The sequence below is a fragment of the Lactuca virosa genome, chromosome 7 (assembly GCF_052849685.1).
Source record: "Lactuca virosa cultivar CGN04683 chromosome 7, Lactuca_virosa_CGN04683_v6, whole genome shotgun sequence".
NCBI lineage: Eukaryota > Viridiplantae > Streptophyta > Magnoliopsida > Asterales > Asteraceae > Lactuca > Lactuca virosa.
The window spans coordinates 35,371,108-35,443,196 of NC_136432.1; the positions used below are offsets into that span (position 1 = coordinate 35,371,108).

Here is a 72,089-nt window from a genome sequence, read left to right on the forward strand (position 1 = left end):
GTACCCACTTTTAAATGTTTTTATAGTAATAAAAATAAATTATCTTATTACATTTGTCAATTTCTTTTTTCCATATTTGTTATTTATCGTTAAGGAAAAGTAAAATAAATAGAATATTAATATTTTGATAAGAAAATATAAGTGATAAAAATATAACTCAAGTATAACACGCCTTCTACCCTAACCCACTCCAACATATTTTTTTTAAGATTGGTCGCAATACATAACAATTACTATAGTTTTGAAATTCAAATCACCATTTTATTTGGACCGTTCATTCTCTTCCAATATTTCATAACTTTAAGGAAAAAAAATGAAAGTACAATAAAAAAGTATGATAGTTTTTTTGAAAAATATAATAACGAAAAATTGCAAATATGAATAAATTATACTATATAAAAAAATTATTGTTATTTGAAATAATAATTTCAATAATCATAATAATAATAATAATAATAATATAGGAAATAAAAAATATTCAAATAAATTATTTATAAATTAGTTAAAAATGCCTATAGTTTAAAATAATTTTAAATCAAAAACTTAATTCAATTTGATTCAAATACAACTTTTTATATCTTTCTTATCGTATACTTAAATTTATTATAATATTAGTTACAACTTAGTATAAAAATTATTATTTCAATAATAAATACTTATAATATTGTTTTTATAACAAATAATTGTTAATATTTATATTACATTATTGGGAACAAATCAAGAGTTTTAAAATTCCACTACAACTCAATAGTTTTTTTTATTTAAATGTAATTATGATTTCAAATTTAATGTGATTTTCCTTTATATTTTACACTACATTCAAAAGTTTTTTAAACTTATGATTATTAATGTGCAATGCTTTTTTATTTTCCACTTATTTATTATACACATTGTAGCTATATTAGTAGTATATAAGTAAGTTTTGACTAAAAATCATATGTTTGAAAATATTTGTGATTCAAATTGAAAGAGTTGAAAAAAAATAAGTTTTGTCGCATCAATGGTTGTGACAACCGTCAAAATTCGAGTCGGTTCTAGAATTGATAAACTTAGTTGTACGTGTAGGCACGACACATACTAGACTTAGTAACTAGAAACTAAGTTATAACCTACTAGAAACTTGGAAACAATTAGAATCAATGGATAATATACTTAGATTTCACATTGATATGTGAATTCTACAACTACTTAACTGTAGTGAATATCCATATTTAGGTCACTCTTTGACTCGAACACCTTTTCATGAATCATATACACACATTATGCACTTGACCTACTATAATATAACAACACGTGGCTGTGTCAGGTCCGTATCAACCCCTGGGTCCGTATCAACCCAAAATAACAGCAAGTAGTTGTGTCAGGTCCGTATCAACCCCCGTGTCCATATCAACTCCGAGTCCATAATGACTTTGAGCCAAGATTAGCTCCATACATAAACATGCAATCACATCAGTTAAAGTCATACAATAGCATACATTATACTCATACAATAAAGTGGGCCGACCTTGGTGCCTTCGACCCATTTAAGGTGGTAAGAAGACTCATCTCAGAGACATACGAAAAGCTGAAATGACACGCTGATATGTGCATAATTAATCATATTTTTAACATATATTTCTATTCATTTTTGGCTAATTATATGCATAATATGGACAAAAGGTACTTAATAATGCTTATATTGTGTTTTCAGTCCAAAAGACATGCTTGGAAGCAGAAAGGAAAAAGGAGAAGCAATTAGAGACCAAAGAATGAAGAAAAAGGGAAAACTACACACCTACTCGGCGAGTCCACGCATGTACTCGGCGAGTTCATTAGAATGTTCCCGAAAGAAAAGTCAAGATTCCTTACCGAACACGGATTTCACACTAGTACTCGGCGAGTCCACGACCTACTCGCCGAGTAGCCCCTGTTTTGTGATAATTATAAATAGCGGGTCTTAATCCGATGGAAGGACTTCTGGAACCTTTGGAAAGAAGCAAGCTGCGATTGAAGAGCCAGAAGAACCCTAGAGAACAAAGATACAACCTAGAATCCAATTCCGAAGAAGATTTGAGGCACATTCTCATCATTCTACTTAATCTATTGTTTCTCAATTATGGTTAGACAATTAGAATTCGTTTTATTGCTGTTAATTACCTCAATCATGAGCTAAAACTCTTAAACTTCTGTTTGGGGATACAAAATTGATATTATGGTTTGATTAATGGTAGGATTAATTAAATATTGGTGATTTTGTTAATTTTAGTTTGTTAAAGAACCTTGTGTGTGAATGATAACTAATTTTCTGTTAATAGGAAGATAATTAAATAGTATGAACATCTTTTAATTATCAACCCCATATGTTTATGTGACCACTTTATCATATGTCTAGGACTAACGAACGTGAAACTAGAATTAATAAGAAAAATTAGGTAAATTTATGTGTGAGCTTGTTTGATGACCATCAGCAAGAGGTTAACTAAAGGACCAATTTAGTTAGCTATTACAAGTCTAAATTAACCCGAATAAATAATCTAGTGAATTAAATTAAATTAGACAACTGATCACTGTTTGAGTTAGTTTGTTTTCTAAGGATTATCGTAGCGAATGCAAGGCTAATCACTTGAATCGGTAGCCAATAGAAGAATTAATCCATTGCACTATTACCATAATATCAACCATAGGATCAATTGAGTTGAACTAAACAGAAGTCCCTTTTATTATTAAATTCAGTTAAATCTTTGTTTTTCTAGTTCTTAGCCTAAGTAGTATTAGTAAGTTTCTAGTCTTGTAAAACTAGAGAAAACCCATATTTACTATTTAATTTAGATAAAATTAGTCTTTAGTTTTAATTTACCGTTCCCTGAGTTCGACACTCTACTTACCCAACTATACCACTAAAAGACAGGTTCACTGCCTTTGTGTGCTTAATTTATAACTCAAAAGTAGGATTAAAACCAGTGCATTTCACACACATCAAGTTTTTGGCGCCGTTGCCGGGGAACGGTTCTAAATTAGCACTAATTTCTATTTTTATCGATCCTTTGTGTGGGATTTATCTTACACAAAGTTAATTCTGAGGTAATTTAGTAGTTAGTATAGGTTTTGATCAATCCCTGTTTTAATAAATTAAGTAGAAAATTTTTCTGTTTTTACCTTGAACTCGCCGAGTACACTCGACGAAACTCGGCGAGTCCATCACTGTTCACAGTTTTAGCTTTTATTTTATTTTTGTTCTTTTTACGCGTTTTTCTTGTTTTATTTGCAGTTGTTTCATGACCCGAGGATCTGATACACCTTTGATTCCTCCTCTAGACGACCCGGAATCCGCCCTAAGGAAGAACAAAGGAAAATCCGTTGGAGAATCCGCTTCTTCAAGGAATTCGCCACTAAAGAACCTAAAGTCCGTTTTCAGCAAGAAGAAGAGCAGCAAATCAGGAGCATCCAGCGCCTCTTTGACAATCGAAGACCCAACTAAAGAAGACGCCGAGTACGAGACCGAGGAAGAAGAAGACCCTACATTCGGTCACGTTTCCGATTCCGACGACGAATTAGCTATTCTCATGGCTAACATTGATGAAGTCCCCATGGGGGAATGGAAGAAGAGGATACGCGATGATACTGGACCGGGACTTGTGCAACCCGCAATCCCCGCTACTGCTACTTTTGAGCTCAAGGGTCACATCCTGGCTCTACTTAAGGAGATCCCCTTCACAGGCAAAGACCACGAAGACGCTTACAAACACTTGGACGAAGTCAATGATGTAGCTGATTATTTCAATGTTCCAAATGTGCCTCGGGAAACTCAGCTACTTCGCATGCTTCCGGTTACTTTGAAGGGTGCTGCCAAGGATTGGCTCAAGTCATTGCCCCCAGGATCTATCACTGCATGGGCCCAAATGAAAGAAGAGTTCATTGATCAATTCTGCCCGCCATCCAAGATATCCAAGCTAAAGAAAGCCATAGCTAACTTTGAACAACAAGCTGGAGAATCACTATATGAAGCGTGGGAGTGGTACAAGAGCCTGCTAAGGAATTGCCCACATCATGACCTCAATAGTCAACAAGAAGTCTCCATCTTCTACGATGGAGTAAATGTTACCACTAGGCAATTACTTGACTCACAAGGTCCACTCACGAAGAAGGCACCTCCAGTGATAAAGCAACTAATTGAGGAATTCTCTAAGCATTCTAGAGAATACCACAATCCAAGAAATGATGTGACGAGGGGGGCCACCTATGCAGCTTCAGAAGACTTGTCAGCAGTTATGGCTATGCTAAAAACCATGGATAGGAGGATGGATAAAATGGACCAAACGATACATGCTATTCAGGTGGGTTGCGAAAATTGCAATGGGCCTCACCTTACTAGAGACTGCGATTTGGATGAGAATGGCAACAAAAAGGTGCAAGTTTGTTACTCAAGTGGGGACCGATATGATGAAGATTGGCGTAGACCAAAGAAAGAGTGGCTCCTTTATGACGAGTACAAGAAGGCTAAGGAGGAGAAGTTCAAGCAAAAGGGAAGGGGTTTTTACCAAAAGGAGGAGCCATCACAAGAAAGAAAACCAAGTTTGGAAGAAATGCTTACCAAATTTGTAGCTGCTTCAGAAAAGAGACATAGTGATCATGATGCTGCAATTCAAGAAACAAGGACCATGCTTAGAAACCAGCAAGCATCTATCCACAACATAGAAACGCAGCTAGGGCAACTTGCTTAACAAATAAACCAAAGATCATCGGGCGAACTTCCTAGCAAAACCGAAAACAACCCACGAGGCGCGCACATAAACATAGTCACAACAAGAAGTGGGAAAATAATCACTCCTCTGGCCCCTATTCAGAATGAAGCACCCAAAGAATCACAGAAGGAGGAAACAGAAAATCAAGCAGAAAATCAAAATCTTCAATCTGAAAGCTCTACTCGCCGAGTACAAAATATGGACTCGGCGAGTCCACTGCCAAATCCGAACAATCAGACCCCTTAAAAGTTTTACCAGCCGCCATTGGACAAGTTTGTATTTCCCGCTGATTTCATAATTCTAGACATGGAGGCGGATCCTCAAGTCCCAATCATCCTTGGAAGACCCTTCCTCAACACGGCAAGTGCTATAGTAGACATGAGGGACTCGAAGCTCACTTTGCGGGTAGGAGAAGATTCAGTCACATTTGGGGTTGATTAAGCTATGAAGTATGCACGGAATAGTGACGACACGGCATTCTCAATTGACATGCTTGATGAATTACTGGAGGAATGCATAAGTGAAGATTCCAGCAAGTTCACAATTTTTGATGAAGAATTTGATGCAGAAAAAGACTTAATGGACATCGAGAGGCTGCTGGAAGAAGCTGAGTTTGAAGAATTGGTGCGACAATCTGACACTTCAACTCGCCGAGTAGGGCCGATCTACTCGCCGAGTCCAAGCGAAAAAAAAACAGAATTCGTAAATTCCGCTACCAACTCGCCGAGTCCCTTACCTACACTCGGCGAGTACAACAAACAGAACCCAAAAATTGAGCTCAAAAAGTTACCAGAACATTTGGAGTATGCCTTCCTTGAAGATGGCCATCAAAAGCCAGTCATTATAGCCTCTGACCTTTCCAACTTTGAAAAGGAAGAACTAGTGCAAGTTTTGAAGAAGCGAAAACGGGCCATAGCATGGAGCATTACCGACATCAAGGGAATAAGTCCCTCTTATTGTTCACACAAGATTAACCTGGAAGAAGGAGCAAAGCCGGTTGTGCAGCACCAAAGAAGACTAAACCCAAATATGCAAGAGGTGGTCAAGAAAGAAGTGGTCAAACTTTTAGATGCGGGGATTATATATTCCATTTCTGACAGCCCGTGGGTGAGTCCGGTTCAAGTGGTGCCCAAGAAAGGAGGGATGACGGTCATAACCAACGAAAAGAATGAGCTTATTCCGACACAAACGGTAACCGGTTGGAGAGTGTGCATTGATTATCGAAAACTAAACGATGCCACTCGTAAAGACCATTTTCCCTTACCCTTTATTGAACAAATGTTAGAAAGATTATCGGGCCATAGTTATTATTGCTTCCTAGACGGGTTTTCGGGTTATTTCCAAATACCCATAGACCCATTGGACCAAGAAAAGACCACATTCACTTGCCCAAGTGGGACTTTTGCTTATCGACGCATGCCCTTTGGGCTATGCAATGCACCCGCGACATTTCAAAGGTGCATGACAGCCATATTCCACGACATGGTGGAAAAATTCATGGAAGTCTTTATGGACGATTTTTCTGTTTTTGGATCTTCCTTCCATGATTGTCTCACAAATCTTGACCTAATGCTTGCTAGGTGTGAAAAGACCGACTTAGTCCTTAATTGGGAAAAATGTCACTTTATGGTTAAGGAGGGTATAGTTTTGGGCCACAAGGTTTCCAAATCGGGAATTGAAGTGGATCGGGCAAAGATTGACACCATTGCCAAATTACCTCCACCAACTAATGTGAAGGGTATTAGAAGTTTTCTAGGACACGCGGGTTTTTACCGGCGTTTTATCAAAGATTTTTCTAAAATAACTAGACCTCTAACACAATTACTCCTAAAAGATGCACCATTTAATTTTACTAAAGAGTGTTTAGAGGCATTTGAATTTTTAAAGTAAAAATTGACTAATGCTCCGATCATTGTTGCACCAAATTGGAATTTACCATTTGAAATAATGTGTGATGCTAGTGATTTTGCATTAGGAGCTGTCCTTGGTCAAAGGGTTGATAAGCACTTCCGACCCATATATTATGCTAGCAAGACTTTAAATCCAGCCCAAGAAAACTACACCACCACGGAAAAGGAATTATTAGCTGTGGTGTACGCTTTTGATAAATTCCGCCCTTATTTAGTTTTATCTAAAACAACTGTTTTTACTGACCACTCTGCTATCAAGTATTTGTTTGCCAAACAGGATGCCAAGCCAAGATTGATACGATGGGTTCTACTTCTTCAAGAGTTTGACATAGAGATACGCGACATGACACCCAAGACATGGATGAGCTATTCCCATGTTTAAAGTCATTCAAAGATGGAGCTAAATTGAAGATGATCAGCCTCGCCACTGCTATCCCAGGGGAGTTTGTTCCAATTCCCTCTATACTTTAGTATTTTTTTCTTTATCATGCATAGCATGCAATGGGGGCATTGCATGAAATAAGTGTGGGGTAGGGGGTTGGTTGAACCTTAGCAAATTTAGAATCCTAATATCATAATTTAGGTCTATTTTTAAAAAAAAAAAAAAATTTGTGCACTATTGCATACCAAAAATGTTACTTAGGATTTAATTTAGAAAATTTTGGTAAAAAGTAATTAGGATTCCATGTTAGAATTGTGTGGATGATTGTATGAAGACCCAAATGTTTAGTTGAGCCTATATATGTTATAGTGCATTTGTGGCCCCCTTATTCTAGTGAAATCATGGGACAAAAACACAACCTCGCTTAGCCCGAAGGATGCAATATGTTTAGCATCGTGTACTTGAAATGTATCCAGGAAAATTGTTATCATTAATCAATAAAGGTTGAAGTTGAGTGCCCCTGCTTAAGCATGTAGGTATTGAGTGAAGAAAAAAGTGAGTTACATGAAAAAAAAAGAGAATTACAAAAGAAAAGTTTGAAGAATTTTTGGAGCATCAAAGTCAAATATGAAATTAGAAGATCAAAAATTCCAAGAAATTCAAAAAGTTGAAGATACCAAAAACCAAACAACAAAGTGGTGAATTCAAAGAGATCAAAGATCAAATGCCAAAGAAATGAAGAATTCCAAAGAGCTCCAATGTGGTATCATAAATTATAATTATCTAGATTATGTATGCTTGGGTTACTCAACCAAAAACACCTTGAGGTTAATAGGTCTTCTGAGGATGGATTCGGAGGGATGCATAAAATGAGCATAGTTCGGGGTGAGTGGGCGAATGTTTATGAGGATTGTGAGTATTTAGAGTATGGGGGGTTATTAGGAAAATTTTAGACACGAATGTGTGCGTTGCGGTCTTGGCATAATGGCTGGGTTCGACTTGAGTTGTCCTATGTGATTCTAATGTGTTAAAATTCAGTTTTGCTTGGGGGCAAGCAAAAGTCAAGTGTGGGGTATTTTGATATGTGCATAATTAATCATATTTTTAACATATATTTCTATTCATTTTTGGCTAATTATATGCATAATATGGACAAAAGGTACTTAATAATGCTTATATTGTGTTTTCAGTCCAAAAGACATGCTTGGAAGCAGAAAGGAAAAAGGAGAAGCAATTAGAGACCAAAGAATGAAGAAAAAGGGAAAACTACACACCTACTCGGCGAGTCCACGCATGTACTCGGCGAGTTCATTAGAATGTTCCCGAAAGAAAAGTCAAGATTCCTTACCGAACACGGATTTCACACTAGTACTCGGCGAGTCCACGACCTACTCGCCGAGTAGCCCCTGTTTTGTGATAATTATAAATAGCGGGTCTTAATCCGATGGAAGGACTTCTGGAACCTTTGGAAAGAAGCAAGCTGCGATTGAAGAGCCAGAAGAACCCTAGAGAACAAAGATACAACCTAGAATCCAATTCCGAAGAAGATTTGAGGCACATTCTCATCATTCTACTTAATCTATTGTTTCTCAATTATGGTTAGACAATTAGAATTCGTTTTATTGCTGTTAATTACCTCAATCATGAGCTAAAACTCTTAAACTTCTGTTTGGGGATACAAAATTGATATTATGGTTTGATTAATGGTAGGATTAATTAAATATTGGTGATTTTGTGAATTTTAGCTTGTTAAAGAACCTTGTGTGTGAATGATAACTAATTTTTTGTTAATAGGAAGATAATTAAATAGTATGAACATCTTTTAATTATCAACCCCATATGTTTATGTGACCACTTTATCATATGTCTAGGACTAACGAACGTGAAACTAGAATTAATAAGAAAAAATAGGTAAATTCATGTGTGAGCTTGTTTGATGACCATCAGCAAGAGGTTAACTAAAGGACCAATTTAGTTAGCTATTACAAGTCTAAATTAACCCGAATAAATAATCTAGTGAATTAAATTAAATTAGACAACTGATCACTGTTTGAGTTAGTTTGTTTTCTAAGGATTATCGTAGCGAATGCAAGGCTAATCACTTGAATCGGTAGCCAATAGAAGAATTAATCCATTGCACTATTACCATAATATCAACCATAGGATCAATTGAGTTGAACTAAACAGAAGTCCCTTTTATTATTAAATTCAGTTAAATCTTTGTTTTTCTAGTTCTTAGCCTAAGTAGTATTAGTAAGTTTCTAGTCTTGTAAAACTAGAGAAAACCCATATTTACTATTTAATTTAGATAAAATTAGTCTTTAGTTTTAATTTACCGTTCCCTGAGTTCGACACTCTACTTACCCAACTATACCACTAAAAGACAAGTTCACTGCCTTTGTGTGCTTAATTTATAACTCAAAAGTAGGATTAAAACCAGTGCATTTCACACACATCACACGCTGCTCTGAAACCCACGCCACTGATCACCTTTACGAATAACAGTAACCAAAACTCAGACTATCATTTGAATATCTAAAATACCCCTAGGTCAAACCCTAGTCAAAATCCAGGTCAAAGTTAACCGAGTCAACCGAGTTGACTTAGCCAGTATGCAAGGCATACTCGTCGTGTACGCGGGGGGTACTTCGCAGTTGACCGGGGATCGGAGAGCTGACCATGTACGCGCAACGTACCCCTCGGTACGCCCAGCGTACGCGGCTGCTCACCTCCTCTCTTATTAAGTGCTTAATCATTTAATCACTTACGTCCAAACTTCAGATCTAGACAACAAAAGATGTTCTTAACCATAAAGTTTCCAACTTTTTGGTTTGGCAAGGCTATTAAGACCTTAAATCCATAAACCCTAGTCTCTTAACCCATTACGACCATCTAGCACTTGCATGGAGAGAAACTAATGACCAAAAACCCAACTTTTTGACTTAACACCCCTAAAAGCCTCTGAAAGGACAGCTCAAATGCCTTGGAGTACCTTCTAATCACAAAGACCAAGTTTAGGACCAAAAAGGAAACAAATTTGAGCTAAAACTAGATCCATAAGATTTCTACACCAAGGTTGAAGCTTTTTACCTCCGCAAGGTACACAAGGGGGTCAAGATGTTGGATCCAAAGTCTTGAGTGAAACACCACCACCTCAATGCTCTTCCTTCTACTCTAAAAGCTCAAAATGGCACCAAAAATGGCTCAAGAAGCTTCACAAGGCACGGACACTCTTTAGGGTTTCGAAATAAGGAAGGAGACTGAAGATAAGAAGGTGCATGTGGCCGTAAATGTGTTTAAATAGGGTCTAAACCCTAAAATTTAGGGTTTGCACCTTTGCTGCGTACGCCCGGCGTACCAGCGTACGCTCAGCGTACTAATGTAATCTGGAGTACGCCCTACGTACGAAGGTGTACGCCTCTCGTACTCCAGCTGACTCCGTAATTACGAAATTGCTACCGGGGACTAAACTAGCAATTAAAGCACAACTCAAGGGTTAAAAAGAATACCTGAAAAATAGATGTTACAACTCTCCCCCACTTGAACTAGACTTCGTCCTCGAAGTCTGCTGTCGCGAATAAATCTAGGTAGTGCTCTCGCATCTCCGCCTCAGGCTCCCACGTCCATTTAGATCCTTTCCGATGTTGCCACTGGACCTTGACCAATGACACTTCCTTGTTGTGCAGAGCCTTCATCTTTCGATCTAAAATCGCCACCGGTCTCTCTACATTATTCAGACGATCATCAACCTGAATGTCATCTAGAGGAACAACTGTGGACTCATCGGTCACACACTTCTGAAGCTGAGACATATGGAAGGTGTTATGGATATGGATGAGCTCATCGGGAAAATCCAGCCGGTATGCAACATTGTTCACCGGGTTGAAATCCTGAAAGGTCCAATGAATCTGGGGCCCAGCTTTCCCCGCTTCTGGAATCGGATGACACCTTCAGAAGCACCAAGTCTCCCACCTGAAACTCAAGATCCGAACGTCGCCGATCTACATAACTCTTCTGCTAGCTTTACGCGACCCACAACCTGTCGCCCACCTGTTGAATCAACTCAGTAGTCTTGAGTACAACCTCTGTACTACCCATGACTCGATGCCCGACCTCCCCCCAGCAAACCGGAGTCCTGCACCTTCTTCCATACAACATCTCAAATGGTGGGAGGTAAGTATCCCAACTCGGTCAATACTGGCATGGTAACTATTATTGTAGGAAAACTCGGACAGTGGGAGGTAAGTATTCCAACTCCCTCCAAAATCCAACATACAAGCTCGTAGCATATCGTTGAGCGTCTGAATCGTCCACTCGCTCTGGGCATCGGTCTGAGGGTGGTATGTTGTACTAAAGTGCAACTGAGTACCCAACTCCTCATGCAACTTTATCCAAAATCTGGAGGTGAAACGAACATCCTGGTCTGAAATCACCGATACTTGCACTTCTTGCCGAACTACTACCTCCCGGACATAGATGTCCGCTAACTTATTTGCGGATTTACTCTCGGCAATTGGTATGAAATGCGCACTCTTGGTCAACCTATCAACAATGACCAAGATGGGGTCAAAGCCACGTGCCGTCCTTGGCAATTTTGTGATGAAATCCATGGTAATTTCTTCCCACTTCCACATGAGAATGGGTAAGGGTTGCATCTTGTCATGGGGTCTCTGATGCTCGGCTTTAACTTTCTTGCAAGTCAAGCACTGCTTCACAAACCAAGCTATTTCCCTCTTCATACAGGGCCACCAATAACTCAACCTTAGATCCTTGTACATCTTCGTGGCCCCTAGATGGATAGAAAACTTTGACTTACGCCTCCTCTAAACCCTTCTATCTCACCACACCTGATGCCGGAACCTAGACTCTACCACACTGAGTTAACAACCCTCGGCTGTCTCTGACAAATAAGGGAACCTGTCATTTGATTCAATCGGTCTTCCAGTTTTCCTTTTTCAACCCCTCTACCTGAGCTTTCTTAATCAAATTCATCAAAGGCGAAGTGACAGTCATCCTCAAGCAGGTATCCCATATAGATGAACTCACGGTCTTCCGGCTCAAAGCATCAGCTACCACATTGGCCTTCCCATGGTGGTACAGGATCTCGCAATCATAATCCTTTAGCACATCTAACCATCTCCACTGTCGCATATTTAGATTCGGATGGTCCATCAAATACCTCAAACTATTGTGGTCAGTGTAGATAGTACACCGAACCCCATACAAATAGTGTCTCCAAATCTTGAGGGCAAAAACCACGGCCCCCAACTCCAAATCATGTGTAGGGTAGTTTGCCTTAAGAGGCTTCAGCTTCCTCGAAGCATAAGCAATCACATGACCCCACTACATAAAAACCGCTCCCAAACTCGAAATAGAGGCATCACAATAAACAATGAAATCATCCAAGCCCTCAGGGAGCGCGAGAATCGGGGCCTCACACAATCTCTGCCTCGAAGTCTCAAAAGCCAACTGCTGATCCGGCCCCCTCCGCAAGGTAACATTCTTCTTCGTCAAACGGGTTAAAGGCACTGTGGATAAATATCCGATAATACCCTGTGAGACCTAAGAAACTCCGAATCTCAGATGCGGTCCTCGGAACCTCCCACTGCATGAAGGCCTCGATCTTGGCCGGGTAGACCAATATACCCTTTTGGTTGACGATGTGCCCCAAAAATTGCACCTCGCGCAACCAAAACTCACACTTGGAGAACTTGGAATAAAGTCTCTCCCTCCTCAGGGTCTCCAGTACCTCCCACAAATGATCTTCATGCTACTCCTTGGTCTTGGAATAGACCATAATATCATCGATGAATACAATCACGGACCGATCCAGAATCGGCCTGCTAACTCGGTTCATGAGGTCCATGAACGTTGCTGGTGCATTGGTGAGCCCAAATGGCATCACCATGAACTCGTAATAACCATAGCGAGTTCTGAAGGCTGTCTTCTGTACAACATCATCCCCGAACCTCATTTGATGGTACCTTGATCGCAAATAAATCTTGGAAAACCAAGATGCGCCCTGAAGCTGATCAAACAAGTCGTCAATCCTTGGAAGTGGGTAACGGTTCTTCATCGTTAGCTTATTCAACTCCCAGTAATCGATGCACATTCTGTGTGAACCATCTTTCTTCTTCACAAATAGAATCGGTGCTCCCCACGGAGAGCTGCTCGGATGAATAAAACCCTTGTGTAACAGCTCCTGAAGCTGCGTAGACAACTCCTGCATCTTAGGTGGCGCCAGACGATATGACGTCTTGGCTATCAGAGTTGCACCAGGTACTAGATCAATCTGAAACTCAACCTTCCTCTTGGGAGACACTCCTGGTAAATCCTCAGGAAATACATCAGGAAAATCCCGAACAATAGGCACCCCACTCAAACCCCCCTTGTCCCCAACTCGAGTGTCTGCAACATAAACTATAAACCCAGAACAAACCTGTTGCAAATATCTCCTGGCCCTCGCAGCTCAACAGAGAGCTGGCCCATATGAAGTTCCCTCTCTATGAGTAAGTAGTTCTCCCCCACTTGGGGATCGAACCCTCACCAACTGCCGCTTGCAATCAATTATGGCCCCATTGGGCCTAGCCAATCCATCCCTATGATAACCTCCGATCCTCTCAAGGGAATCAATACCAAATCGATAGAGAATCTCTCACTAAATAGATTCAAGAAACACCCATGGAAAACCCTCGAACCACTCACAAACACGGTCATATGCAATCTCAACTTCTAGTGGGAATCCAAAGTCCCGGGAGCATCGCAAAACTTCTTGATGAGTGCAAGAGATTCAAATGATCGGGTAACCCCCAAATCAAACAGAACATGAGCGGTCAAACCATTGACCAAAAAAGGTCCCTATACAGAATCAACATAAAATGAGCAGGAAATAAAGAAAACAACAAAAGATGGAGATAAGACACATATCTGTAACCACATTTGGTGCTGCACGGGCCTCATCGGTAGTCAGCTGAAAATCCCTACTCTTCGCCATAGGGCCTCCGCTTTGCCATGGCGTCCATTAGTAATCCTCAATGTGGCTGGTGCAGGCGCCACCACAGCTCCCCCTGACAATCTCGGGCGATTAGCCTTTTTATGGCCAGTCTGATTACAATGGAAGCAAATCAATGAGCTTCGGGGGAAATCCCTACTACCGTGACCAGTCTGCCCACACCTGTAACAACCCGAATACGCTAACTGACACATCCCACTATGCTGCTTGCCACACTTGCTGCAGCGACCTTGGTCCTGCTGGCCCCTAGAATGCGAATCAGAAACCTTGGGCTTCTTGGTCTGGCCCACAACAATATGCACCTGCTCCGGATTGCGCTTCTTCCGAAGCTCCAACTCAATCTATTGCTTACGGGCCCTCTCAATCATATCATTCAAGGTCTTGCATCCCGAAAAGCTCACAAACTCCCTCATCTCATCTCTCAACATGTCATGATATCTTGTCTTCTTCATCTCCTCATCCATAGCGTACTGTGGAACCAACAGAGCCCTCTTTCGGTATTTGGCGATGATCTCCGCCATAGTCTCGGTAGTCTGGCGAAGGTCCAGGAACTTCGTCGCCAGCTGCTGCACCTCGATAGTCGGTGCAAACTTATAACGCGCGCAGATTCAGGCTGATCAATTTAGAGACAATAAGCGTTAAAAATGACTTTTTGATAAAAGATTATTTAGAATAAATAATCTTAACCAAAGTATAGTATATGTCACAAAGATTCCGTACATATAGATAACGCTGAAATCCGACTTAAAATGAAGAAGTTATGACCCGTCGAAGTTTTACGACAAAACCGGCACGACTCTGCGTAACGTAAAAAGTGAATTTTTGATAAGCTACTTTTTAGCCTTATTGATCTAAAAGAAATTCGTAGTATGCATTAAACCAAGAACATACATCAAATGAACGTCCAAATCTGACTTCGTTTGAGGAAGATATGATTTTTCTAAGATTTAGCATAGCAGTGCACAACCCGGAAATTGAAATTTAAATCGATAGATTTTTAGCCAACACAACCTAAACGAGAATTGAAAATATCATTAATAGGAGCTCAACAATATAAAGACAGTCGAAAACGGACGTCGGATGACAAAGTTATGAATTTTTAACGGACTTTAACTGTCTAAGCCTGTTAAAATATAACTTTAAAAATAAAGTCAAAATTAGCCGACGGAGTCTAAACGAAAGTTATAGATCTCGTTGATACCTACGCATGGATATAAAGAACGTCAAAAACGGAGCTCGTATGCGAAAGTTACCGATCTTAGAAGATAATTAGTTTTTGGAGTAACCAGCGAGTGACATGTGGCGCGATCTGAGCCACTACTTCTTCCCCTTGGTTTCGCACCAGATGGCGACACCTGGCATAGCAACACGTTGTGTGGAGCCAGTAACACGTAGTGTTGGTCAGTTTTCCAGCCTACAAATAGAGGCGCAAATCACCTCATTTCTCACACCATTCTAACTCATTCTCTCTCAAACACCCCTAAATCCTCAAGGCTTTTCCCTAGCACCTCCTAGGTGTTAGAAGTGAGTCTCGAAGCACCGGAAATCCTCGAGAAGAAGAGCTTTCAGTTCAGAAGGTTTGCCCGCGCAGAGCTCAGTTCCTCGCTAAACCCCCTTGTAAGTGAGTTATGCTTACCATACTTTAAGTATAACTTATGTTTAAGTTCATTATCGTTATTATGAACCTATAAACAAGATTTATTAGTGATTCAAAGTCATTATACTGATTGATCTACTTATGGGGATGATGTCTAGGTTGTGATTTAGTAAGTTGTTTAAAGTGGGCTTTGCAAACAGTATACTTCGTATACCAAACGGACCCTACCTCTGATATGATCCCACCTGGTTGTTCCTTACTTGATAGATCATGAAAGTAGACTTTGAGTTAATGATAAATATAGACTAATAATTAGTCGCAATAAATACTTGACTAAAATCTAGTGATAATAATACTAGGTTTCGTCAAAGGAAAAGACGATTGTTAGAAGCGAAGCGCTGCCCGAATTTCGAGTCGTCACTTTAACAAATGAGTGCATAGTTACTTTCATCTTACACATAGATATGAAGTATTTAATATCAACTACATGATATGTGTGCATATTATCTGTGTTCTTGATATCTATGTTGGATGAACGATTTATACATGTTTTATTTGATTTAAACTGTATATGTATTTTTATACCTATAAATATATTGGGTAAAGATAGGTAAATGAAAGATGATGTAAAAAGATGAGAGATGAAAGATGATATAGATGATGAGAAGCCTTGACCTTAATGATGATGTCATCTAGCAGAGTATAGATGACAACCACAGACTATTCTAGACAGTCCAGTAGAACGCTAGCAGGCTCACAACCTGTATGTGTTTGTGAACGAAGTGTTCATCAGATGTACTCTAAAAACACTCTCAACTATGGACTTAGTGCCTTACGAATGATATTTAATTCTTTATGTTGATGACATTATCACTACTTATTTTATTGCCTCACTTAAACGAGTCATTTCTTGAATCAAATATGAGTTCTCTATGTCCGACTTAGGATATATTTCCTTCTTAATTCATCGGTGTTCCTACATCCTCTAGTTTGTTATTCTCTCAGTTCTCCTTTTCTAGAGGGATGCTTGCTTATGCCAATATAGACACATGTAACCCCTACAACATCCTTACATACTCCAATCCTAAGCTCTCATATGAAGGAAAGCCAATCTTTCATCCAACCTTATATTAGAGCCTTATCGAGGATTTTCAATATCTAACCTTTACATGCCCTGATATTTATTATGTGGCTCAACAAGTATGCATCTACATGAATGGCCCTAACGAACCCCACTTTCTTGCTCTAAAGCACATATTTTGCTATCTTCAAGATACTCTTATGCATAACCTTCAAATTTGTCTGCCTCATACTGGTTATTTAGTTTCTTACTCTGATGTCGACTGGGTTGGTAGTCCTTGAACACGCTACTCCACTTATGGATTTTGTGTCTACCTTGGTGACAACCTTATCTTGTGCACATCTAATCGCCAACATGTCGTTTCTCGGTCTAGATTTGAAGTTGGATACCAAGGGTTGGCAAATGTGGTGAATGAATTTGCCTGGATTCGAAATCTCCTCCTCAAATTATGTTGTCCTTTATCATGCGCTACAATTATTTTGTGATAATATGAGTGTCATGTATTTAGCTTCCAACCTAATGCAACACCAAAGAACCAAACATATGGAAAGCGATTTATATTTATCTAGGAAAAGTGTTGCTATTGGTTATTGTAACACCCGTAGATCCGGGCTAATCAATTTAGAGATAATAGGGGTCGAAAACGACTTTTCGACAAAATATTATTTAGAATAAATAATCTTAACCAAGTTTTAGAATATGTCTCAAGGTTTCCGTACATATAAAGAACGCCAAAATCCGAGTTATAACGAAGAAGTTATGACCCGTCGAAGTTTTACAGCAAAACCGGCACGGCACCGGGAGACGTAAATAGTGAATTTACGATAGAGAGACTTTTAGCCTTAGAGATCTAAACAAAAGTCGTAGAAAACTTTAAACCGAGAGCGTCCATAAAACGAACGCCCAAATCTGACTTCGTATGAGGAAGTTATGATTTTTCGAAGTTTCGGCTTAGCAGTGTACCACCCGAAGTTCGAATATTAGATCGAGCGGTTTTTAGCCGACACAACCTAAACGAGAATCGAAGATCTCGTTAATAGTAGCATAACAATAAAAAGACAGACGAAAATGGACGTCGGATGAAGAAGTTATGAATTTTTAACGGACCAATCCTGTCCCGGTCTGTTAAAAATACAAATTTAAAATAAAGTCAAAATTAGCCGACGGAATCAAAACGAAAGTTGTAGAGTACGGTCCCGCCTACGCGTGGATATAAAAAACGTCAAAAACAGAGGTCGTATGCCAAAGTTATGAATTTTAGAAGACGGGATGGCAATTTACGAGCTGGTCCGAGGAACGCCCCGCGTAGAAGGATGGAACGCCTCGCGTTCGGATACACGGACCGGAGATGACCACGTAGACCCAGCAGACTTCGGACGTGTGGCAGTATGAATGCACAACGTAGACCAGGAGCGCCCTGCATACGAGGAACGCGCTGCATACCCTCGCAGGAACGCCCTGCGTACCCAAGGAGCTCGGCCTATAAAAGGCATGCGAAGGCAGCCACTTTCTTCACTCATTTCCCACTTCTCTCTCTCACTACTTTCTCTCTCTAAGCCCCCAAACCACCCCTAAACCCTAGATAAAACCCCTAGCACCCAAAGGATGCCCCGAGGCTCCCGGAGTCCCGAGAAAAAGGGTCTTTCGGTTCGGAAACGCTGCTCCGAGCAAAGCCCAGTTTTTAATAAAATCCGCTGTAAGTGAGCTACGCCTATGCAATTTTTAATATAGCTTTTAAATAATTATAGTAATGTTATTAGGTCCTTAAAATAATTATTTGGGCTATTATTATGAATTAGATTGAGTGTTATTTAACGCTTATATAATAATAATAATAATAACTAGGCTATTAATTAGTCGCGGTTAACGTTAGACTAAATCCTAGTGGTATTGATACTAGGTTTTGTCGAGGGAAATTGTTTTAAGAAGTAACGAAGCGCTGTTCGAGTGCAGAGTCACCACCTTCCAGGTGAGTGCATAGTCCCTTTCATCTTACACATAGATATGAAGTATATTATATAAACTACGTGCTATGTGTGCATATTATCTGTATACTTGCTATCTATGCTGGATGAACGATTTTATACAAGTTTTATATGATTTAAACTGTATATGTATTTTATATCTACAAATATGTTGGGTGAAACATGGGTAGATGAATGATGAGGGATGAAAGATGATGTGAATGAACATTGGCAGCTATAGTCTTAGTGCCTAAATAATATCGGCAGTTATGGACTTAGTACCTGATAGATAAACGTTGGTAGCTATGGACTTAGTACCTGATGGATAAACGTTGGTAGCTATGGACTTAGTACCTGATAAACGTTGGTAGCTATGGACTTAGTACCTATTAGATGAACACTGGTAGCTATGGATTTAGTACCCGATGAATGAACTTTAGCAGCTATGGATTTAGTGCTTTACGAACGAGCATTGGCAGCTATGGACTTAGGTGCTGTTTGTTTTTTCGAAGCGAAAATGTCTGAAGTCTGCGGACCACCTCTGCAACCCTCTGTAGCAGAAGAGGTGGAACAAACGGCTGCAACATTTAAAAAAAATTGTTTGTTTTTTAACGTCTGCAGACTGCTGCAGTAAGTTAAAGTAAGACGTGAAGAGGTTTGAAGCAGTTGGTTTAGTGCTGCGCCACGCAGCACACGCGCAACAGTTTTTAAGTCAGAAGTCTTCTGAAAAACAAACAGCTGCGAAGGGTCAAGTGCTGCGCGTGTGCTGCGCGACGCAGCAATAAGAGGCCAGGAGAGGTTTTTTAGAAAAAACAAACAGCACCTTAGTGCCTGTCTTATAACCCTAAGAGGCAAGGGACTTCGGAATGAACGAATAGATGACTCTTAGGGTAGACCCTTGAGAGTAAGGAAGATAATGGGGATGGGTAAATGGGGTTGATTGTTTGTTGTTTAAACATAATAATTATATTATTGTGGGTTGAAAACCCTATGTACTCACCAGGTTTCCCAACCTGACCCACTCAAGCTTATTTGTATCACAGGTGTCCATACGAAGCTACTTTACACTGAGAGATTTAAAAGAGATGTAGATCACTAGTGTAAATAAATGTAAGTTCTGTTTATGCTTATGTTTCTGTATTGACGATGACATCCCAATGTTTTGAAAATGAATAAAAATACATTTCCTCGGAAATGCTTTGATAACCTATTTATCATGTTTTCTGGGAACAAATTCCGCAACATTTTTATTAAAAGAGGTACTCTGATTTTTATAAAGCATAAACAAAATCGGTCTTTTCTGGCCGTGAAAATGGGGATGTCACAGGTTCATATGTTACACATGACATCTACTCTTCAGTTTGTAGATATATTTATAAAAGAATTACCTATACAACTATCAATAGATTTGTTAGGTAACATGAACGCTTGTGCAGTCGATTATCCAAGTAAGGGGGAATGTTAAATAGTGTATATTATAGTTTATTCATCAATTCACATAATAGGGTTATTTATGTAACATCTATATGTATTTATAAGCTAATGCAATACTAACTATTTTCCACATTATCAAAAAGTTTCAAATTGTGACCCCTTCAAACAAATTTATAATAAAACTCAACTCATGTTATACGATTAAAAAAATTAGAATAACATGTTTTAATAATATTTATATTATGATTACCTGATGTTTTCAAACACTTTCCGAAATCTGTAATTCGTCCATTTTGTCCGGGGTACACGAATTTAGAAGTGGGATAATCCAAGAATGAACCAATTGTCTAATTTAGATTGTAAAACACATAATACTTTGTTAATGTATTCTTGAAAGATAGGTCAAATCTTAATAACCAGATGTTGAGAATATATTATGTAACTTGTTTTCTGGAACATGAAGCATGTTCTTATACAAGAGGGAAAAGTAGTTATTGGCTCTGAATCTTGGACCCCGCTAAGGGCGCTCCCCCTGCCAGGTGTGCAACCCCTTGGAACCCTGCACCCAGTGGAGTTGCCCCCGAAACCTTGTATTCCCGAGTTCACATCTATCTCGGTCGACATATCTCATTATTAATAATAATTACACAAAAATATGTTGATAACACTAAAATCACAAACAACATATATCCCCTCTAGCACAACTTATAGAGGCGGCTTATTCCGAACAATGTTTTGTGAATCATATATTTTGGAGGCCGGCACAAGCACGTTTTTTGTTGTGTAAAATAATACTTCTAGGCGACAAATGTCGTCTATATAGGATCCGTTTCTATATAGTGATTTTTTCTTGTTAAATAATTAGATATAAAAAATATGATTAGAAAATATTAGATTAATCTATTTTGGGGTTTTTAGAACGTGTTATACACACACATTTTTTATATTACTCCTAAATCTAAACATTTTGTCCACAACGAAAACCTTCAACATTTGTCTGATGACACATATCCATCAACTTTTGATAGTGGTAGGTCAAGAACCTGAAAATAAAATAAAATAAAATAAATTTGTTTCATGTTTTATAAATATTAGCTATAGATTACATATACTATATTAAAGCCATACAGGCCTATACCTATTATATGGTACGTCGTGTTCGAGTTTGGACCAATAATAAATTAAAATAGTGATTTTTTTTTTAAAATTCAGATCGGAAATATACAATTATTCTTTTTTATATATTCAAACCAATATAATTTGCAAACCATATGAACCAACTTCGATTGAACATTCACTCATCACTATAAAAAATAGTCCCAGCTCCCAACATCCAACACCCAGTACCATTAACTCCATCCACTCAAGTGAGACCCCATCAGAAACTTCTTTAGATAATGGATTATGTTTTTTTTTGTTTTTTATTATTATCATTATTAGCATTTTATATATATATATATATATATATATATATATATATATATATATATATATATATATATATATATATATATATATATAAAAGCACATGGAAAGTTTCAACAGTAAACTTTCCATGTTTTTAATTTTAACACTATGTTTTTACTTTTTCTTAATTTTGCCACTAAAGTTTCAACAAACTTTTCCTTTTTATAATTTTGCCCCTTTATTTTTACTTCTTCATATTTTTGCCACTAAACATTCACTTTTACTTCTTTAAAACCTTTTTTCTTTATTCTTTTATAATTTTACCACTTTATTTTTACTTTTTTATAATTTTGCCACTAAAGTTTCAACAAACTGTTCCTCTTTATAGTTTTGGTACTTTATTTTTTACTAATTTTGCCACTAAAGTTTCAACAAACTTTTCATCTTTATAATTTTGGCACTTTATTTTTACTTTTTTATATTTTTATCACTAAACTTTCACTCGTGCAACGCACGAGCCTTTTCCTAGTTGTTATTAAAAGGATGCTTCACACCTCTTATTCATCTTCATCCATGATTATTTGATAATTTACTCCCATGCAATTACTATGCAAACTTAAATTACAATCAATACGATGGTGGACCATTTAGTATGTTTTTATGTATATTAAATACTTACATTTTTAATATCAACTAGAAAAGGATCCCGGGCTTCGCCGGGGTTAGATAAGAATTTGAAAAATGTTTTATTTACAACCCAAAGCATTTAATTTGAGAAAATAAGGTAAGCTATACTTCCATTTTCCTCGATGTCTCTGTAAAATGCAAAAAATGTCGTTGCACTTTCTAAAAAAGAATTAAATAGAAAGAAATAAAAAAGGCAAATTTACATAAATATGAAAATTAAATAGTATGTTGCTATAAAAGTAATAGTTGTAAACAATAATAGTATGTTATAATACACAATATAACAAAGTCTATACTATTAGCTGAAGATTTGAGGGACCAACAGTCTGACGTACATTGCTCCCGATAAGGACCTGGTAATCCACCATTGGACATCCAAATGATCAAAAAACCAAAATCCTTGATAACTTTGTTCTCACAATTCAACTTCTGCAAAAACATATATAATGTTATAATGATAACAGGATGGTAATCGATCTGGAAACATATATGATAATTATGCTTTAACTTTCCATATTAGCTATGAAACTGGTTGGTGGGAATCATAATACTTTGTAGTTTTGTTGATTGCTAACAAAGGCATACTCAATTAAAAATTAGAAATAGATTACTTGGAATTAATTAGATAAAATATAAAATATGTAGACGTTAAATCTAAAGGACAAATGATTTTGGGAAGACATGAGGATCAATGACTTTCATAAATGAATGGGTTAGAGAATCAAGAAAATATTACTTATAATATGAAGCACAAGCTTGCAGTGAGACTTAGTGATGCTAATTACTTTACGAAACATATGTGCAGGTACCACGTGCACCTGAAATTAGTTTTTTTGGAGTATAAGGGGTAAAATGGTCATTATTACTTTATTCAAAAGCGAATGTACCTTGTCCATGAGTAGCAAACCCCATTCTCTGTTTCTTATTTCTTAAATGTTTTTTGCAGAGTCTTGGGATCTTTTACCACCAAAAGCAACCATGTTGTATGTGGTGACAACAACTCCTCCAGCATTTCCACAAAACCTTTCTTTACTATCAGATGTAAAGCGACATATATGTTCATCACGAATGTTTGACCATAAATTGAATTACAAAGCCCATTGGTCAACAGAAACAACATTTGTAGTTAAACAGAGACAGCTTTGTTTAATCCTGTAGGCTGAAGAAACCCCCACTAAAGACTTTCCAGCACCAGAAGGTAACACAATGATCCCAGACCTTGCTCTTCCTGCAGCCTCAACAAATGTTTAAAAAAAAAAAAAAAACTCTCTCAACAAATATAAATATTAACAAATTTTTCTAATCAGTCTCTAATGACCATTTCCAAACATCTTACTAAGACTTTTCTCTTGATAAGGTCGTGGTTGTGCATGAGGCTTTAATTCCATCTCAACATCCAGATTTATCTGCGCAATTTGCTTATTATGAGTAATTATCAATTTTGTAGAAAAGACTATGGGGTTGTTTGTTTCTTTTTCACAGCTAGCTATACATGACTGTTTCTTTTTTACTTAATCCGGAAAGAACGCCTTAATGGGTTAAGTCAAAAAGCTTATGAAACCAACCGTCTACAATTCACACTTCGACCTTTTTTTTAAGTGATCGATATAAATAAGATGCACTTCATCAAAAACGGATACCACATATCATATACTATACCTGAGCAGGGTCAATTTCAAATGAATGAGCTTCTTTTTCTTCAGCTGCAACTGTCAACTGTGCTTCTGTTAGCAGTTCCTCATGTCTACCTTCAACTTCACCTACTGATCAACTAAATCGTCACCCTGAATGTGAGAGAATATACATAATGATCAAGATCAATCCCTCATATAAAACAACATAAAAAATAGGAATAATAATAATAATAACCAGATGTCAGACGTCTGGCCTATTTGCCTTAACTGGTGGGTATAGATTTTATACAAACCATGTGGTATGACAAATTTATTGATTGCTTGTGAAGAATTCCAACGGTCCAAATCATGTAAATGTCTTTGTATGGTAAAATTCCAAGAGTGATTAGACTTGTGAAAGTCCTCATCCACCTAATAAGACATTCAATACAAAAAATACAGATTAAGAGGCTCATAACTCACTGATATTCTACAGCTCAAGTGAGAATGTAAAAAATGGTTAAAGAACATCATGTGTAGACAAATCTCACATTCCACTTTATTATACTAAACAAACGTACAAAAAAGAAGTAATACGTATGTATTTTATCACAAAACGGCGGATTTTACAGTGAAATATTAAACAAATGCTTCAGAAAGGGGAATTATACCTCACAAACCAATCGATGGTTCAGAATCCGTATAAACATGATGTGAGAAGTTGATTTTACCTGCAAATCGAATATATTTCATTACATGAAAAACAAAATACCTCTTAGGGTTAGAAAAAAAACGCAGAAATTAACCATGTGCATCTTATTTGGGGCATTCCATCGACCTCTCAGACATCGAATCGATTTCCTAATATCAGAAAAAATAAAGTCTTAAACTTATAAACTCGAAATCTATATTAGAAAAAAAATATCAGACATCGACTTCATCGGATTTCCGATTTTACCAGTAAAAGCGAGAAGTTCAAGTACCTCAATGCCCGGAGCTGGAGCAATAGAGATGGAGGTCGGCATCTCTACTTCTATGGCGGCAGCGGGAGAGCTGTTGGCAATAGATAGATAAAAGGAATACAGTGAGAGAGAGAGAGAGAGGGAGAGAGATAGAGAGTAACATTCTGTGCAGGTCCGGTGTTGAAGAAGCAACTCATTTTGGTTGCACGCAGGAAAAATCAAGTTTTGCTTTCCCCTAAAACCATCTCAATGACATATGTAATTAGGGTTCGACGAAGCAGGGTCATAAAGTGGTAGTGGTGACATATCAATCAGACGACGGTTTTTTAGAGAGAAACATCGACGGAGATGGTGAGGCTGAAGGAGCAGTAACAGACGGCGAAGGGGATATGGATTACAGATATTACCAATCGAAGCATCGACAAAGCGTTGAAAAGAACACCTGGATGGGGAATGGCTCTTCAATGGACACAAAATAGATGGAGGCGGTAGATTGCTAACAGTTGATAAGAGAGGCGGTAGGAAGAATCTGGAGGCGGCGACCATAAGACGATGAAGACAAATCGAAAACGGAAGAAAAGCATTCGCGGAGGGAACGGTGATGGGTGGAGACGAAACAGAAGAGAGAAGGTGGAGAAGACCAAAATCAGAACACGTAGACATTTTAGGCGGTGGATCGGTGAGATTAAACCAACACAGGTATACTAACTAACCAAGGAACAGTACCTGTGGTCAGGTACTGTAGCTAAGGAACGATAACTTTAATATATATATATATATATATATATATATATATATATATATATATATATATATATATATATATATATATAATAACTCTTTTTTCACTCATGCACATATGTCTGGTTACAATTGTATAAAACATACTTAAATTGTGAATTATATACATTATACATCAAAAGTTGATATATTCTATAATTCTAAATAACACCTTCATTTCCTGCCAAGATCATGTACTTGTCTCTTCTTGTGAGATTCGTACATTGAAACCCTAATGCATCCGCAATTTGTCTCTGAACCTGATTAGCAATTTCGATACTTGATTTCCCACATGTATTTGCACTTGTCCACTTCTCAAGAATCATGACATGGTAAATTCCAATTGGATTCAAAAGAAAGAACAAAGGGTCCAAAAATTTGAAACCGCTTGCAGTTGTCCCATAAAACATACCAACTTTAGCATCTAAAGCAACGGGGATGATTTCATTGCTCATTTCAGCAAACAAAGGGCTAAATCGAAGCACATAGGGTTCCCTACAAGTCGTCCCTTCAGGGCAAACCACAAGGTCACTTTGGTTAAGTAACATCTCCATCATCTTTGAGTCTTTCTCTTTGTTCCTACTCAAATGGGAAGTCTTTAATGGTGCCAAGAGTTCTGATAATCGGCTCAAGCTATATGTAACAGCTGTGACAGGCTTCATTATCGCCATTGATATATAGATTGGATCAAGTAATGTTCTATGATTGCACACATATAACGTGCCTTTTTTCTTGCCTTTGCTTTTGATTAGATCTTCTCTGATTTTGTCAACATTGTTGGTATCGTTTGAACATATATATGTTCTACCTCTCATCCCTGTGTATGACAAGATAGGGATAGACACGGTGTATGGAAAAGATATCGCAATTATGATCCTCAAAATAGTGAGCAAGAACCCAAATGGAACCCATATGATTATTGCTAATGTTATTAGATATGTTGGCATGAGTGCGATCCTTCCATCATGAAAAATCAATGGTTTTGGGTAATTGTCTCTCGGGAGAGCTCGCCATCTTCTCTTTTCTGCTTCGGATACCATGTATATCTCCTAAAGGAAGAAAACATATGGTTTTAAAAAGATGATCAAAGCATAAACAAAGTTATATAATATCCATGTTTTTAATAATAAACTAAAATATATTAAGAGATTTCAATGAAGTGGGACCCCACTTTATTAGCAATAACAAGTGTGTACTCAAAATATGGATAAAATTAATGTATTATTTCATTATTTGTACTCATGGAGATGCATAACTAATATGCTATTGTTACCATCAAAATTTTGATGTCAAATATAATATACATAGACGAAGAAACGTACATATCTAAGTTATGCATTCTTGTCATAAAAAAACTGATCAGCACATATTAATATTAGAAAGGAAAGTGCTACCAAACTAGAAATACCGGTAATTTAGTCATTTTATTTAACATATTATAATAATGTGAAAATTAATTGAATTTGCGCTATCCATAGTCCAAACCCATAATTAAAAAGCATGTTGTGCTAAAATCTAAACTACAGACAAAACATAGATACTTAGCGCAAGAGTCTATAACAAGGTAACTTTTAACATTTTAGTAGTATGTATTATTTTTTTGATTTTATGTATTACTATTTCGATTTAACCCCGTATTATTCTAAAGTTTTGTTTCACCCTTGAGTAGGGTTGTATACAAACCGAACGAACACGAACAAGGGTTTGTTCATGTTCGTTCGTTTAAATTAGCCGAACAAACGAATGAACACGAATGTATAAGCGAACGATTTTTCTTTTTCATGTTCGTTCGTTTAACAAATTACTTTATTCATGTTCGTCCATTTATGTTCGTGAACAAGCTAAACGAACATAAATGAACAAAGATAAAATAACACAATTGAACATATCTGAACATAAACGAACATATAATATACTAATGTAAAAACAATTGAACATATATGAACATAAATAAACTTAAACGAACGAACCTAAACGAACGTAAATGAACAACATAAACGAACGTTCACGAACATAAATGAAATTAAGAACGAGACCATTGTTCATATTTGTTCGTTAAAGAAAATTTAAATTCATTATTGTTCATTTATTAAATAAAATAACATAAACAAACATCTCATCAAATGGTCGTCGAATTCGATTCGTTTACGGCCCAGGCCTCAGTCCTAGAAACATATTTTCTATTTACTATTATACATAGGCTTGGGCCTCAAATGGGTTTTTCAAATGGGCTTCAAGAATTGATGCTTAAGAGTAAAATACTAAACCCGCCTAAACTGCCAACTATGTTGCCCTTTATTTCCTTTATGGGCATCAGGTGAGTTTTTGTGTCCTCCTACATATACGTACACATAGCCACAATATTGGTAAAAAAAAAAATAATACTAGAAATAGGATTGGTTTTAAAATCCGTTTGGGTTAGAAACCAGATCAGATTCAAACCGGTTCAAACCTAAAAAATGGACGCGATTGAAATCGGATTGTACAAAATCGGTTTGAAAATACTCATATAATACATTTCACTATGAGACAAAAATAGAATCCTAAGGGTCCGTTTGGTTGGCAGGAAATGAATAGAATTCGAGGGAAAATGATTTCAATTCCTTTGAATTCATGCGTTTGGTTGGACTTAGAGGAGGGAAAAGGATTCCTAAATGAAATAAACTTTCCACCATATGGTGGAAAGTGAATTCCTTCCAAAGTTGGATGGAAAACATTCCTTCTCATCAAGGAAAGTGACAGATTACAAAAATATCCTTTGTACTTATCAAAAAACCCACCACTACCACCACCACCACCATCACTATCTTGACCACCACCGTCGCCACCACCACCGCCACCGCCACCACCACCACCGCTGCCGCCATAACCACTACCACCACCGCCATGACCACCACTGTCGCCGCCACCACCACCACCATCACCGCCGCCACCACCACCCACCATCACCGCCGCTGCCACCACCCACCGCCACTACCTCCGACGCCACCATCACTACCACCAACGCTACCGCCACCACCACCACTACCTCCGACGCCACCACCACCCACCATCACCGCCATGACCACCACCGCTGCCACCACCCACCGCCATGACCACCACCCACCGCCACTACCTCCGACGCCACCACCACCCACCGCCACCATCGCCACTGCCACCGACCACCAGTATCACCGCCATGATCACCACCATCGCCGCCACAACTACCCACCATCACCGCCGTCGCCACTACCTCCGACGCCACCACCACTACCATCATCGTCGTTACCACAATCAATGCCACCACCACCATCACCACCACCGTCGTCGCCACCCGCCACTGTCGCCGCTACCACCGCCACTGCCCTCACCACTACTGCCACCACCGCCAAAATTTTACCGTTTTTATAGTTTTCATAATGTATCTTACCATATAATTTAGAAAACAAGGTAAAATTAAGTAAAACATGCAAAAAGGGTAATTATGTCATTTTACATGAATTCCAATTCAATTTCCTGCGAACCAAACAGAATCTGGAATTAATTCCAATTCCATTTCATGCCAACCAAACAGCATATGGAATTGGATTCAAATTCTTGACAGATTCCTTTTCCAATTTCAATTCCAATTCCTTCAGCAACATTCTGCGAACCATAGCACCTAAGGTGACAAATGGTTCGTCTTTGGAAGAAGAAACGATGATAAATTACAAGATAGGGCACATGTGATATCTTGTACATATTTTTCCAAATTGCCAATAGGAAGTGAGGCTGAAGATTGGTAGTCATAACAGCCAACAAAATACTGTTATATTAAATGTGAGTAACAATACATGTTAAAAAAAGACTAGAAAAACCGGTCTTAAACAGGCTTAAAAAACCGATGCATGTCAAACTGATCTCAAATCGGTCCTAATTGCTATAACATTGACTCGGTTCAAACAGGCAAATCGGATTAGGAACCAAATCGGTTTCGGATATAAAGTTGATTTCGGATCATGAATTGTTTTTCTTTCCCAACTCTACACACACACACACACACACACACACACACACACACACACATATATATATATATATATATATATATATATATATATATATATATATATATATATATAGAGAGAGAGAGAGAGAGAGAGATAGGTTCAGGTGTTTTAACTAAGTATTGTGTTATTGTATGCATAAATGTGGGTCAATCAAAATTAAGTAAAAAGTTAAATAATTAAATAAATAAATAAATAAGGGTAATTGAACAAATCGACACCCCACCCTTGTCCCTCCAGCCGCCATTACCCCTTTATTCCAGTCTGCATCAAGTTCCGATTCCGACTCGGAGTCGGACGACGAAGCTCAAGCTGCTCTCGAATTACAACCCCTAGAAACGGATGACCATCAATACATCTCAATCAGCATCCCACAATTCATCGTCTTCTGTACGCGATACCCTACACCACATCCATCCGACATCCACAATTATCAAGTCGAAGCTACCATTCTCGACAGCCCACATTTTTAGCGCTTAGATATAATATGAGGAGTAGAAGAGAGATGATTATGTCATTCAAGTGTTCTTCACAACCCCCAAATCGACAAAAAAAAAACCCCATGCCGATTGCTTTTCAACGGTAAAAATAATTAATTAATTTACATGTTTTTTCACGTTTTCATATTTGGGTTTAAATTTAGATGATAATTCCAAATCCCAAAATTGCATCACATTACCATCTCCTATACTCTGTAATTTTCTGGAGTATACAAACAGTGGTTATGCGTTCCGATTTGTCAACATATGGTTGACGATTATGGAATTTCTAATTTCTGGATTTCTGGATTTCATTCACAGTCGGTTTCTTTGTTTATTTCAAATCCTCATTTTATAAACAGTCGATGTTTATTTTTTGCTAATTTCATACAAAAACAGTCGTTTAAGTAAAGCTGATTTGATAAACATGTAATCTGCTTTTTATCATAGGAGTGTGAGTTGTTGATTTTTGCTTTAGCTGTTGATTGCATTCTGTTTTATGGGTTGTTCATCTGTTAGCATAGTTTAGTTAACATTGTATGGGTTTCATAACGATTTATCTGATATATATTGATTCAATTACACATATGGGTTTATCTAATTAAAACTATGTATCTATGTATCTGATTTGTAACAATATGTTTCTAGACGAATTGATGCAAACAGTTAGACAAGAAACAGAGAAGAATAACGATTGCAATGACAATATGTTTCTAGACGAATTGATGCACACCAAGCGCTCGCTAAAATGCTTCAACTAAATGGTATTTCTTCGTTTATAGTATTCTATCAGAAAATAATGTTTTTTTATGATAATCATGAACATATTCTGTTAGAATTCCCCGAATTAATATAATTATTGGTAAATGAATTCCAATTCTATCATAATGGAATCACGAATTCCAATTATGTTGGAATGGAGTATGGATATTTTCTCACTAATTTATTCATTGGATTTGTTTCTACAGAAGCTGATGTTTGAAGAACGGACCACGAAATTTGAACGACGCCTCTTAGCAACATTATTTTTTTAGAATGTATTAGTGTTTTTGTTAGATTTTGATGTTTTTTTTTTCCAGATTTGAAAGTATTTTTAGTTTTATTCTTTAAAAATAAATGTAATTCTTAGCAATTGTTACATGTATTCTATAAGAATTAATGTACTTTTTGTTTTAATTCTTCAATTGATGGTTCGAGAATTTTGTTATTCTACAAGAAATTTTTAAAGTCATGATCAAGAAATATGTTCAAGAATATTTTTATTATTTTATGGTTCAAAAATATTTTTATTTTTGAACACACTCAAACATATTCTGTCAGAATGTCCGAACTAAAAACCTTATAATTTGTAAAATCGGATTTTTAAAATTAATAGAATCTTTGATCCCTTAAAATATGCAAACTTCCTTTATTAAATCTATGTTAACTGACTAAAATATCATTCTAGTTAAATTAGATGGTATTTTTCAATTATATTTAATTAAATAATATGTATTAATCACTTTCTTAAAATAAGTAAAATGATTGGCCCACATTTATGCATACAATAACACAATAATTACTTTGAATAGAATAACCTAAGCCTATATATATATATATATATATATATATATATATATATATATATATATATATATATATATATATATATATATATGTTCAAATGTTTCTAGCAACTATTATGTGCTTGTAAGGACCAATAAAAATTCAAGAAAATTTTAAATCATTAATTAAATAAATAAGGGTAGTATAGTAAATTGGTAAATCAAATTAATAATTATATCCTATAAATTAGGAAACTAATAATTATTTTTGATTCTCATCCATTATTTAAAAAGGCAAGAATCATATTCAACGCAACCCTAAATCACATCTACATTCTTCATCTTCAATTGTCGGCTACCATCGTCACGCTTATATCTCCCTGGTGATTTTTGACGACATCCGCTCCATCTTCGATCGTCTCTAGCCTCCATCTCCAAACAAATCGATTAAGAATTAACACATCAACGGTAAGTCTATTTTTCTATGTTAAAACCGGAATTAATTCAGAAAATATGTTTTTGTTATAAATTATTCTCAAATTCTTCTCAAATTCGATTTTTTTTGTATGTGGTTATAAGAATGTAATATGTTAGGTATTTATTGATATGCGATTTTGATTTTACCAATAATATAGAAATTTTAATTGTTCAATCCTCGTTATGTGCAATTGGATTCTTAGGCCGGACGGAGCGGGCGCGGGGAACCACAGCGGGAAGCTTCCCGCCCGGCGGAACACCGTACCGTCGGCGCGGGGAAGCGTTGTGCGGGAAATGGAGAGGGGAGCCTCTCCCGCTCTCTCTCTCTTGCTGCGATTGGCTGGAAATTTTTTTTTTTTTTGAAAAAGACCCTTTATTCAATGGTAAAAATGTATTTTTTTTTGCTGTAACGGCTAATTGTGGTTTTTTTTTTTTTTTAATCCTTTTTCCACTCCTATAAATACATACATATAACATCAAACATTACACTACCCTCTTTCTCTCTACTTTATATCAACAAAAAAAAAAAATGAATCCCGACAATCAAATCCCAACTTCCGATCGAAGGAAAAAAAGTCATGGTTCGAGTATAAACATCCCTCCTCGAAACATTTTTGCTATCGATTCATCCCCGCAAGGAGTTTACCGCCCCCAACTCAATGCTCCCATCAATCCCCACTACAATTTCAATACCAAAATGTTGGCCAATATTACCCGATGCAAGTTCCAAATGTTCCGTCGCAAATGTTTTCAAACTTTGTTGTGTTTCCGGATCAACAATCGCCAAATCAACCTCAACCCCAAACTCAAACTGAAACTCAAACCCAAACCCAACAACAACACCAACTTGTCGATGAATCGGATGACGCGGAAGAAGAAGACATGGTTCCTAAAACTCAACCAACACCACCACCACAAAGACGTAAAGGGAAAAAACAAGCACGCGAGGGTGTCGCACAACCGGGAAGACAAAAGACGACAACATGGGTTCCACACGAAGAGCTAGTTTTGGTCAAAGCTTGGGTTGATATTTCTGAAGATTCGATTCAGGGAAACGCACAACCGGGAGAACATTTTTGGTTTCGCATTTTAGAATGATTTCGAGAGGAGCTAGGAAAATGTGACGACTACTGTACGAAACATCAACTTAATTCGAAGTTTCGAGAAATAGAAAAGGGGGTTTCAAAAATAAACGGGTTGTACAACAACCTAAAAACCCAACGAAAAAGCGGCCAAGGCGACGAATAAATACTTCAAGAAGCATTGCAGTTTTACCTTGAGGAAGTCGGAAAACCATTCAAGTGGCACGATTGTTGGAAATTATTGGTCCGAAGTCCTAGGTGGAAAAAAATACGAGCAAGATTTTATTTTTGGAGTCCAACAATCAAAGTGAACGAAAACGGGCTCTAGTGGTTACACAACCTCCTCCGATGCTCGGTTCGATCTAGATTTAAATCAGGACGACGAACTTGAGCTAGTAGAAATTGTCCGCCCAATGGGTAGGGACAAAGCGAAGAGAAAGGGAAAAGGGACTTCTTCGAGTGCATCTGATTTCAGCGTGGACATTGACGAAATGCGGAAGATAACATCGTCGTTTGATCGATATAATCTAAATTTCTCCGAACGTTTGACTTTCGACAAAGAAAAAGAAGAAACAAGGAAAAAGGAGCGGGCGGAGAGACAAGAAATGGAGGACATGAAGTTTTTGATGGAAAACGTCGATCATCTCTCGGGACCGGCTCTCGAGCTCGTGATGAAGAAGAGGGAAAAAATTCTGAAAAAATATTTTCCGTAGGTCGTTGTTGGTTTGTTTGATTTTTAGTTTGTGTGTGTGTGTGTGTGTTTTTTTTTTAATTTTCTACTTTTTTAAATTTTAGGTTTAATGTAAGTTTTATTTTAATTAATGAAATGCTTTTTGTGTTTAATTAAATTTTATGTTTAGTATTAATTTAAAAATTATAATTCATAACAAAAAAATTAATTTTATTTAATAAAAAAAAAGAGTGAGGGAAGGACTTCCGACCAATTCCTTTGGTTTTAGGTGAGGGAAAGAAAAGTAAGGGAAAAGAGGGTATGACCCACAAAAAGTGAGGGAAGCTTTCATTCCACTCCTTTCAGTCTTATAATATAATAATGAATTTGGTTTATATGATACATGTAAAAAGTGTCGATGCCTGTTTTTTAGAAACAGTTCATACAATAAATGAAATTAACAATAATAGTTAATTTGTTTTCAACAGCAGCTCAATTTAAAACCAATAGTTTCAAACAAACATTATAATTGTTTTTGTTTAATGTTATGTGGATTTGCGAAAATGTTTTTTATGGTATGGATACGGTAATATTTTATAGGTTCGATTTGTTATATGATAATGTCTAACAAGTATTTGTTGAAATGTCTGAAAGAGAATTTAAGAATCTTACCATGTAGTATACATTCTGTCAGAATTACTGACAACACATGTTTTATATAATATTTTATATTCTCATAGAATGAACATATTTTTTTCATTATGATATGGAAAAGAAAGAAAGCATGGCGAACGATAAATGCATTTTGTTTGTTAAAAACAAGTATATTTGCTTAAACGGTTATACTAACGAGTAATGCATGTTATAAAAGCATTCTCACATAATGTTATTCAACTTTATGGTGTTTATTGTGGTTTAGTTTGTGATTTTGAAATACAATTTCTATTGTCCCTCGTTATTGTATATTTGGAATCTAAAATTATATTAGCAGTAAATAAGATAGTTTTAAATGTATTCTAATAATTTTGTCAGAATGTATTCTGCCAGAATAAATTATATGTAATCTGCCAGAATGTATTCTATGTATTCTGTCATATTCTATGTATTCTACCATAATATATAAAATGATAGTTATTGCAAGTAACATGTTTTTAACCATTATTACTTTTTTTTTTTGTATTTGTGATAGGAATGGATGGAAGAATAAGTTGAAGACCTAATAGGAATAACTTGAAGAATGAATAAAGTTTGATCATACTCACAATTTAAGAATGTTGTTATTTTTTAAGAATTTTATTCATTTTTGTTGATATTCTTTTAGAATATGTATAATTATATTAAAATGTATAATGTTTTTAGTCTGTAAGGATATGTATGAATTTGTATTTAAGTTTGGATATATAAGAATATATTAGAATGTTGTTATTTTTCAACCTCAGAGAATTTTGTTATTCTTCAATAATATTCTAATAGAATAAAATACTGAAAGAATATCAATCTAACAAAAAAATATTCTGACAGAATAAAATCGGTTATGTTTACAAATTACGTTAGAATTAAAATTAATTAATTAAAAAAATTCAGATTTTTAAAATTAGGAGAATTGATTATCCCTAAAAATCCAAAAATTTTCTTTTATAAATCTACGTTAATTGTCTAAAATACCCTTTTGCTAAAATTTGTGTGATTATATGGTACATGTTATCCCATTGTAATATCATACACTCTCAAATCATGCTCATTGATTAATTTTATCCGTTGGTCCAGATATGTGCATTCTGGCACACAATAGTTAGAAAAAACAAAATAACCTAAGCCTATATATATATATATATATATATATATATATATATATATATATATATATATATATATATATATATATATATATATATATACAGAGAGAGAGATGTAAGTTCATTTGAGAATGAAAAAAAATGTTGAGAATGCGAAAATGAATATGGACCACATCCTTTTTTTTATAGTCGCTAAAGCGCTTCGGCATATCGGCGTGACGAGAGAGGTAATATTTATATATGAATATGTAGTGTCACCACCTCCTTTTTCGTTCAACACTTCCCCCACCTCCATAACAATCACCATCGCGACTTCCGTCACCAACCGCCGCTATCTCTACCACCGCCATCTCCGCTACCAACCATAACAAAAAAAAATTCTTAAACTTTTAGGCTATTTGAGCGCTCTCTCTCTCTTATATATATATATATATATATATATATATATATATATATATATATATATATGTGTGTGTGTGTGTGTGTGTGTTTGATATACTCTTACATTTTTTAGCTATGTAGGATAAGGATGTGGAGGAGATGTGGTGTTGTTACATAAGGCCTAAGAGGAATCAAAAGGCCATATTGGTATCCACATTAATGCAAGTTATATAAGAGTTGAAAAGGTAACGATTATGATTGAATAAGTATTTAACTTAGTATGTGATGACATTGAGTAAAGTTAAGTGGATGAGTCGAATGAGCATTCAAGTGTTTAGTAAGGGTTCAATATAAAGAATAAAGTGGTGATTAGGGGGGAGGGTACCATGCACGGGTTTGGAAATATTTATGGGAGGTACCGTCAGTACCCCCAAGGAGCCGTTCCTTATTCAACAATTTAACAAGTGTGGTTGAATGGGCTTAATAAGCGGCTTCACTAACCCGATCCTACCATTTTCAACTCATGCAGTAATCACTTGTACATTATGCATCAAAACTTGTACCAAATCAATTTTGTATATTATTTAATTAGTTTTTAAATTATTTTGTATATTTTTAATATTGTGTAAATTAGTTTTGTATAATTTTTATTAATTTGTGTTTATTTTAAAATAGAAAATTGAGTGGATTGAGTGGGTTGACTGTGTTAGGAAAGATAAGATTTCCATGTGTTGTGGGTTGAGAAAGTTAGAAGAGAGAGGAGAGGGGAGAGAGAAATATTGATGTGGCAGTGAGTTGAGTGGGTTGGGAAGGAATGACTCTCTCCTCTCTTAAGAGTAAATATATGTTTAGTAGGTTGTGGGTATTAAAAGTAAAGTTGCATATGTATTTAATGGATGATGTCACAATCTATTGAATTCTATAAAGTTCAATAGATTGTGGATTTTAAAAAATCTCATGTCGCCGATTATATAAAAGGATTAGTTAGGGAGGGGGAGCCATTCCCTCCCAACCCACTAAACTCACTGTCACATCAATTTTTGTCTCTCATTTTTCTTCATCTTTCCCAACCCACAATACACGAAAATCCTATATTTTCTCAACCCACTCAATTAAAGAAAAATACAAAACAACTAAGGTACAAGTTTTAAAACACATGGTATAAGAGAAAATGAGAGAGAGATGATGAAATGGGTTAGTGAAACCAATTAAACAACCCGTTGAAGAGGGAGTGGTACCGGCGGTAACTCTATTTCTAATTAAGATTTTACCTTGATTGTTTTGTATTTTTTTAATTAAATGAGTTGAAAAAGATAAGGTTTCCGTATATTGTGGGTTGGAAAAGATGAAGAAAAATTAAAGAGAAAAACTGATGTGACAGTGGGTTTAGTGGATTGGGAGGGAATGACTCCCTCCTCCCTTAGACCCCGATGAGTTTAGTGTTATACAAGGAAAATGTCTCTCTCATGGAGTTGTATAGTTCATATGTATAGACATACATGAGGGAGAGGGAAAGAGATTTTATACCTTGCAATGAGAGAAAATATGATGATCAAGGGTTTTGTTGAAGCAACCAAAACCAATGAGATCACTATCACTTTTTCTGTCTCCAAACACGTCATTTATCAAGAAACTTGATCTTGTTGATGGCACCTCCTCCATCAACCCTACAAAATACCCACAAACTACTTTTAAATCTCTCCCAAGAACACGATCAACACCCAAATAATCCTTTAAAAACCCTTCAACCATAACCATAGGCAATTCACTCAAGCCCACCTTTCTCCCACATCTCATCACCACCTGAAACCCTTCAAACCCTAAATCCTCCAAAAAGAATTTTGGCAAAACGGTCCTTCCAATCGAAAACTTTTCCTTTTTTATCCCACAGAAGCATATAAACACCATAATCTTCAACCCCATATCCGTGCTAAATAAACAAACCAAAGGGTAAAATAAGAACAACACTAACCCTCTCAAGACACCACCACCTTCAAAAGCCACAAGCATGAAGTAAGGAAAGAGTGAAGTTGACCTTAATACCCCGCCTTCCACTTCAAACACAAGAGTTGTGTTTAGTAGCTCTTCTGATGTGTGCTTCTCTGCCATGGTTTCATATTTCAAATACTTTAGGCACCTGTTCTTCCTTTGCTGACCCTGAGGGTAACTTAGTGATTTTAACAGAAATTTAAACAAGAATAATAGATGGTGTGACATTTTTCTATCCATCAAGAGATGGTTATTGTTAGTACATGTATCATTTACATAATACATATATTTATACGAGCAACAAGAAGCTATGCCTATCAATTGTACGGCATGCACAAAAGATAGTACGTGAGCTAAATCATTTGAGGTGCACTTGCATGTTGCCCTACACATAAGTGTCAAATCAAAACCACTAATTATTAAGAATAAAAAAAATTAAAAACCTCTTGTCAGACAGTTTGGACATTAGATTATTAATATACATGAATTGAGTGGTAAATGAAATTGTTAACATTTCAACGTCTATGTTTGAAAAATGATTATACAAACAAATTAATCAATTAAATGGACAAATGTATCATTTTAAACCACTTATTTGTTTATTTGACAAAAGAGTTTTATTGGAATATGGATCAAGTAGGATCTTATGAACCACATAAGCTCCAAAACAATAAATGATCGTGTTAATCGATATTCAAGCACGTCGATAGACGCAAATTTTGTGTTTCTCGTTATCAATATCATCTTTTGATAATAGATTTTTTTTTTTTTTTTTTTTGAACCGGTAAATCTAATCTACTCCTAAGCTAACAACACATATTCCACCTACGTCCACGACGGGACTTGAACCCTCAACCTCAAAGAGGGAAGACACCACCTGATACCGTTGGGCTACAAGCCCTTTGGTATCTTTTGATAATAGATGACGTGAAGTTTTCGTTAGATCGAACAACTTTGTCGGATTTGAGTATAGACAAGTCAACCAAACAACGAACACAATGCTCAGCAGATTAAATGAAAGTGCCGCATCATCTTCTTTCGAGAAAGATCGAGGTAGACGTACAAATTGGACTTGTGTAATTCATTTGAAAATTTCCTTTAACAATTAACACCTAAGTCTTTCAAGGCTTTTTCTATTGACGGAGGATAATAAATGATTAATTTGATTATTTCTTTGGTTTGAATTAGCACTTTGTTTTTCTTTTGACTGTCTTTTTTATTTGGGATAACTAGTTTATACCCGTGGGAACCACGGTTATAAAATTAATCAAACTTTTATAGTAAAAACTTAAATTTATTAATAAATTATTTTAAATAAATTATTAATTAAGAGATTTTTTTAGTTATATAAAATTATAATCATTTATTTAAATAAATATGTGAAATTATATCACTTTATAATTTGTATTAATTTTATTTTAATTTTTGTCCTAATGTTATTAATTTAATTTAATTAAAGTGGGAAATTTAAAATTTGAAATTTGAAAAAGAAAATCAATAGGTTTCCAAGTGGTATGCATTAATTAGAAGATATAATAGGGTGACACATGGCAAATGAAGAATAAAATATGCATTAATTAGGAGACCTAATAAGGTGACACATGTCAAGAGGAGAATAAAACTATTCTTTTATTAGAATAGGGAGATGACTTAAAAAGGTAATATATTTTTCGATTTGTACACATTTGGTCACTAAGTTTTTTTTTTCGTTCACATTTACCCCTTCAACTTGTTAAACTGTACACATTCAGTCTTTATGACCGGTTACTCCAGGTTAGCTTGGAAAAATGACTTAATAGGGTAATATATTTCTCATTTTGTACACATTTAGTCCTTAATATTTTTTTGTTTCAAAATAAGTCATTTTTGTTTTTGTACTCATTTAGTACTTATGAATGATTTCTTTAGGTTTTTCTCAGACATCTTACGTGAGACAATCATTGATGAAGTGTGTGGGGTTGTTGATGTTTATGTGTAACGTCTCATTTTCACAACAAAAAATTTTTATTTTTAAATAAGGCAAAAGTCCCTAATTATAAATCTATTATGAAGAAAAAACGTTTATTCCAAAATACATTTATCGAAAATCAGAGTAATATAAGAAACGCGAAATCCTCAATATTGTTGATGAGTGTGTACAATCATGTCTTCGTCTTCCCACGATCAACGATAGAACCTGAAAACATAAACAACTTGGTAAGAACAAAGTTTAGTGAATTTTCTCCAAAATATTCGATACAACAAACGTATTATCATGCATAACGAACCTACACTCACCAGAATGGAATACCTTGACCCAATCAGTTATTGGACTGGAATGCCAACATGCAACAGGTCCAATCAGTCATCAGACTGGAATACCCAGGGTTTGTTGACATGTCGCCTTAACCCAACCGCTCTTCTCGAGCCTCCGTGCCTACACCTTACAGCTGGCCCGCACCAGGTATCTTGGCCTACAACATATAGCAGGACCACCTCAACCTATCCCACAACCATATGGCTATCCCACGTAAGATGTCGTGAGAAAACCTAAAGAAATCATCCATAAGTACTAAATGAGTACAAAAACAAAAATGACTTATTTTGCAACAAAAAAATATTAAGGACTAAATGTGAACAAAAATATTAATGACTAAATGTGTACAAAGTGAGAAATATATTACCCTATTAAGTCATTTTTACCGGCTAACCTCGAGTAGCCGGTCATAAGGACTAAATGTGTACAGTTTAACAAGTTAAAGGGGGTAAATGTGGACGAAAATAAAAGTCAGTGATTAAATGTGTACAAATTAAAAAATACATTAGCCTTTTAAGTCATTATCCCTTTTTATTTTCCTGTATCTCTTTCCTGTCTAGAATCTTGTTAGGTTTTGCCTTTTTAATATACATATTTTATTTTCCAGTGAAATAAAAATAAAAAAAATAAAAAATTAGCCCTGTTAATTATAAAAGTAGTTATCAGTACTAGTGGTGTTATTTTAAGAAGTTGGAATTTGGAACTAGCGGTTAATGGTCTTTAAGTTGTAGCTCAACTAACAATTGTTTTTTTTGCCTATTTAAGATAATGATTACTAAACCGTGTTATGCTAAAAGAAAGTTTTTAAAGAAATTAAATTTTCTTTTACTTTTTATGCCTATAAATTCTTCTACCAAATTAAATTGTGATATGTGTAACATTTAATGTTTATTTAATGAAATTTTAGTATACTAATATGACACGTGTCATTATTTAATTGGATAGGATAGAAAGATATTTAATTTATCAAGTTTTTAAGTTTATTGTCTAATAAAACTTTTCAGTAGCATTACCATCTATCTTCTCTCCCACCGTTCTTTCTAAATAGAGAGAGTATTCATCATTCTTATCAATTCTAACTTATTTGTCACATAAGTTTTTTTTATCTTCTCTTTTCCATCTCTCTCATCTCACAACACATACAAACCTAGGGATGGACCTCGCATAGGTTCCGAAGGTCCCGGACCACTACTCAATTTTGTCTTCCAAAAGGTAAAAAATTTCACCAAAAAAGTACATAATAAAACATACTGATATGTTATTTTTTACACATAACTTGTATTTCTAATACTAACTATGAATAATATATTATGTTAAGTTCCAGGTTTAAATCATTAGTTTTGATAAAAAAAAAATACTAATAAAAATGAGAAACTCCTTTCTATATGTTGAAATATTGAAAAACATATGGTATGAATGAATCCAATCTCATCCCATATCGATGGTGGAAGAGAAAATGAGAATCAAATCTCTTTTATAAAAAAAATAATTCTAAACTAGAAGAAAACAACTTTTTATAAGGTTGTTTTTTAGAAGTTCAAGTTACAAACTTTATCAAACCTAATGTTGCTTAAACTATTTTTTTTAAGCAAAAGCTTTTTTGATTTGAGTTCGTCTCAGTTTGACGGGTTTCATGGGTTTGTCATATGTTGACCGAACTCGATATGAACCCGACCCAACACGAACTCGTTTTCCACCCCCTTTGCAAAGTGCAAATCCATATTTTTCTTCCCTTTCAACACACTCAATTTTCATTTTTATATTTATAAAACTAATTAAAAATTTAACGTCCGTGAATTCAGACTAGGCCTTTATTGAGTAATTAAAATATTCGAATAAGATAATTGCAAATAAACGAACAAGATCATTCGAACATAATATGTGTTTATATAAGGTGATTTATATATGTTATGTACATGAAGTTTCGGCAAATGTTATGGGTGTATAATACTTGTATAAAAGCTTATTTTAAAATTAAACAAATTGTGTTAAATAAACATTTATTAATAAAAGATTATTTAAAATAAATAATCTTGACGAAAGTTGTAGTAGTCATGATTACGAACCCGTGAGTATAAAGAACACAAAAATATGACGTCATATGAAGAAGTTATAAGTTTTTGAAATTTTGCGTTCGACATAGTACAATCATATATGTGTCATAAAATATGAAACGATGATGTATTACTTTTTAGCCAAAGTAATGTAAAGAAGATTTGATGTCCTCATAAATACGAAACCATCGATATAATGAACGTCGAGAACGGAGCCCATATAAAGAAGATATGAATTTCACAAAGTCTTTCTTAGTGTAATCTTTATAGACTTTAAAGTGAAAATGGATTATAAATTAGCTGATAAATTATAAATGAAAGTTGTAGTACACGATGATACGAATCTGTGGATATAAAGAACGTCGAAAATTGAGCTTATATGCGAAAGTTACAATTTTTCAGAGATCGCGAGAATTTACATGTTGAAGGAGACGTGGAACCACCTAGAAGGCGCCACGTGCCAGCATCGGACGCCCTTTCTTCTGTTAGACTCGACGACATGGTCCAACGAGAAAGAGACAAATGACACCGCCAGATAAGAGTTACGACGCCGCGATACGGCATGTCGCGCTTATTAAAAATTGCTATAAATAGTAGTCGAACCCTCCTTCCTTTCTTGCACATTTTTACCAAAATTTCTCTCTCAAACCACTCCCGGACCCCCGAGATCCGACTTTTGAGTTTCGAGCATTTTATCGAGGCGATTGGGCGTTGAAAATCCTGTAACATCCTGTTTCAGATTGTTTGCGATTCAAGACTCGTGGGCCGTAATCTGAATATGAGAAGGTTTCGAGATTTTGAAAAAGATATGTTTAGGTCTTCTTGGATATGGATAGGGTGGATTGTGTGAGAAAGGGGTTCGGTTTGTGCTTTAGGTCCCAAGGGTATCGGCAAGTGTTGGTTTGGACTTTTCATGAATTTTGGATCTGAGTTCGAGTGGGCTCTAGGAGAAATAAAGTTGATTCAAGTGTAGAACTTCTCGCCACCTTTTCATGGATATAAAGTTCGTCGAAAACGGACATCGGGTGAGGAAGATATGACACTTGGAAGTTTTTGGCATAAACGGTCCCTTAAGGAGAAAAGTTGGCATGGAAGGCCATGCATGTGAAATGGAAGCGCATGGGTACGCCCATCGTAAGGTTGGGTTACGCCCAGCGTATAAGGGAAATGGTCGCGGGTGCTCCTTAGCGTATGCCCAACGTACAAGAGGTACGCCCAGCGTACGTCCAGAGTCCAGAAACCCTAAATTTAGGGTGTGCCGCTATATAAAGAGCATATTGGTTCTAACCCTAGCCTCCTTATCTGTTCTCTTACCCTCAGAAAACCCTAGAACGCCCCATCCCTTCATTCTTGAGTGATTTTCTCCATATGAAGCTCATTTGGTGGTGTAAGCTTGGAAGAAGAAGTTGGCAAGGAAGAACTTGGGAGTTTGGAGCTCATAGATCTGGAATGTCCTCATCATTTGGAGCTCTTCTGAGGTATAAAGTTCATAACTTTACTTAAGAATGCATAGATCTTGTGTAGTGAAGTTTTGGAGTTGTTTTGGTCCCAAGTTTGGACCTTTATGTTGGAATCTTGTTTTTGAGCTTAGGGTTGCCACCCTCAGAGCTAAAAGGGTCCCATAAGCAGTAAAGTTTCAATCTTGATGGTCCTAATGAGTTCATGCATGATATCTAGCCCTTGTTATGGAAATATTTTGATGCCTTTTGAGTTTGAGCTTATTTGGTGGATTGCAAGTCACCAAGATTATGACTTTAAGGATTAAGAGGATAATAAGGACCTGGATCTAAATTTGTGGCCTCTGGAATGAAGTATTAAGCACTTAATGGAAAAAGGGCTTAACAGGAAGGTTACGCTGAGCGTACGTGCAGGTACGCCCAGCGTACTCGCCATCGAGTCGGTACGCTTAGCGTATGTAGGAGTACGCTCCGCGTAACTTGTCTGTATTGGACTTTGTGTTTTGGGCCATGCTTTGGGCCATGCCTTGGGCAGTTGGGCCATCAATAGTCTGAAGTTATGGGCCAATGATGTATTTGAGCTTGGGGTGAGGCCCATTGGAGGGAGTGGGCCCAGTTTAGCAAAGTGGGCCGTTAGTGGACTTGGGAAGTTTATCTAGTGTTGGGCCCGCCAATTAGATTGAGAATTGGGCCTTGGTGGGTCCAATGGGTTTAGGTCATTATTGGGCTGGTCAGTGGGCTGTTATTAGACCTAAAGAGTGAGAGTTGGACTTAATACCTAATTGGGGTAATTGTGGGCTTTTGCACAGAGTTAGAGAACGAAGTATAGCGGCAGCATTACTAGAGGCTGTTCATCATACGAGGTGAGTCTTCTCACTATACCTTACCTAGAGTGGTAATTATGTGTGACCGGAAGGTCTTATATACTATGACGAGTATGTGATATATGTTGTTATGTGAGATGTATATGTTATGTATGTTATGAGTAGCATGGTATGGACCGGAAGGTCAACAGTGTATGGACCGGAAGGTCAGTAGTGTATGGACCGGAAGGTCAATATGGTATGGACCGGAAGGTCGACAGAGTAGGACCGGAAGGTCTACTCAGATTGTGGGACCGGAAGGCCCCTGAGACACATTGACCGGAAGGTCTCGTAGAGCTATAGCATCGAGTGGCTTATGTGATGTATGTAGTAATTTGGGGAACTCACTAAGCTTCGTGCTTACCGTGTTATGTGTTATGTGTTTCAGGTTCTTATCAGGATCGCGGGAAGGCACCGGCATGATTGTACACACACACTATGTTTTGGGAAGAGCTACTGTGGATCCTGGATTTTATGTGATGATTTGAAAACTTTGTTAAATGAATATTTGGAGTTGAACAATATGATTTATGTTTTTATGAATTGAAAATGAAAAATTGGTTTGAATTTTCACGACGTTACAAGTTGGTATCAGAGCCTTGGTTTGAGGGATTCGGATACACCTTTGGGCATATCTGAACTCAAACTGAGGATTTGAGAAAAGTTTTCAAAAAGAAACGATTTTCTAAGATAAGTAAAAGACTTTCAAGAAAGCGGAAAGGAGCAGTGTGTACAATCAGCCAGCGCCCGAACTGTGATTTCCCAAAATACCCTTACGTTATATGTTATGAGATGTTATGTGATATGTTATGCACGCTAGAGAGTAGGCTAGGTATTCATATCTAGGACTATATTGGCCTGATTTGTGATGCCTTAACCTAGGAGTTACTGCTACTATGAGTTACTTCGAGAATGAGTAGGTAGCAGAGAGGAGCTTATGAGAGGTCTACTGGAAAGTGGCCTGTGTGTGATAAGATGTAGAGTACTTGTGATCTGGAATCCTAGGAGGAGGACTTGGGGTGAAAACTGATGTGGTGTGGAAGGTAGTATTGGGCCCGTACTACTGGAAACACCGGATCAGTGAGCAGTCCAAGTAAGAATCCTTGGGATGCTAAGGAACAAGTAGGGCTGAGTGATCGAGTGCAAGCATACTCGAGCGAGTCTCTATTTTCTTTTATGATGTGAGATATCATGGTGGGTACACGACACACACCGGTGAGCAGCGGTGTTAGCGATGAGGAGAAGTGATGTCATGGTTTGAGTACCATGATAAATAGCAGATTGAGAAGTGATGTCATGGTTCGAGTACCATGATAAGTAGCAGATTGAGAAGTGATGTCATGGTTCGAGTACCATGATAAGTAGCAGATTGAGAAGTGAGGACATGGTTCGAGTACCATGATAAGTAGCAGATTGAGAAGTGATGTCATGGTTCGAGTACCATGATAAGTAGCAGATTGAGAAGTGATGACATGGTTCGAGTACCATGATAAGTAGCATATCGAGAGGTGACATCATGGTTCGAGTACCATGATTTGAGGCGGATTGAGAAGAGAGAACATGGTTCGAGTACCATGATTCGTAGTAGATTAAGAGGAGATAACATGGTACGGGTACCATGATTTATAGCAGATCGAGAGGTGGCCACACGGTTTGAGCACCATGACATGTGGCGGTTAGTGCTTCTGGTTTTACCAGTTATTCCGTGGTGATTGTCTAGACTGAGATCAGATATGAAAGAGTATGGGGCTAGAAGGCCATGATGAACGAGTTTAGTGAAGCATCCCTTGAGAGGGGAATCGAGTTAGCTCCAAGGAATTGTTGGTGAGATGCCAGTTGGAGTCGCAAGACTCAGGAATGTGTAGGGATGGTACATTATGGAAGAATACGGTATGGGCTGAGCGACCGGCCGATAGTGAAGATGTCACTTTCTGTGACCTGGGTGGTGTTATTTCCGTTTCCTATGGGAAACATAAGAGGTGTTGGGATTTCGGTTTCTGAACTTGGGGGTAAAACCCTGCGGGTTAGCATTGATGGCGACTTTCCATCAAAATATTTGAGCAGCATGTCTGCCGAGAGGTAATGTTAGAGCATGAGCAGGTTGTCAGTGGGGACTGAGATGGTTAAGGACAAGGATACACCCTATTTGAGCATAGTAGGGCATGTATTAGCTGCAGCGGTGGACGATCAAAAAGAGGATAGTGGGGCGGTGGCCCTTATTGTCTATGATGAGTATCGAGTGTAGTAATGAGGTCTCCGCTCTTATTACGACCCACGTGATGGAACGTTGGTTGAGGAGTCGAGGATGAGGAGTATGATAGTTCATTACTTTGAGATTAAGAGTCAGAGTTACTACTGGACAGTTGAGATGTACGGTAATGGGATGGTATGAGATTCTGTATGATTAGAGGCAACCATGATGAGAAGTTTCTGAGGATTTCATCTGAGATTCAGGGTATTTGGAGTTGCGAGGTCTCTATTGGGGAGACCACCGAGCATTGCGTAGTACCTTCCAAGAGTAAGTGTGACGTTTCTAGTGGAAACAGTCTGTGGAATAGATTATTGGTGCGCCAATTGGTGATGGTTCGAACCCTGAGTGGGGGAGAACTGGATATTCTATCGAGAGGATCAGAGATTTGTTCAAGAGCGGTTAGGGAGCTGGATGGAGACATGCACTATGGATTCATGAGATCAGGGTTATTGGTGGTCGAAGTGAGTTGCAGAGAGAGTTAATAAATGTTGTACGTGTTCAAGAAAGGATGAGTGTCTGCACGGCAGGTGGCCGTTGGTCAGAGGCTTGGTGGTAGATAGGAAATTTTTAGAGGTGGTTGGTCCGCAGGACATGAGTTAATGATCGCCGTGCGGCGTCGAACTGAGGATGAGATTGTGAGAGGTTGCGGTGATGCTACGGGAAGCCGCAGTACTCACTATTCAGTGAGAGGTTGCGGTGATGCTACGGGGATCCGTAGTACTCACTATTCAGTGAGAGGTTGTGGTGATGCTACGAGAAGCCGTAGTACTCACTATTCAGTGAGAGGTTGCGATGATGCTACGGGAAGCCGTAGTACTCACTATTCAGTGAGAGGTTGTGGTGATGCTACGGGAAGCCGTAGTACTCACTATTCAGTGAGAGGTAGCGATGATGCTACAGGAAGCCGTAGTACTCACTATTCAGTGAGAGGTTGCGGTGATGCTACGGGGATCCGTAGTACTCACTATCCAGTGAGAGGTTGCGGTGATGCTACGGGAAGCCGTAGTACTCACTATTCAGTGAGAGGTTGTGGTGATGCTACGGGAAGTCGTAGTACTCACTATTCAGTGAGAGGTTGCGGTGATGCTACGGGAAGCCGTAGTACTCATTATTCAGTGAGAGGTTGCGGTGATGCTACGAGGAGCCGTAGTACTCACTATTCAGTGAACGGTTGTTGTGATGCTACGGGAAGCCGTAGTACTCACTATTTAGTGAGAGGTGGCGGTGATGCTACGGGGATCCGTAGTACTCACTATTCAGTGAGAGGTTGCGGTGATGCTACGGGAAGCCGTAGTATTCACTATTCAGTGAGAGGTTGCGGTGATGCTACGGGGAGCCGTAGTACTCACTATTCAGTGAGAGGGTGTTGTGATACTACGGGGAGCCGTAGTACTCACTAGTCAGAGCATGATGCAGAAGGGTTTTAGGCTTGGGTAGCCCTAATGATTGAGTTTGGGAGCCTGGTGGTTGGACCAGGGGCGAGGCCGAGGTCTCCATATTTATCAGAAATCGTTGTATTCTAAGTTGAGTCGTGGTTATCGCAACCGAAGGGAATTGAAGAAGTGGTGTACGCGTGGATTGCGAATCTTGGGTCATGAGTTGAGTATCAGATTGGAATTTAGTGGACCCAATTTTGTTGTTGAATCTGACTCTAGAGCTTGAGTATGGATTCATTCGTGTGTTTAGTAGGCAAGATGAGGTGTCGGATTCGTAGATGGGTTCATTTTGAGAAGTATTGTTCCCCATCAGATGTATTAAACCAGAGTGAGTTAGCTCGTCGGCATGGGAAGAACCGCTAAATGCATGGAATCAGTGGATGGTAGACGGCAGAGGGCGAAGGTAAGACGATATCAGATAAATTGTAGTATTCGCTTGGGGTAAAGCGAACTACGTGACATGTGCGTCACGATGAGTTGAGGTAGCTATCGCGAGCAGGAGGGTTGTAAGTTATCATATTGGGTGTGCAAGGGGTAGCTGTTGGAGGTGAAACCGTTGGGTCGTGATCTGACCTGGTACTTAGAGTTGGAAGTGTTTTATCCGAGTCTGTTAATCGATGATCGATTATCAGGGTGATATTCTGCATGGGCGGTCTGGCGGGGAGACAGACCACTATAGTCTTCCAGTTTTGGAGAGTTAGAGCAGATACCTCCACGGGAAAAATGGGTCCGTCCTTCTCCGGCTTGGGAATTTCTACTTGGTTTCGGATGTCCTGGGAGGAGGATCGTTGAATGTTAAGAGATTTTCCAGCTGTGCTTCCCGGACTATTGGTTTCGATTTATGCGAAGAAAAGGAACGATTTCGAGGGCGAAATCTAAATTAAGTGGGGGAGAATTGTAACATCCTGTTTCAGATTGTTTGCGATTCAAGACTCGTGGGCCGTAATCTGAATATGAGAAGGTTTAGAGATTTTGAAAAAGATATGTTTAGGTCTTCTTGGATATGGATAGGGTGGATTGTGTGGGAAAGGGGTTCGGTTTGTGCTTTAGGTCCCAAGGGTATCGGCAAGTGTTGGTTTGGACTTTTCATGAATTTTGGATCTGAGTTCGAGTGGGCTCTAGGAGAAATAAAGTTGATTCAAGTGTAGAGCTTCTCGCCACCTTTTCATGGATATAAAGTTCGTCGAAAACGAACATCGGGTGAGGAAGATATGACACTTGGAAGTTTTTGGCATAAACGGTCCCTTAAGGAGAAAAGTTGGCATGGAAGGCCATGCATGTGAAATGGAAGCGCATGGGTACGCCCAGCGTAAGGCTGGGTTACGCCCAGCGTATAAGGGATATGCTGTTATGTGACCGGAAGGTCTTATGTACTATGACGAGTATGTGATATATGTTGTTATGTGAGATATATATGTTATGTATGTTATGAGTAGCATGGTATGGACCGGAAGGTCAACAGTGTATGGACCGGAAGGTCAGCAGTGTATGGACCGGAATGTCAATATGGTATGGACCGGAAGGTCGACAGAGTAGGACCGGAAGGTCTACTCAGATTGTGGGACCGGAAGGCCCCTGAGACACATTGACCGGAAGGTCTCGTAGAGCTATAGTCTCGAGTGGCTTATGTGATGTATGTAGTATTTTGGGGAACTCACTAAGCTTCGTGCTTACCGTGTTATGTGTTATGTGTTATGTGTTTCAGGTTCTTATCAGGATCGCGGGAAGGCACCGACATGATTGTACACACACACTATGTTTTGGGAAGAGCTACTGTGGATCCTGGATTTTATGTGATGATTTGAAAACTTTGTTAAATGAATATTTGGAGTTGAACAATATGATTTATATTTTTATGAATTGAAAATGAAAAATTGGTTTGAATTTTCACGACGTTACAAATCCGACGAAAAGAAGCATTCAACATTGAAGTTCCGCCCGCGAAGTTTTTGAGTTGTCGCTAGAAAACCAGTAAGTTGAGTTGCATTTACTATAATTTTAAGTGTAACTTATACTCATGTTCATTGTCTCTGTGAGTAAGATTTATCAGTAATTTCAGTTATAATATTGATTAATCTACTTACGAGAATGATGTCTAGGAAAGATCTTAGTGAGGTGTTTAAAGTGGATTTTCCAAATAGTATGTTTATATTCCAAACAGATCATACCTCCAATATGATCTTACCTGGTCATTCCTTATTTGACAGAACTCGGTATTCTTTGCGATTATTTCAGAAATTGTTAATATAACCTTATAAATACGAACGAATACTGAAGCATAGTAATATTCGTATTTAGGTCGTACAAAAGGGTAAAACAAAAGTGTTAGGTGAGAAGCTAACCTAACCGCGAATCTTCCACCTCAATCAGGTGAGTGCATAGTTACTTTCATGAACATGATTTTAATATAAGTATTTACTAAATGTATTTAATATCAATTAAATGCTTATATGTGTATTAAATGTTTATTATTTGGAATATGTGTTAAGTGTATATTTGGTAAGAGTACATGACAATCTTAAATAAAAGTATCGTTAATTTAAAGATTAAATGTATACAAAATGGATACTGTTTGAATTTTGTGCTAAATGTATTCCTATATTATAACAATATTACATACACAAGAAATTGTATTTGAAGTTGATTACATATATTGTAGTCATGCCTAGTTATACCTAGTTTGAACTAAGTTAAATAATAAGTGCTTAGTTATACCTATATTATGATAGTGTTGTGTAAACAGGAAGTGTGTATTGAAAGTTGATTACAGGTATTGTAGTCTTGTCTAGTTATATACTAAGACTCATAAAGATGCTTAGTTTGAAGTAAGTTAAATAATGTAACATCCGTATTTCCAGGTATCATAATTTAAGTATTTATTTTTGATTTAAGAAGAGGGACTCGACGAGTTGACGCCTAAACTCATCGAGTAGGATCGCGACTGATGACTTGGATTAATGAATAGACTCGACGAGCCGGTGAGTCGACTTGACGAGTCCACGCTGTGGATAGAAACCCTAAATCTTTGGGCCTCTGCCCTATTTAAGGGACCTTATGGCCTTAATTGGCGGCGACACACACACTTGAGAGACTCTAACGAACCAGAGAGTATAGAGAGTGAGGGAAGGAGCTAATTACATCACCATTAGTGCATTCTTGCAAGAAGGAAGGAGGGGATTCAAGCTAGGCTAATTGAGGAGCTCAGATCTACTATCACTTCTTCAAAGGTTGTTGTTTGAGGTATGAATCCATACCTATTTTCGTGTATATAGTAGATCTTATGAATCTACGGTTTCTTTACCCCTTCTTTAGTTGGAATATGGAGCATGTGGAGTCCCATTGAGGAATAGACTTTAGATCTGGATCTTGAGAGGTCCAGAGAGTCCCAATCATCCAGCTTTATGCAGTCCCATAAGAGTTTTGAGTCTAGGTTTCCATTTTAAGAGTTATTTCATCAAATAGAGCCATATGTGCGATGCATGAACATAAAGATGGGACCTTTACGTGACTTTTGGGTGTTAGAAGGTCAGATCTATAAGCTAGAGAAACAGATCTGACATCAGAAGGTCGTTTGAGCATTTTGATGGAGGAAACTCGCCGATTCCATGAGAGGACTCGACGAGTCGGATCGTGTTGCTCCGCGATTCGTGATCAGTGGTAACCCGTCAAGTGAAAGGTTAACTCGACGAGTCGAGTGAGGCCTTAGAAGGATTCAGAGGACACGCATGGACTCGCCGAGTCACCCGAGTGCACTCGACGAGTCTGGTCAAGGTTGGACCGTTGACTAGAGTTGACTTTCGTTTACTTTTAAGGTTTGGTCAACAATTGGACACTTGGACCATTGGAGGGGTAAAATGGTCTTTTCCCCTTTTGAGAGATTATAGGAAGGGATTAGTCTCGCCTTTGAAAATCGTTGTTAATTAGAGGTAAATTACTTTATATGATTAGGCGGAGGCTAGATCAGTATTTCGAGTTCGAGACTTTCCGAGATTACCCGAGGTGAGTCTTCTCAATATACTTTACCTAGAATGGTAACTATGTGTGACCGGAAGGTCTTATGTATTTGTATGAGTTATGTGACTTATGTGAGATGTTTACTGTGATATGTATATGTTGAATGAATTGGGCCGGAAGGAAAACAGAGTTGGGGCCGGAAGGCAAGGCATGGTAGGGCCGGAAGGTCTACCAGAGCTGTGGGACCGGAAGGTCCCACTGAGACACATTGACCGGAAGGTCATGCGATGCTATAGCCTCGAGAGGCTAATACGTGAATGTGGTATTTTGGGGAGCTCACTAAGCATTTATGCTTACCGTGTTATGTGATTTGTGTTTCAGGTACTAGCGAGGATCGCTGGAAGTCGCCGACATGATTTGTACACACTAGTAGAGGATTTTGTAAATGAGATTATGGGATGTGTTTTACCATGATAACATTTGATACACTTGAGTTTTGAGATGATTTATATGAGATATGTTATGTTTGAAAAACGAAAAATTGTTTTAAATTTTCGCGTCGTTACAAGTTGGTATCAGAGCCTTGGTTTGAGGGATTCGGATGCACTTTCGGGCGTATCTGAACTCAAACTGAGGATTTGAGAAAATCTTTCATAAAAGAAACAATTTTTCTAAAAAGAGTAAGAGATTTTGAGAAAAGCAAAAAAGGAGCAGTGTGTATAATCAGCCAGCGCCCGAACGGTGATTTCCCAAAATACCCTTACATTATGTGTTATGAGATATTATGTGATGTGCTATGCATGCTAGTGTAGGCTAGGTAAATCGTATCTTAGGACTAGGGTGGCCTGATATGTGATGCCTTAGCCTAGGAGTTTATGCTGATGTGAGTTGCCTTGAGTGCATGTAGGTAGCAGAGAGTAGCTTGTGAGAAGTCTGCTTGAGAGTAGGCTGGATTCAGGGGGTATAGAGTACTTGCGAATTGGGATCCTAGGAGGAGGACTTGGGGTAGATACGGATACAGTGTGGAAGGTAGTATTGGGCCCGTACTACTGAAAGTACCTGATCGGTAAACATCCCAGGTAAGAATCCTTAGGGTACTAAGGAACAAGTAGGAACGGTTGATCGAGTATGAGTAATCTCGGTCGAGTCTCTGATTATTTTATTTCATGTTTCAGAGGCATCATGGTGGGGACGTGCCACAACCTAGGAGGTAGTGGTACTAGTGATGAGGAGATCCGTAGGATGATTCAAGAGGAGGTGGCCGCAGCCATTCGAGCTGAGATGCCGGAGATGTTTGGGTCTATCAAGACCATGATGATTGAGACATTCGACGAGAGATATGATGCTCTGACTGAGGCGGCTGCTGCTGCAGCCACTGCAGCTGTCGCTGCCGCGAGGCCACAGGGGGTGACTCGTTGATGTACCGAGAGTTCAGCAACACGAAGCCACCAGAGTTTGACGGGACTCAGGATCCGATAGCCGCGATGAGGTGGATCTATGACATTGAGGGATGCTTCTACACATGTTCATGTCCTGAGCATCTGAGGGTACGGTTCGCGCTGAACCAGCTTCGCTTGGGGGCGAAGGACTTGTGGAAGTTTGTGACGACTGACTTCACTCATGCAGAGCTTACTGTAGTGACTTGGGAGAGGTTCACCACTATGTTTCGTGATGAGTATGTCCCTCCGGTGGAGAGGGAACGGTTAGCCCAGGAGTTCTTGTCCCTCAAGTAGGGGACCGAGTCTGTGACAGTGATTACGAGGATGTTTCATGAGAGGGCGCTGTTTTGCCCTGAGCACGTGTCTTCTGAGCAGGCACGAATGAGCCGATACTTGAGCATTTTGAGGAGGGACATTCGCGTTCGTGGCGAACTCGTCATACCGGACATTTGCTGAGCTTCAGGCAAACGCCCGGAAGAGGGAGATTAAGCTAGAGACTCAGGCCAGGGAGGATGCGGAGTCTCAGAAGGGGGATAGGCGACCGGTACAGTCTCAGCCGGCAGCCAAGCGGGCAAAGCCCGCCGATTCGAGGACTAGAGGCCAGAAGGGCCGCACTTGTGGGAAGTACGGCAAGGGACATGAGGGGACTTGTCGGGCGGGTGCTTGCTACAAGTGTGGCAAGGAGGGGCATATAGCCAAGGATTGCCCCAAGGGGTTCATGGTTTGTTTCCACTGCAATCAGACTGGCCATCGGAAGGCCGAGTGCCCACAGCTGACGCATGGACCAGCAAAGGGATCTGCCCCTATTGCTGCACGAGCTATAGAGAGTCGGCCAGTGAAGGCCGAGGTTCCGAAGGCTCGCGGGAGAGCCTTTCAGTTGACAGCGGAAGAGGTCCGCACAACGCCCGATGTCGTGGCTGGTATGTATTCTTTTATTTACTTATGCTGAGTTTGAGATTTTGTGCTTATATGGTGGTATGCTTAGGTACTTTTCTTGTGAGTTCTGTACCTGCTTTGGTGTTGTTTGACTCGGGTGCGAGTCGATCTTTCGTGTCATTAGTGTTTAGTCAGCACATCAGTATCCGACGAGAGGCATTGAGTCGACCTCTGCGAGTTTCTATAGCTGACGAGCGAGCGGTTTATGCTACTGAGGTGATTCGAGGATGTGTACTCGAGATTTTCGGTGTTGAGTTCCCAATAGATTTGGTACCGATTGCGATGGGGGATGTCTGTGTCATCGTGGGCATGGACTGGTTGAGCCGATTCGGAGCTGTTATCGACTGCGAGCGTAATTTGGTGACCATACGAGACCCTAGTGGGGGAGTAATTACGGTGTATGGCGAGGGTACCCGATCTGGGTCAGCATTTTGCTCGACTGCCAGAGCGAGACAGAGTCTACAGCAGGGCTATAGAGGGTTTGTAGCCTATGTGATGGATACACGAGTTGCCACAGAGAGGCCGAGTTCTGTCGGTGAGGTACCGATAGTGAGAGAGTTTCCGGATGTTTTCCCCGAGGAGTTGTCGGGCGTGCCTCCCAAGAGGCAGGTGGAGTTCCGCATCGATTTGGTTTCGGGGGCAGCACCCGTTGCCAAGGCACTCTATCGCCTTGCGCCACATGAGATGCAGGAGTTATCCTCGCAGCTTCAGGAGCTGTTAGGGAAGGGATTCATCCGACCGAATAGCTCGCCGTGGGGAGCTCTGATCCTTTTTGTCAAGAAAAAGGATGGTTCACACCGGATGTGCATTGATTACCGGGAGTTGAACAAGTTAACGGTCAAGAACCGTTATCCATTGTCGAGGATCGACGATCTGTTCGATCAGTTGCAGGGTGCGTCTTGGTTTTCCAAGATAGACTTGAGGTCTGGATATCACCAGATGAGGGTGTGTGATGAGGATATCCAGAAGACGGTGTTCAGGACTCGTTATGGGCATTACGAGTTCGTGGTGATGCCTTTTGGGATCACCAATGCTCCAGCAGCGTTCATGGATCTCATGAACCGAGTATGCAGGCCGATGTTGGATCGATCAGTGATTGTGTTCATCGACGATATTCTAGTGTATTCGAGATCCAGAGAGCAGCATGAGGAGCATCTGAGGAAGATCCTAGGAGTGTTGAGATCGGAGAGGCTTTATGCCAAATTCTCCAAGTGTGTTTTCTGGTTATGAGAGGTACAGTTCTTGGGACATCTCGTGAATCAGAATGGGATATTGGTCGATCCGGCCAAGATTGAGGCTGTCATGAATTGGGAGGTGCCGAGATCCCCCACCGAGATCAGGAGTTTTCTGGGGTTGGCCGGCTACTATCGGAGATTTATCAGGGATTTCTCCAAGATTGCCGTTCCCCTCACCAGATTGACCCGGAAGGGCGTTGCTTTTACTTGGGGTCCCGAGCAGCAGACATCGTTTGAGACTCTTCGCCAAAGATTATGCGAAGCCCCGGTGTTAGCCCTTCCGGAGGGAATGGAGGATTTTATGGTGTATTGTGATGCGTCTATATCGGGGTTGGGTGCAGTGCTTATGCAGAGAGGACACGTGATAACATACGCATCGAGGCAGCTGAAGCCTCATGAGACGAGGTATCCCACCCACGATTTGGAGTTGAGGGCAGTGGTGTTCGCCCTCAAGATATGGCGCCATTATTTGTATGGGGTTCGATGTACCATATACACGGACCACAAGAGTTTGAAGTATCTGATGGATCAGCCCAACCTGAATATGCGCCAAAGGAGATGGTTGGATGTGGTAAAGGATTACGACTGTGAGATCCTGTACCACCCGGGCAAGGCTAACATGGTAGCCGATGCTCTGAGCCGCAGGGCGGAGAGTGCCCCGATTCAAGATATATGTATGAGGATGACAATGATGACTCCGGTGTTGGATACCATTCGAGAGGCCCAGGCAGAGGCTGTGAGACCGGAGAACCGCAAAAGAGAGTGGGTGATTGGGCAGGTATCCGAGTTTGTGACGGATAGCCGAGGGCTTATGACCTTTCATGGTCGGATTTGGGTGCCGTATATGGGCGGGGCACGAAGCACTCTAATGGAGGAGGCGCATAGATCGAGATTCTCGATCCATCCCGGGGCCACTAAGATGTATTTGGACCTGAAGAGAGACTACTGGTGGCCCTGTATGAAGAGGGATGTTGCATGGGTAGTAGAGAGGTGCTTGACCTGTCGTCGGGTTAAGGCCGAGCACCAGCGTCCGCATGGAAAATTACAGCCATTAGAGGTTCCCCAGTGGAAGTGGGAACATATTTCTATGGATTTTATCACCAAATTGCCGAGGACCGCGAGAGGTGTTGATGCAATTTGGGTGATTGTGGATCGGCTGAAGAAGAGCGCTCACTTCCTTGCTATCAGTGAGAGCTCTTCTGCAGAGAGGCTGGCAGAGATATATGTGAGGGAGGTGGTGTCACGGCATGGAGTGCTAATCTCGATTGTGTTAGACCGAGACGTACGTTTCACTTCCAGGTTCTGGAAGAAGTTCCATGAGGAGTTGGGTACGAGATTGCACTTCAGTACTGCTTACCACCCACAGACGGATGGACAGAGTGAGCGGACGATGCAGACGCTCGAGGACATGCTTCGAGCATGTGTTATGGACTTCGGGGGAAGTTGGGACACATACCTACCTTTGGCTGAGTTTTCTTACAACAACAGCCACCATTCGAGTATAGGTATGCCTCCCTTTGAGCTTTTATATGGGAGGAGGTGTCGAACTCCCATCTGTTGGAGAGAGGTAGGGCAGCGAGTGATGGGTAGCACTGAGATAGTGCTTAAGACGACTGAGCAGATAAAGCAGGTCAGACAGAGGTTGCTGACAGCTAGAGACCTGCCAGAAGAATTATGCGGATAGGCGGCGATCTGAGCTCGAGTTCCAGGTTGGAGATTTCGTAATCCTGAAGGTATCTCCTTGGAAAGGAGTGATCCGATTCAGGAAGAGGGGCAAAATGGGGCCCTGATACATTGGTCCTTTCAGGGTGATCGCTAGAGTGGGCAAGGTAGCATACCGTTTAGAGCGACCTGCGGAATTGAGCCAGATTCATGATACCTTCCACGTATCCCAGTTGAGGAAGTGTATAGCCGATGAGACGGCAGTAGTGCCGCTAGAGGATATTCAGGTGGTTGCGAGCCTGAATTACATTGAGAGGCCGATCGCGATCTTGGATCGGAAGATCAAGGTTCTGAGGAACAAGGAGGTGCCTCTGGTTCAGGTCCAGTGGCAACATCGGAGAGGGTCCGAGTTGACTTGGGAGCCGGAGACGGAGATGCGGGAGCAGCATCCAGAGTTGTTTGTAGAGTAAGACTTCGAGGGCGAAGTATGATTCTAGTGGGGGAGAATTGTAACATCCGGATTTCCAGGTATCATAATTTAAGTATTTATTTTTGAGTTAAGAAGAGGAACTCGACGAGTTGATGCCTAAACTTGTCGAGTAGGATCGCAACTGATGACTCGGATTAATGAATAGACTCGACGAGCCGGTGAGTCGACTCGACGAGTCCGCGCTGTGGACAGAAACCCTAAATCTTTGGGCATGTGCCCTATTTAAGGGAACTTATGGCCTTCATTGGCGGCCACACACACACTTGAGAGACTCTAACGAACCAGAGAGCATAGAGAGTGAGGGAAGGAGCTAATTACATCACCATTAGTGCATTCTTGCAAAAAGGAAGGAGGGGATTCAAGCTAGGCTGATTGAGGAGCTCAGATCTACTATCACTTCTTCAAAGGTTGTTGTTTGAGGTATGAATCCATACCTATTTTCGTGTATATAGTAGATCTCATGAATCTAGGGTTTCTTTACCCCTTCTTTGGTTGGAATATGGAGCATGTGGAGTCCCATTGAGGAATAGACTTTAGATCTGGATCTTGAGAGGTCCAGAGAGTCCCAATCATCCAGCTTTATGCAGTTCCATAAGAGTTTTGAGTCTAGGTTTCCATTTTAAGAGTTATTTCATCAAATAGAGCCATATGTGCGATGCATGAACATAAAGATGGGACCTTTACGTGACTTTTGGGTGTTAGAAGGTCAGATCTATAAGCTAGAGAAACAGATCTGACCTCAGAAGGTCGTTTGAGCAATTTCATGGAGGAAACTCGCCGAGTCCATGAGAGAACTCGACGAGTCGGATCGTGTTGCTCCGCGATTCGTGATCAGTGGTAACCCGTCGAGTGAAAGGTTAACTCGACGAGTCGAGTGAGGCCTTAGGAGGATTCAGAGGACACGCATGGACTCGCCGAGTCACCCGAGTGCACTCGACGAGTCTGGCCAAGGTTGGACCGTTGACTAGAGTTGACTTTCGTTGACTTTTAAGGTTTGGTCAATAGTTGGACATTTGGACCATTGGAGGGGTAAAATGGTCTTTTCCCCTTCTGAGAGATTATAGGAAGGGATTAGTCTCGCCTTTGAAAATCGTTGTTAATTAGAGGTAAATTACTTTATATGATTATGCGGAGGCTAGATCAGTATTTCGAGTTCGATACTTTCCGAGATTACCCGAGGTGAGTCTTCTCACTATACTTTACCTAGAATGGTAACTATGTGTGACCGGAAGGTCTTATGTATTTGTATGAGTTATGTGACTTATGTAAGATGTTTACTGTGATATGTATATGTTGAATGAATTGGGCCGGAAGGCAAACAGAGTTGGGGCCGGAAGGCAAGGCATGGTAGGGCCGGAAGGTCTACCAGAGTTGTGGGACCGGAAGGTCCCACTGAGACACATTGACCGGAAGGTCATGCGATGCTATAGCCTCGAGAGGCTAATACGTGAATGTGGTATTTTGGGGAGCTCACTAAGCATTTATGCTTACCGTGTTATGTGATTTGTGTTTCAGGTAGTAGCGAGGATCGCGGGAAGGCGCCGGCATGATTTGTACACACTGGCAGAGGATTTTGTAAATGAGATTCTGGGATGTGTTTTACCGTGATAACATTTGATACACTTGAGTTTTGAGATGATTTATATGAGATATGTTATGTTTGAAAAACGAAAAATTGTTTTAAATTTTCGCGTCGTTACAAATAAGTGCTTAGTTATACCTATATTATGATAGTGTTGTGTAAACAAGAAGTGTTTATTGAAAGTTGATTACAGGTATTGTAGTCTTTTCTAGTTATATACTTAGACTCATTAATGATGCTTATCTCAAAGTTAGTTGAATAAGTGGGTAGTATCATACTAAGGGTGTGTGTGAGATTGGAATGGAGAGTAGAACTCTGTTCTATGACACTATTGTGTGTCAGGGTACGAGTTACATACCAGAGTACTATACTAATATAATTTTTCTTTTTAGACAGCAAGAAATGGTGTGTCTGTATCAGATACTCGATGGATATGTCTGGTCATCTAAGTAAACTATATATGAAAACCATAGTTTGTAAGTGCCAATGAATTATACTTATCCAGAGGAAAGGATTGTGTGATCATTCCTGTATTCTATCCCCCTATGGTTGCCTCATTGACTTTCAACTGCCAAGGAATACCTGAAGCATAATTATATGCTCGTTGCTTAACAGTGATCCATTAGGTTAGATTTCAAGGGATCATTGTTATAAGATCAGTATGTGAGAACTAACGGGTTGGGTAACTAAGGAGAAAGGGTATAGTGTCTTATAGGTATTTATGTTGTGTATATTGTTTGGTAACAATTGGTTTTGTAGGTTTATAAATTATGGATTATTATCATAATAATGTTGTGGGATTGAAAATCTTATGTGTCTTACTAGGTTCCCAAACCTGACCCACTCAAATTTATATGCATCACAGGTAGCGGTGTTAAGGCTGTTGGATCTCGTTTAGGATGCCTAGTGATTAATAGACAACTTGCAATAGTATTCAAGACCGATAAGTCTTTAAGCTATAACTCATGTGGTGTATTAATTATCATATCCTTAGGGTTTTGTTATTTTGAAACAACATATGTACTCAAAATGTTTTAATATACTAGGATTTTCCGCAAACAAAGATAACATGGTTTTGAAGGCGTAAAGAAAAGTTTTTTTTTCGGTTATGGAAAATAGGGGATGTCTCAAAAAACATACAAAAGTAATTCACAATTTATAAAATTAATACAAAAATAAAACAAAGATTAATTAGTTTTTGATACTAATCTTAAATTCAAACAATCTTATTAGAAAAAAAACATTATATATATATATATATATATATATATATATATATATATATATATATATATATATATATATATATATATATATAGGCTTAGGTTATTGTATTGTAACTATATATTGTGTGGATGTATGGTTGATTGTGGACCAATCATTTTACTTATTTTAAGAAGGTTGTTAACAAATATTATTGAATTAAAAATAATTGAAAAATATCATCTAATTTCACTATAAGGGTATTTTAGTCAATTGAGATAAATTTAAAAAATGAAAATTTCAGATTTTTATGGATAATTAATTCTCTTGATTTAAAAAATATAATTTTTTTTAATTATTTCAATTTTAATTCTAACGTAATTTCTAAGCAAGACCGATTTTTATTCTATTAGAATGATAGTTCTGTTATAATATTCTGTCAAAATGTTATTCTACCAGAATGTATATAATGTTAGTAATATATATATTTTGATCGAATGAACTTTTAAAGAATAAAAAAATGTTAGATACAAGTTAAATTTTTTCCTCTAATTCTTAAAAATTAAAAAACTTTATATACTATTCTATGATAATGTTACACTCACTAATAACAAACAAATACAACATGTAGTTTATTCTATCAGAATATACTATTACATATATTCTTATCATTCTATAATAGATTATTCTGTCAGAATGCGATGATGAATAGTGTATTCTTTTTGGAAGATCGGTGACCATTGAGCATTGTTTATCTCTATCCTACATACATTCATCCAACCTGCAGCCCCTGATCATCATGTCATTTACGCATTCTATGAGAATAAAAGCCATGAAATCGAATTATGTAAGAATAAAATTATGTAAGAATAAAATTATACGACAATAATAAACCAAATTTTAGTAATTCGAAAAGAATGGATACCTTATGGTTAGATTCTAACCACCATTTTAGTAACTCTGACAGCATAACATTATTTTCTTGTTCCAGTAAAATAGTAAACAACATAGAGAAGATTAGTCAAAACCAAGTGACATTGTATTTGACGTTGGATTAGATTGCAAAAAATTGATTGTTATAATAAAAAAATATAAACAAAGGAACCAAATTAAACACGACGAACATATTAATCAAAACCAAGTTGCATATTATATTTGCGTAGGTTTTGATTCAAAAAGATGAACTGCTACAATAAAAAAGTATAAATAAAGTAATTAAAAATTCACATAGAAGATTAGTCAAATTATTTAATTAATGTATACAAAAGATTAGCCAAGAACATATGAAAAGTTAAACTAATAATAATTAAATTCATTGTTGCTGAACACTCTAAATCAATCATATATCTTTTAATACAACTTTATTTCTTGTGTGCTTCTGATTAGCTTGACCTCAATAATCACATAAGCATTATCACTTACCAAATCACTTTTTGTTGAGAATCAGAATGGAACTAGTGATGGGGACAATTGACTATCACAAAAGCATCGTAATCAAATAATATAAACCCCAAACGAGGCTGATGTACGATAAAAAAAACATCAATTGAACACACAAAATTAAATCATAAACGATTATATATGGATTTAAAAAACCATATACCACAGAATTATTAGGGTTCTAGATGTGTAACAGTGACCATGATGATGATGATATCAATTATAGAAAAGAGTATACAAAATCTGATTGTCATTTAAACAACATATCTCTAAGGCAGATGAAGGAGAAATAAATTTGCCTAAATTCACGACATAGGGTTATGAAGAACATCTATGTACTTGCGATGAAGGCTTGTTGGTGCCGGAGGTGGGGAAGGAAGGAAGACGCTGGATGATGATAAAGGCGAATGGGAATTTAATCTGATGTTCCATTTTGCAAGGTAGGAAAAAGCTTGGTAACACCATCCTCGACGTCGAAGGGGACCAACTTCGGCACTCATATCTTCTTCAATCGTGGATGGATTAGAACCATTGCGAGTGAACGATTGTGATAGGAAGAAGACGACATATGGTTGTTGGGTTGCAACGTTAGGGTTAGGCATCTGTATTTAAGGGAAATCAAACTTATTTTAAGGATTTTAAATTTGGAATATAATTAAATGTACTATACATATTGACTAAAATACCCTTTGTTATTTAATTAATGATTTCTTTTTTCCAAAATTCTGATTGGTCCATTCATTCACACAATAGATAGTAAGAATATTTGAACCTACCCCCCCCCCCTCTCTCTCTCTCTCTATATATATATATATATATATATATATATATATATATATATATATATGTGTGTGTGTGTGTGTGTAAAGAAAAAGAAAGAAATAAAGAATCACGAGAGAGTAGAGAGTGAGAAAGAAAAGTTTCAGTTTGGAGAACCCATTATCCTTTCCATCCGTGGTACCCGTATCTTCTTGAAGCCGTTCTCATGAAGGTATCACCACTTATATTTCCCATCTTTTTCTTGATACCGTCCGCCCTAAAAAATGATACTTTTCCTTTTTACTTACATAAGAGTAAGATTTTTGGTGTTTGTGTTGAAAATTATGATATAGTTCATATGGCTAGTTCTCTTATGTTGTTATGCCTCTTTTCCATTCATATATGGACACTACATATGTGTTAACATGAGGCTAGGCAAGAATTGGGAGTCGATTCTTGTCCATTTTCTTGAAATGGGTTGGATGAGGTTTTTATGGGTTGGTGATAACGATAATAAGAAATTTTTGGGTATCACACCCCCAGTCGGCGGCGAAACACCAGGTTGTGCGACGAAGTCATGGATCTCAGTTATTGAACATACATTGAACAGTACAAAAATAACAACATAAAAATACATACATATTTTAATACGAAAATAGAAGTTACATTGTCTCGATGTATTATTATATGTTAGATCAAAATATGATACATGCCTTAGCATTCAGACATGAGCATAAACAAGGTACAAAACTGTGTTTGATAAACAGTTATCTGAGCGTTCCAGTGGGTGATACTCCAGATTTTTATTTTCATGAGAATACATGCGATTTTAAAAACGTCAACATGATGTTGGTGAGTTCAAATGTTTGTAGCATTTGTATCGAAAGTACTTTTATGCCAAGAGTATGTTCACTGAATATGTACTTTTATACCAAAAGTATGTTTACGGAAATGGTACATTTATATCAAAAATATGTTGATTGAAATGTACTTTAATACCAAAATTATATTTATGGAGAGGGTACCTTTATAACAAAATTATGATTATGGAAATGATACTTTTATACCAAAAGTATGTTTACCGAGAGTCTACTTTTATACCCAAAAGTATGTTTACTGAGAGTGTACCTTTATACAAAAAATATGTTTACTGAGAGTGTACTTTTAAAACAAAAGTATTTTCACTGAGAGTATACTTTTATACCAAAAATATGTTTACCTAGAGTGTATTTTTATACCAAAAGTTATGATTACGGAAGGTGTACTTTGTACGGGCAGAGTAACGACGGAGTAAAAATATTTTATATTTGTACAGACAACGTAACGACAAAGTAAAAATATTTTATATTGTACGGGCAAAGTAACTACAGAGTAAAAATATTTTATATTGTACGGATAAAGTAACGACGGGATATAGGTAAGTTTTTGTAAAAATAATGCATTACCATAATATAACAATAATGATTGGTATATAATGAATAATTAATTAAGCATGTATTCTCCCCCAGAAAATAGTAAAAATATGGGATTGAACTCCCGCACCTTAATATCATAAGTACAAAATGCATGATCCATAATATATGGGATTGAACTTGAAGAAACGTAGATCAGATACAAACAAGTAAAAGAACAATTAAAACAAAGTTATCAGAAAGATGATTTCACTAATAATGATTCCCATAAAGAGAATCAGCACAAAGCGGCGATTAGGGTTTGTTCTGGAACAACCCAATTACAAGAATATATACTTGAACCTTAAACAGAAATCCTGACTTTAAGGGGATTGATTCTAATCTAAATATATAAACTGATCCTAATCACTAAGATTTTGGATCAGTTAGCTAACAACTATAATTATTTTAATTACATAACACAAACTAAAACAACGGTACAGAAGATTACACGCTGACGCTGAGGCTTCTAAGTACTTGCACTGGCGCTGGTGGACAACATGTATTAGTACTTACATCATCAGATTATAAGGTTTGACCTTACAATCTCCCTTAATCTGATGATGTCAAAGCTAATTTTAATTGCACTCGTCAGGTTCATCCAAAATTTCTTGCTTGATCCACTAGAAGTTTTCACCTTTAAGCTCTTCGATACGCTTGCTCAGTTATAGTGAGATCAACCAGTGATAATCTTGTTCCACTTCTTCATGCCCCATGCACTCTAGACGTAGATGAAACAAATGCTTAGTGGGAGTACTGTGAAGCTCTTCAGTGCGTTGAAAGCACATCTGATTTTGTTCATCGAGATATAAAATGTCTTGTTCAGGCTCCCGAATGAACAAATGTTGAATCAGCTCAACACCTACTGGAAATCTTTTGTTAATGTAGACAGTGCCAAAAGGAAGAAGGAACTTAGCATTTTTTTTGATTTCCTTTGCTTTGGAGTTGTCGTTGAAGTAGAAGGCTAAGAAGGACTAACTGAAGGCACTATATTCAGCTTCTTTACTTTATTGATCATTTGTTGCAGTGCCAATTTCAGCTCCTCAACATGAATACCTTTATGTTTAGTAATTATATCTTGAATCGGAATCCACTCGCTGTAACCATACTTCACCAATTCATGAGCAAACACAATCTCAGTGTATTCATACTCAGTCTTCTTTCTGATCAGATGAACCTTCATCATTTCTTCCTTGGGTTATTACACCTAACCTTGATGATAGGGTTAGATTTAATTCTTTGAACAAGAACATTCTCAAATTTCTTCCTATCAATGCGAACATTCAGCTCCGAAACCCTTTTTCGTTTAGTGACCATATTGTTGAAGCATTGGAGATTTAACCGTTATTCATCAATGCCTCCCTCGGTAGAGGCATACTTTTGCGTAAGCTTGGAGGAGCGACATTCAACATTCTCCTTTTGCACTGAAGCATTATGCTCAGTTTGTATGACCTCCTCGATTGGAAATCTCGAGTCCCTAGAAAATGCTTCTAAGTTAACCATGAGCTTTCTTTTCTTGATGGGAGGAACTGAGGAGCCTTCACCTTCAGCGTCATCAACTCCCCCTAACGAGGAGGCCTTCCTTTTCCTTGCGATGAGATGATCATCATCAAAATCAACATCACTATGAGTGCCTTGAGGAATCTCCCCCTCAGGAAGAGCTTCTGGATAAATAATATTTAGACGCACAACTTGTAACATAAAATTCATATCCAGGAAGCCTTCATCATCTTCATCATCTTCGGTCTCAGGCTGGCCATCATCACCTTCAATTACAAACTGATCAGCAATAGTGTCATCATGTTCTTGTTCTTTACCATTCTACTCCTTTTTGGCATCATCAATATGTTGGGGAGACACTAGAGGTGTGTCGAGTGGTGGAGAGGGAATTAGGGAAGGATGATTTGAAGGAAAGGGAGGTTGAAATGGAGTGTGGGGATTATTACTAGCACGAGGTGGTGGTGACAGTTGATGATCATCATGTGGATAACCGAAGGGAGAATCCGCAACCTCTTCAGTGCTATCCACCATGGATACAATGCACTTTATGTCAGCCACATCATCTTCAACATTGCTCAGTTGCCGTTCCAGCGACTCCGTCAAGTTTACCAACAGTAAAAGCTTAGAAAGCATCGTTGATGGAAAATTAGATAAACTTGACTCCCCCTAAAAAGTAGCAGCAGCTTGAAGTGGAGATAAATGTGGAAAAGTAACAACAACTTAAAGTGGAGATGACTTAGGAATACTAGTATTAGCATGGGGAGGTGTCGATCCATGATGTGTAATAGGTTCGTGTAGATGAGAGAGTGATGTACAAGAGGATGGAAATCGAATGCGTATATTTTGTATTAGAAGAGGAACGTTGGCTAAAATTGGAGAGTGAGATAATAGACCTTCAAAACCAGACACGATTTCACCAAATACATACTGAGTGGGTGAGGTTTAAGCATTTTCATGTATCTGTGTTGCTTGAACAAGCACATGAACCATCTCAGTATCTGCACTATTATAAGGTGAATTAGCACTGAAGTCGCTAGAGGAACTGTTGGATTATTCATCTTCATCTTTGTCAGCTTCAGATTCTAACATGGGAGCTTCCTGAGAATCCTCAACATTATAAGGATGTTCTATCCAAAGAATCATCCGTTGAAACAAATGAATATCTACATTTGTAGGGCCATCATTGATTGTTTTTTTAGGATAGGACCAGTGTTGGACTAGATGCCTCATGATTGATATTGCACCCCATCCCAGCATGATCTAAAAGTAGAGCAAGCCAACGAGGATATGGCACATATGTTGGTTGCTTATTATCGATGATGCACTCAACCAGTTGATCAAAGAATAACGGAGCGGAGTCTAGATCCTTGTCTCGGACAATAGCATATAAAATATGTAACTCAAATAAATTCATCTGGTCCAAACTACCGGTTTTTTGTCCGAGACACTTGGTAATAACCCCTATCACATACTTCCAGCCAGTTGGAAGACACTAGCGAAGGGCATATTTCGTAGGGTCACGACAACCCAAAAGAGAAAGATCATAACAAATTCGTAGAAGAATCGATCGACATTTATCTTCAATAGGAGTCTCTTCATAGATCGCCATGCGAGGTAGACGGAGAACTTGACGCATGGTCAATGCAAATATATGAACCCTAGAATGGCCATCTCTAATAGTTCCGGAGATGGTTCGAGGATTTACGTCAAATGTAGATGATTAATAAAACTCACATACTTGTTTTGGGAAGAAGGATCTGGAATATCACTGAGGGCATAACGTAGGGGACAACATTTCCAGTATTCAACAAAATCTTCAACGACAGAGTCTTGATGTTGCAGTGGAATGGTATCTGTGAAGGCGACGTTGTTAGCTTTAATAACAATGGGAGAATCAAGGGTATTTGGGGCTTTTACAACGTTTGCAGCCAGAACATATGCGAATAGAACTGGAGCCATTGTTGATATCTGAGAAAAACTTGAACGGAGTTGCAGAACTTGAAGCAACGAAGAAGATGAAGATGAACAGAGAGGGTTTTAGATAGGTTTTGCTTGGAAAGATAAATAATGTGACCTAGGAGAGAGAAAACTCTTATTCATATTCAAAAATCCCTCACCTTTTTCACGTAATCATTATCAGAGAAAAAGGTGTTGTAAATATCTTGAATCCCAAAGTGACAGTTTGCATTCTTATCCTCATCTGAAAACTACCGTTAAAAAGTTACCGTTAGGATCAGCGTATCACATGTTGTAGCACAAGCTATTAACGTATCATGTGTTGCAGCACCATCTATCAGCGTATCACGAGTTGCGGCGGAATGATGGATGGGATGGTGATGCCTCACAATAATATGTTGTTGTACTATAGATCATCGACATAGTATTATAGAGTATCATCAACGTATGGTTTTATACGCTGAATCATTAAATTGTTTTATTAGAAGAAAAAGGTCGAGAGTGGAATGATGCGTGTAATATATCACTATACATGATATACCCATCGACACTGATTTTCCAAATTCTCATCAGTGTCTGGTATCTTACGCTGAATCATAAAATTTTTAAGAAGAAAATATGGCCAGAAGGGGTTGGTGCGTGTGATAAACTACGTTATATAACTTAACCATCGACACAAAATTTTGAAATTTTATCAATGTATGTCATCATGCAGTGAATCATTAAGTTCCATATTGGAAGACTTGTAGGGAGATAGTTAAAAACTTGGAAATATCCATCGTCAATTCATAATGGTACAATGTTATACCTCAGTATAGGAGGTCAAGGACATAAATAACCCTTTTTCATTTAAGAACATGAAAAGTAACTCTTATGTTGATTACAATGCAATCAGGGTAAGCCACTGGGTAATTGCTCAGTGATTCAGCAGAACACTGGACTTGTACATACGACGAGCATGCTTCTAGGGACGTAGTCAAGTAAGAAACAATTAACCAATAAAATAAGCACCCAAGCCTTTGAATAATTTCTGATTTGGACCAGGCAGTCTTATGCTGAAGGATATGACAATGCATAACAATCAGTGTGACTGAGTGACTCAATGTCATCTTAGCACATGGTCTCAGTGATGAGATACTTAGAGATATTTAGGCACATACAACAACATGCTTGTAGGGATAGATTTTTCAGTAGTTACATATTGTCAATTCATTGGGACAAGAAATAAGGGAGAAAAGATGCTGAATATACAAAAATTTGTACATTTTAAACAAGAGAATGGTGTTTATGGCATTGTAAGCATGTCGAGTTCAGCGATTAACTTATTCGGGGTCATCTCATCCAATGCCTTGGTAAAAATATCTGCCAATTGATCAGTAGTTGGAATGTAGAACAATCCTGCTTTTCCTTTCTGAATGATATCCTTGATAAAGTGATGACTTATATCGATGTGTTTGGTTTTAGGATGCTGAACTGGATTCTGTATCATCAAAATTACGCTGGTGTTGTCACAACATATATGATTTTTGGAAATTTTAAATCCATAATCTATCCAAAGAATCTGAGCACAACACCTTCCAACAGCCACATATTTCGCTTCAGTGGTAGAGCAAGCCATTGAGATTTGCTTTTTGCTAGACTTGATGGGTTTATTAAGTTACAACTAAAATGCTTAAGCGGAAAATCACTTAACAATTACGATTGGGCACATACAACCTAATTAGGATCTATGTCTTCACATTAATGCAACATACTTTGAATAACAAAACTATAACATAAACAATAGGAATTTCGAAATCTAGAAATTAAGGTTAAGGGTTTACATACCTCAAACTTGTCGTAGCAAACAAGTTACTTCAATCCTTCCTTTGAAGAGCTTGGAAAGCTATCACCAAAAGGTTGATGCCTCTAATTTCTCACAACCAAACCCGAGAACTAGAAGACACTTGAGAAGAGAGGAAGAGAGGTAAATTTCGTTCCTAAGGCTTATGAGAAGTGCATGAACGAAATTAAGTGCCTCAAGGGGTCCTATTTATAGTTTAGGTAACTTAGAGACAAAGCAAGATTTGAATAATTAAATAATAGATTTAATTTCAATTCAAATCTTTTCCTTATTATCATCCAAGAGGCTTCTGGAAACCCTAGAAAGGCTTCCCAAGACATCCTCCCCAGTATGGTTCTAGAATTGCCTCTTTTGTTCAACTATTGAAAAATTACAATTAACCCCCTGCACCTTTAATTAATTCCATTTAATCCCAAATTAATTCCAAATTAGATATGATTAATAATTAATTAATTCTAATTGATTTTTTTATTAATTTATTAACCTTATAAATTAACAAATCAATTGTTTAACTATTGATCTTATATTAATTTATTAATCACATAATAAATTAACAAATCAACTATCTATTTCCAATTAATATATTAATCATATAATATATTAACAAATCATTTCCTCACAATATCCAATTAGTTTATTTATCATATAATAATCTAATAAATCATCCTCTTTCTATAAATGTCATTCTAATCAAGTTCTAGTTATGAGGGCAGCCTAAAAGGGACTTTGCTTCTAATTAGAGGAATATACCAATTTAGTTACTAGCTTAGACACCTTAATCCAACAGTCTCCCACTTGGATAAGTCTATAACTACAATGGTAAGTATAGAACTTGAACTAAACAGCAAATAGTGTTTTCCAAAGCCACTGCCAAATTCTGAATCAAATAAAAAACGTTGTCCCTAAGAGAAGTGATCAACTATTCCTTCGTTCCACAAGATATCGTATGAACTGAGTCATGGATTAAATGATCAACCTCATGTTCATTTATTGGTTTCCCGATTTCCTGATTTGTGATCAATTTATACTACAAAATCGAACACATCAATTTAGTCCAGACCAGACGCCTAGTTTATCATAGATCAACTCAAATCACCGGGGGGCCTACGGATATCAATTTTCCTTTTAAGACAAAAGGAACAAATTACTTTTACTATATAGTCATACACTTTACATGTTAATTCACACACAAAATAACCCTTTATAACATCTAGTTACAAGATGCGTTTGAACAAACCAATGCACAACTGATCTGTAAATTATGAACTATACATCTCTGCATTAAGAATAGAAAATATTATCATCTTAGAATTACTTGTGATTACAATCCATGAAGTAATCTCTAAGCATGGGTTTATCCAATACTTAAAGTCTCTATTTTCAAAGTACTCGTGAATATTATAGCAATTCCAACTGCAATGTCTTAACCTCAATCGACAATCTACAGTCAATTCATGACAATCTTAATTCACTACTTACTTCCAAAAGTATGAACGACTATGGAATTTTGAATAATATTTAAATTACTCAAGGAAGTAAAACATGAAAAGTGAAACACAATAAAAAATTAATTGACTATGACATCATACCCATCAATCATAAATAAATCCCTATAATTTAATCACCATAAAAATTACGAATTTATTAATTGTATAATTCTTCGAGTAATCAACTAACCACTTGAATTAGATAATATTAGTCATGCCATCTTTTAAACATGCATACTATGCCTCTCGACAATCCTTCTTTTGTGAATAGATCGATTGGACATTAGTCCAACAATGCTCAATTCACGATTCTAAATTCTTATCACTATCTATGATGTAGTGGAATTTCATCTTTACATGCATTGTCTTTCTATGATGTCAAGTTTCTTAAGTCACAAAGACTGAGCCTTCGACATTACAGAATGTTACACTGGAACTTGTTACTAGAAAAAATTCCATGTTTATGAAGTGTAACATCCTGTTTCGGATCGTCTGTGGTTAGGGTTCATGGGCTGTAACCCGGGCATGAGGAAGTCTCGGGGTTGCGACGAGTTTCTAGAAGCTTAGGGCATCTCGTCACCTTTCTGTGGGTATAAGGTTCTTTGGAAACGGAGTCATATCGAGGAGGCGATGGAAGTTTGAAGTGTTGGCAGGATAAGTCCCTTAATTGAGAAAGGTGGCAGCTGAGTACGTTGGGTGTACGTGTATGTACGCTTAGCGTACTCATGTGCGTGGTTTTTAAGCAGAGCCACCTAGTACATTGGGTGTACTAGGCACAGAGTGAAAACCCTAATTTTGG

At 37.9% G+C, this 72,089-nt stretch overlaps 1 protein-coding gene, 1 long non-coding RNA gene and 1 other non-coding gene across 9 annotated transcripts; all 3 read right to left on the reverse strand.

The window, feature by feature from the left end:
• Positions 1-3,929: 3,929 nt before the first annotated feature.
• Positions 3,930-4,036, reverse strand: LOC145128014 (small nucleolar RNA R71). Its single transcript, XR_013716617.1, has one exon. It is a non-coding gene; the product is annotated as a small nucleolar RNA R71 (small nucleolar RNA).
• Positions 4,037-22,373: 18,337 nt separating this feature from the next.
• On the reverse strand, positions 22,374-25,428 carry LOC145123410 (uncharacterized). 7 transcript variants are annotated; one of them, XR_013715126.1, is made up of 8 exons: positions 24,795-25,428; positions 24,618-24,672; positions 24,483-24,542; positions 24,068-24,243; positions 23,858-23,982; positions 23,535-23,604; positions 23,086-23,426; positions 22,374-22,627 (listed from the first exon to the last, which is right to left on the reverse strand). It is a non-coding gene; the product is annotated as an uncharacterized LOC145123410 (long non-coding RNA). The 7 variants fall into 7 exon arrangements; XR_013715128.1 differs by having other exon boundaries at positions 23,086-23,433; XR_013715127.1 differs by adding an exon at positions 22,935-23,016 and having other exon boundaries at positions 23,086-23,604.
• Positions 25,429-25,616: 188 nt separating this feature from the next.
• Positions 25,617-38,334, reverse strand: LOC145126089 (putative glycerol-3-phosphate acyltransferase 3). The gene is made up of 2 exons (XM_079061499.1): positions 37,535-38,334; positions 25,617-26,602 (listed from the first exon to the last, which is right to left on the reverse strand). Exons 1-2 carry the CDS (start codon positions 38,279-38,281, stop codon positions 25,715-25,717), a joined length of 1,635 nt encoding a protein of 544 aa, XP_078917625.1. The 5' UTR covers positions 38,282-38,334; the 3' UTR covers positions 25,617-25,714.
• Positions 38,335-72,089: the final 33,755 nt, after the last annotated feature.

Bases quoted from the DNA above. Each gene is read 5' to 3' on its own strand.
- LOC145126089 (XM_079061499.1), bottom strand. From the start codon at position 38,281: ATGTATTATGTAAATGATACATGTACTAACAATAACCATCTCTTGATG. The intron at 26,603-37,534 runs GTATAAAATCTC...TTCTTCCTTTAG, and splicing joins ATATTTTCTCTCATTGCAAG to GAGATATACATGGTATCCGA.